The sequence below is a fragment of the Schistocerca cancellata genome, chromosome 1 (assembly GCF_023864275.1).
Source record: "Schistocerca cancellata isolate TAMUIC-IGC-003103 chromosome 1, iqSchCanc2.1, whole genome shotgun sequence".
NCBI classification, from domain to species: domain Eukaryota; kingdom Metazoa; phylum Arthropoda; class Insecta; order Orthoptera; family Acrididae; genus Schistocerca; species Schistocerca cancellata.
The window spans coordinates 815,666,835-815,738,923 of NC_064626.1; the positions used below are offsets into that span (position 1 = coordinate 815,666,835).

Here is a 72,089-nt window from a genome sequence, read left to right on the forward strand (position 1 = left end):
TGAACGTGGATCCAATCCACAGCCGCAGTACGGGTAGGTATAGCAGCACAATTTATTATTTGTGTTCGTGGTCAGAAAGAATTCATGAACACAATAGAACTTGTAAACAATGCATACATTGTTGATAAATACAGTGCACAACCAGTGATAAGGAAAACTAACAGAATTTCGTTGAGTGTAGTAGAAATCAGTTGCACCAGGGCTTTGCTAGGTTAGTCTGCATACTGCAACGCGGATTGCTGTAATAGCAGTAAGGTCAGTGCAGTAAATGCGTGTGACGTTTTCACGAATCCTCATGGAAAGTTCGGTAATTATTTCGTTTGCAGTTATTGGTTACTTCAATAGCCTTTAACTCAGAGGATCATCTTTTTGAGAAACAGTCGTTATAAACATTTAATTTCTAACGCTACCCCTTTAGAAGTGACGTAGTTCGTCTGCGGAAATGTTTGATCTCATTTCGGAGGCTGGCTGCAGAGAACATGCTGAAAAATCATCCTGAGAGGTGGCATGAGCCCCCTCTCATATTTCTATCTTACGATTCTCCTCTCTAATTGCATGCGGTGGAAAGTTGCTATTCCTTCACACGCGGACTTCCCACGCAGCGTCTCTCGTCACCCAGGTGGTCCGGTGACAGGCGGGCTCTGCTGATCTGGAAAGCTTTAAGCCGACGGGTGTGAGGAAGTCGAGTGAATGCTTTGCAGACACCGACATTGTCAAGAGGCACGCCCGCAGAGCTTGAAGTAGCGGCTGGGCTAGAGGTTCCGTTACTTCGCAGAAACTTAGCGAAAACACTTTCTGGCGGGCTACCAGCGAGGCGTGGGAATGACTTGTGTACCCAGGCAGCTGTGTCGGGAAAATTCCCGCACTTTCTGCAAAATAGTAACTGTGATTGCCTTGCTCAGGGCATAGCTCCGTGACGTAGCAAGATCGGCGCAGAAATTGGCGCCAAGAATCTCCATTGGTGGAATGGTAGCGTTCCGGCAATGGAGTGGAATTTTCCGCCGGTTTTCGAGTTGCTGATTGGAACGTGTAACCACGGCCACTGTCGTGGGGGCGGGAATGTTCTGTGTTCGGTTTTTGTACGGGTGCTCTTGTAGGTAGTCGGCTCTCGCCTTTCGGTCGAGGACGTCGAAGCAACCAGCCAACGGCTCTGGTACGGCAGATCGTGTCCTGGGAGTCAAGAAGTCGGTTTGGTAATGTATGTCCGCAGCACCGGCAGATAGGGATTTTCCTAGGTGACAATCAGAGCTCAGCAGAGCGCGCCTGTTCGTCTTTTTTTTTTTTTCTAACTTTGTTCTGTCTTGGGTAGCAGCAATTAATGTTGGGTTGGCTATGTGTTTTCTCTAAGAATTGAGTTGCTAGGAATTGGCTGCACATATCACTTCGTCATAATCCTTACAATCTAGTTTAGGGACAACTTCACATTCACAGCGTTTGTTTAAGTATCCAATTAGAGCCAATTTGATGTATTGTTAATGTTTCATGTGTTGTTGTTTATTATTTTGTGTTTAGTCTTAATAAATCATATTGTTATTTTGGACAGAACTTTCATTCTGTTAATAGGTAGAGCAACCCCATCATTCCTCACTATGTTAATGAAACCTTCGTTTATTTAACTTATTTATCAAATTAAATTATTGCAAGTGCCAAACTCTCTTCTACTCCACTGGCAGGGTTGATTAGAGTCAGTTCGCGTATTTTTTTTATCCTTGTGCAACAGCAAAAGTTGGAGTTAGAATAGGGGGGGCTTAGAGCATCATGTACATATGTAAATTCTAGAAGAATTGAGTGTTAAAAACACTGCTAGCCCCGGCACCTCGCATAAAATGGCGACCCTTGGCCTCGGATCTTCCCTGTGAATCTCTGATAAGCAAACAGGATTCTTAGTAGGAACATTCAATTTTTTTTCTCTCTTTTTTTTATTGATTAACACCCAAGTTTTTTTTCTGATAGTTCCGCATTTAGTTTTAAGTAGCGGCGCATGATTACTGTTTTTGTTTTCAGTGTATATATATTTTTTTGTTGTTTTGTTTTTTTTTGTTCATTTTTTTTGTGTTTCGTTGGTGTGGTGTCCGTACCACATCGCACTTTGTCGGATTTGTGTGCGGTTTCTGTACCACTTCAAATTGTGCTTATAATTACAGCGTTGGAACAGCGTTGTTGAAATTTTGTGTCTATGTGTAAAAATATATGAAGTAGATTAATTTTATTGTGCATTTTAGATAAATTTGTTTTTCATGAATGATAACGAGAAGTAAGGCACGACTATTATCGAGCGACGCTAAAACAAAAGAGGATAGCATAATGGATAAGGGGCAGTTTACCGACGGGAATAGGTTCGGAGATGAGATGGGCACATTTTTAGCAGGACAGGACGCCAGGGTCATTGATGAGGAAGGTGATTTGGACGCGATCTTAGAGCAGCGTTGCGGCCGTGATTACGATAGTGAGGTAGAGGATGAAACAGAGACAGGCACACAGGTCGAGACGGTAGCAGAAGTTTATAATCAAACGAACGAGAGCAGACAGGGGCCAGCTCGGCCACGTCAGAGCTCTAGCGCCCAGGTGTCCAGAGTTACATCACCCATGTGTGACGAGGATCAAAATGATGACATTAACCCAATACTGAGCTTCCTACGATCAATGAAAGAAGAAGCTGACGAACAACGTAAGAAGGAGAAGGAAGAAGATGAGAAACAACGTAAGAGGGAGAAGGAAGAAGCTGACGAACAGCGTAAGAGGGAGAAGGAAGAAGAGGAGAAACAACGTAAGAAGGAGAAGGAAGAAGCTGACGAACAGCGTAAGAGGGAGAAGGAAGAAGAGGAGAAACAACGTAAGAAGGAGAAGGAAGAAGCTGACGAACAGCGTAAGAGGGAGAAGGAAGAAGAGGAGAAACAACGTAAGAAGGAGAAGGAAGAAGCTGACGAACAGCGTAAGAAGGACACTGAGGCAATAATTTCGCATATAGGGGAAATTCGTGGGGAATTACTAACAATAAAGAAAGAATGTGGAGAAGTAAAACAAATGTCAATGGCTGCACAAAAAGTAGCAGACCTGGCCAAACGGCAGCAATAGGGGCAATGAAAGTCGCGGAAGCAACTTCTAAACTCGCAGGGCGCTTGCGACGTACAACACAATCCCACTCAAAATCCCTAGCGTTCTTAAAAACTCAGGGTAATATCGCGGTTGCGAACAACACGAAACGAATGGAAGAAGTAGAGAGTCGGATAGCAAAACTAGAGCAAAACGGGCACACGAGCACTGCGCGTTCGGATACCAATGATGGAGTACACAGAATTGTGTCTCCGAGGAAAAGCCCGCCGTGCTCTAGCCCAATGACCGAGTGCGGAACTAACAATGCACACGCAGAAACAGCGAGTAATAGCTCCAATAATTGTAGCCCACTTGTGAATTCTGAGTGCCACTTCCACTGTGATACAGAGGTAGCACATCACAGTTATCACCAAGATAGAACAGGACACTCAGCAGACGTGCAAGTATCGGAAACGAGTGACAACACCAGTGCGAGGATCAGACAGGATTTTGATCAGAATCATTTCCTGTCGATACTAAAATTCCAGAAGTTCAAAGAAAATGGAGGGTCGATGCATCTGAAGAGCTGGGTGATGCAGTTTACAAATTCATTACCGGCATCATGGCCAACCCAGGCAAAATTAGAATTCATGTGTGGACACATCGAAGGCCAGGCTGCGGAAAAGATGCGGGGTGTGGCAGCGACGTGTCGGACTTATCAGGAATTTGTTGGTGCATTCCTGCGGACCTACTGGTCAAAGGAAACGCACGACAGGATTAAAGAGGAAATAATATTTTGTCCTGAACTGGAAGTGTCCGGGCATAGAAGCGCAACCAAATTTTTTGATGATTTACTCAAGAAGAATCAGTTTCTAGATAATCCATATAGCAACGGAGAAATCATTAAATTTTGCTTTTCCAAATTGCCTGTTAGGTATCAGCAGACACTTGTCGGGAAGTGTGGATCTGACATAGAAGCATTCAAGAGTCTATTGCGCGAACTCGAAGTAGTCTTTGATAAACAAGACGCAAAGGACAGGAAGAAGGCGCAAAACAACAAATACCATGGGCCAGCAAGGGAAGACGACAACAGATCGCAATAGCACTCGTCAGTTAGGAAACCAGGGTTACGGAAATCAAGGTTACGCTTTTCAAGGTTATGGAAACCAGAGACACGGAAACCAGAACGTCAGGGAACAGGGTCAATCTAGACAAGGAATCTGGGACAGGAGGAATAACGAACGGCAAAGCGACCGTAATAGGAGAGAACGAAATCAAGGACAACAGGAGAACCAGGAGATTGAAATTGGACCTGCAAATCCTAATGCACGTCAGAGGAGGGGGAGTCAAACAAGGGATTGGCGCTAGTCCATAGGATTCCACCACATCTCTCACACAAAGAAGTTCGTGGAATAATAGTAGCTTAAGTGGTGTACATAGTAGAATAGGCAAAGATATGAACTTTTCTTCGGGGAACAATACTCGTTGCATTAATAGATTAAGATTGTTAATTAAAGTAATAACACGCTGCGTTTTCTCGCATAAGAATGTACTGCTGTTAATTTTTTTGTCTATGTTCGGGATCTCCTCTGTCGTTGCGATAAGAGGCACTACCTTTCCATGAGCAATGTTTTTGTCCTTTCCTATCTGGTGACCATGTTAAGGGATAAAGATGAGTGACGAGACGTCGCACAAACGGGCGCATACAAGAACGTGCTCTTAGAAGCGTTCTGAGAAGTCGTGATACGCTCCATAGCGGCCACAGCCAGTTCGTGAGACGTTCATACCAATGCTTGCAGGCACGCGTCAGTGCACTGCAAGATTGTGGTATATTGCGTGATTTCGAGGACGAATATTGGCAGTATAGTTTTTGCAGAGCTGCGCCAGAATCGTTGTCTTGCAAGTCGGGGTGAACCTGTGAGCGTTTGACTCCAATGGTGCCCTAGACGGTAGAAATGCGGGCATAAAGCCTACCATGCCAATGTGCTGGTTGGGGATTTAGCATGCTGCTTGCGACTGTCGCAGATGAATAACCAGTGACTCATACTAGGATATTCGTGACATACTGTGTAGCTGGCGTGTGGTGGGCGACTGAATCCTCAACAGGAACCAGACTTGGCTGGGTCAAATTACATTGCCTCTGGAAAGGTGCGCTTTCATTGCTAAGACTGCATCACATACAAAATTAAGTTCAACTATAAATTTATTGTCTTGTATAGCCATGGCTAACCCAGTCTCCGGAGTTTCAGTGAGGCGTAATGAAAACTTGGAGGTCATGTCGTACGGCGCGCACATCACTGTCGTCAATAGCGGCGAGCAGCGAGACATCTCAACGTAACAGGAATTATGTAAGAGTAGTGTATAAGGTAAACAAAAAAAAAAAAAAAATAAATAAATAAATAAATAAATAAAAGGGAAAGTAAGTTATACTAGGATAAGTTAAACTGTAGGATTTAACAATAACTAGATTAATATTGTGGGGGTTTTCTACCACAAGTGTGGCGCGCGCCTGTTGGGATGCTATTTTTCAGGTCATCAAATCACAGACCCGAGATGGAGGGACGACCGGCGAGCGAAAGTAGTATAGTTGCATGTTCTTTATAGCACAGTAAAACTTAGACCTGAATAACAACATAATTTAATTAAAAGACATAGAATGTAGATCGTTGGCAAATGGTAGTTAATTCTTGAGCATGTCTACTGTCGATCTATATAATTAATAGTAATATTAGTGTGGGCCCGCACATTTAGTTGTTCAGCCATTACATAGCATCAGTTATCACACACCATGTACAATACTGAGATCGGTCTCTACACAAATATCAAGATAAATTATTTCCATTTTTTGTTATGATAGCTACAGATAAATAACTATAAAATTAAAATTACAGTGTCTGAAATGACAGACCATCAATGTATCGTTATGTAAATTTATTATAAAATAGAAGGTCATGGGGAAAAGTTAGGCATAGGATTTTTGTAAGAATTGTGCAGATGACGGGGATCGTGGCAATCCAGAGGCCAGCCGGAGGTCATCGGCTACCTGCAGGAGGAGAGCGTCGGCGCGCTACCTGACGTGAGGGGCGCGAGGGCGTCCGGTCCTACAAGCTGACAGTCACCGGGCCGTGTACCTGAGGGATTAGGCGGGATCCTCGCCGGGCCACAAGCGAAAGTGAGGCTGGCCGTTGACACTGACACACGACCCACGCGCGACAGCCCGCTAGCTCTCCGGTCGCGGCAGCCGTTTGGAGGGATTCCCTGCGGCAGGCCACGTTGTCTGAGTACACGAAGAAGATCACATATCGTGTCAGAACCTGCGCCTCATGTGCCTCAGGGCAGAAAGGGACGCTATATACTCACCTGTTTGGGTTTTTACAACTCACTAGCATTGGCCGATCTGCATACACAAAGCAGTATCGTGCCACACTAACAAATGTATGGTCTCATTTCTAACTTCTCCTCTCTATTAGAGAGCAGTTTTAGCAATCGTCGCTCCTAGTTCGATCCTGTATGGATGACCTCACACACTTGTGGAGTCACTCCACGTGCCATCATCCCTCGTCGAACTGCAATATTGGGAAACGTGAAGTACTGTCCAGCGAGAGAAGAGACCTAGACTAGTGATGTATCCCAACACGTAGACCTCAGAGACAATTAATCGACATGAGGAGAGCCTATCACTGTGTCTTCCTACCGTACTGCCGTGATCATATCCGTGGGTCTGACTAAAATCTCAACAGCGTACTGCAGACGCTCCAGCACTCCCTATTGCTGTTGCAACAACGTAGCAACAACACCCGACGTTTAGCCCTATGTGATGTCAGTACTGTGGCCCCATCCCAAAAGCCCCCCTCCAATGCTCAAGACATGGAACCACGTGCATCAATGCATATGACTCAACATGCCAACCCCCTCAGAGAAACTAATGAATTTGTGAAGTGCTTCGAACATTTCTAACAATGTGATTTAGTGCCTCATTCTCAGCACAGTCGTGAACAGTGTGCAATGCGCACGCACAACTTAATGTCCCATGAACCTTGTTTTTTTTAAATTTCTTTGTCTAGTGTTGTTTTTGTAATGTATGTGATACCTTGTATGTGTTTGTTTTACACTGTAATTCTTATTACAAATTACTGTATTGTTCTCCACATCATTTTTTATCTTGTATTTATTGTTGAGTGTATGGAAACAGTGTGCCTGAAGTCCCCATAAACTGAAGCAGATACCACCACTGTCATTGTGAATGGACCACCAGTTCAGGGAACATTTTGTAAAGGTTATTCTTGCTGCAGGGAGACAGAATGAATCGGAGGTTGTAATTAGATTCTGAAAGCACACAAAGAGATTGTTAACTTAAATAGTATCATGTGTGAGTGAGTTCAGGTTAGTTTAATGATTAAAATTGTTGTAACATCTTGGGCATTTAATTGCGGAGCACTCCAACTCTGATTGTAAAGAATAAATTGCTCCATATTTGGCTCACATGCCCAGGCCATATTTAGAGAGTGAAGTCTGTGTGAATCGGTATTTGGAAGTGGCTCCCTGGGTATGGATGTGTGATGTGAGTGTTACTGTTCCATATTAAGAAGGTGAAGTTGGCTACATCATAAATAATCCTCCCTCTAAGAGCTGCATTTTTCAGTTGCAGTTATTTTCTTTATAGAGTGCGGCATGTGCAGCCAGTTTGCGAGATTGTTCTTGGGCGATTGACTCACTACCTTGCTCCTAAGTGAGCCAACCGCTCACCAATTACAATCTAAAATGGCGTAGGGGCTATGAGAGGTGGCATGAGCCCCCTCTCATATTTCTATCTTACGATTCTCCTCTCTAATTGCATGCGGTGGAAAGTTGCTATTCCTTCACACGCGGACTTCCCACGCAGCGTCTCTTGTCACCCGGGTGGTCCGGTGACAGGCGGGCTCTGCTGATCTGGAAAGCTTTAAGCCGACGGGTGTGAGGAAGTCGAGTGAATGCTTTGCAGACACCGACATTGTCAAGAGGCACGCCCGCAGAGCTTGAAGTAGCGGCTGGGCTAGAGGTTCCGTTACTTCGCAGAAACTTAGCGAAAACACTTTCTGGCGGGCTACCAGCGAGGCGTGGGAATGACTTGTGCACCCAGGCAGCTGTGGCGGGAAAATTCCCGCACTTTCTGCAAAATAGTAACTGTGATTGGCTTGCTCAGGGCATAGCTCCGTGACGTAGCAAGATCGGCGCAGAAATTGGCGCCAAGAATCTCCATTGGTGGAATGGTAGCGTTCCGGCAATGGAGTGGAATTTTCCGCCGGTTTTCGAGTTGCTGATTGGAACGTGTAACCACGGCCACTGTCGTGGGGGCGGGAATGTTCTGTGTTCGGTTTTTGTACGGGTGCTCTTGTAGGTAGTCGGCTCTCGCCTTTCGGTCGAGGACGTCGAAGCAACCAGCCAACGGCTCTGGTACGGCAGATCGTGTCCTGGGAGTCAAGAAGTCGGTTTGGTAATGTATGTCCGCAGCACCGGCAGATAGGGATTTTCCTAGGTGACAATCAGAGCTCAGCAGAGCGCGCCTGTTCGTCTTTTTTTTTTCTAACTTTGTTCTGTCTTGGGTAGCAGCAATTAATGTTGGGTTGGCTATGTGTTTTCTCTAAGAATTGAGTTGCTAGGAATTGGCTGCACATATCACTTCGTCATAATCCTCACAATCTAGTTTAGGGACAACTTCACATTCACAGCGTTTGTTTAAGTATCCAATTAGAGCCAATTTGATGTATTGTTAATGTTTCATGTGTTGTTGTTTATTATTTTGTGTTTAGTCTTAATAAATCATATTGTTATTTTGGACAGAACTTTCATTCTGTTAATAGGTAGAGCAACCCCATCATTCCTCACTATGTTAATGAAACCTTCGTTTATTTAACTTATTTATCACATTAAATTATTGCAGGTGCCAAACTCTCTTCTACTCCACTGGCAGGGTTGATTAGAGTCAGTTCGCGTATTTTTTTTATCCTTGTGCAACAGCAAAAGTTGGAGTTAGAATAGGGGGGGGGGGGCTTAGAGCATCATGTACATATGTAAATTCTAGAAGAATTGAGTGTTAAAAACACTGCTAGCCCCGGCACCTCGCAATCCTAACACGCATCCCACGTCCAAGTGGCGCCAAATTTGCGCCTGACTGTTTCTCTGGCTGTCTCCGCCCTTCATGTCATTGACTATCTCAAAAACGTATTGATAAAAAGGTAATACTGCCTCGTCAACACATCCAGCAGCATCGCAACGAATTAAAATCTTCGTATCACTGTACAAAGCAAAGTAATTACTAAAGAGCAAAAAGTCGTTTTAGTTGTATGAAATGTTACAAATATTCACCATTTCTTCCTTTAAAGTCACGCTACTGGAATCAGTAAAATGTGACGCACCCACACATAGCAATAAAGGCCCAAGGGGTGGTTGACTTCACTTTTCCGGGGCGGCTAAGACATGGTAAAACAGCATAAATTGAAACTGCAAATAACGTTTTGGTCGTTCTTGTACTCGCCACAACATCTAAACAACCTTAAACAAATACACAAATCATAGCTCCCTACGTGTATAGGGTGTATAAATACTTGTGTCGGAAACTTTAAGGATTTATTCTTGACATCAAAACATTAGGGAAAGTTCATCTGAACATGGCTCCATAAATCTTTCGATGGAGGAGTATGAAAGGATTTACTACTCTCGGCAGAAACACATTTACATGTATGATTGGATTTGTTTATTCATGACACAAAAATGACACATCTACTAAAATTATTTACGTTTACAAAAGTTGCTCGGGGAGATCGCCTGCTTCGATGAATCCCCGGAGTCTGCATTCTATATTTTGCCGTACATTGTGGAAAACTCCTGTTTTGTTAAATCAGTTTTGGATACGCACCGTCACGGCAACGTCGTTGGGTACAGAGGCTGAATACACCAGGGACTTTAAATGTCCTCAAAGGAAAGAAAAGGTCCATTGAATTCAAATCTGAACATCTGGCAGGATATGTAACGGATTTATCTCGACCATACATTCTATTCCAAAGCTGTTTATGCAGATACAGGCAAACTCTATGTGTAAAATGTGATTTAGCACCAACGTGCATAAGCCACATTCTTCGAATGACCCCACACCAGACGTCGAGGCTGAACCTTGACGTCTAACTTGCCGCAGGTCATGAGTTGTCTTTTTTTTTTTTTTTAGCCCAGACGTGTTTGTCATGACAACTGAACATCCCATCATGTCAATGGCTACCCACATTAGTGACTAAATTACACTAAAAAACTGCAGAAACCCAACATACTGACCTAGCGTGCTCCGATAGAAAGTTACTCTTGGCTGACAGTCTACATCATTTAATCCTTACGTACACTGACGGCGATATGGGTGCAGAACATTTTCATACGGAATATTTCAAAAAATATCTGATAGGCCGTTCATGCAGTGCATATCCGTCAGTTCGAACACATACACTGATCAGCCAGAATATTATCACAACCGACATACTATCGATATAAACCCGCCCAAGCCATAGCAGCGTCACCTGGCGAGGAATGACTGCGAGTCAGAAATACGCATGGTGCATGTATGAAGTGAGCGTGCTGTCTGCGAGTAGAATGGGGAAGGCTCGCGGCGGATTGTGATGGCACCGACGCTCGACACTAGCATTTCGAAAACTGCTCGACTTGTCGAGTGTTCGAGGAGTGCTGTCATGAGTGCCTTCAGCATGTGGCGATTGGTGAAATCACGTCCAGGCATCGTGGGGTTAGGCGGAAACCTTCCATTAAAAATGTCGGACTAAGCAGGCAGGGCAGACTAGTAAAACAAGACAGGTGGCTAACTGTGGCGGAACTAACATCAGTGTCTGAACACTCCTAACGGTGGGCCTCAGCAGCCGACGACCCTTGCATGTTCCCATATTAACACCTCGACATCGACTGAATTGATCATGTGACCATCGACACTGGGCGTGTTAGCAGTGCATAGTTGCATAGTCTGATGAATCCCGATACCGTCTTCATTACGGCGATGGGACTGCGCGGACCTGTCGCCTTTCAGGGGAACAGCTCTAGACATCTCTACTGTGGAACGGAGATAAACTGGTGGCGGCTCTATTACGCTCTGGGCAACACTCACGTGGGCATCCATGCGTCCAGTGGAACTCATCCAAAGCCCATGACGACCTAGGAGTATCGTCCACTGGTTGCAGACCACGCGCACCCCTTCATGACGATCATGTATCCCGATGGCAATCACATTTTTCAGTAAGATAATGCGTCATGTCACAAGACCAGGTGTTTGATGGAGTGGTTCGACGAACACAGTGGCGAGTTTCAGTTGTTGTGCTGACCCCCTGTAACCTCCCCCTCACTTATCGACCTTAATGACAGTGAAAAATTAAACCGCGTGTACCTAATGGAAATTTGGGAAAAGCAATCGTCACCGAAGTTAATTTGTCGGTAAAGAGGGAGGAAAGGGTTACATCTAAATGAAAGGAAAAATGCTAATGAAACTGGTGGAAATTAATTTTGAAAATGGGTAAAGTTAATAAAGAAAGTAAATGTGCGGCCGTTACATTAACCATTAACTATCAGTAATTAGATATTTGAGATTTGAGGGAAATTACGGTCGCCAGTCCTAAGGACAATTACTATAGTAACTGAAAAAGAAAGGTTATTACACATATAATTAGCACTAGAAGCGTGGCAACTGAAGGTTGACACGTGTAGTGTGAAAATTGAAAGTTTGTCAGAAGTAATAAATTTCGCTACACTCTGACTTAATTTAGCAAAAGAATTAATAAAACCGGAAAATCGAAAGTTAATTTAGTGACTGAAGTTAATAGTGGGCTTTATTTCTGAAGCACATCGAAATTCAGTAAAATACGGTTAGTCTTGGACTACCTCAACAATCATTTCAAAAGCTCCTTGAATCTACGCAATTTAGAAACAAGAGATTTAACTTTGAACTTGAATTAAATGATTCTGAACAATTAACAGTAGTAAAATTTAGTATGTACCAAGCTAAGCTAAAATACGGTAACAAAACTCGCCCTCTTAATTTGTGCTTGTGTAACCTAAATATTGTAGCCAGCTATGAATACCTTAACTGAACTTTGAAATTAAAGCAGTGAAATAAAATGATGCTGGCGTTTGAATTTCAACGACACTCGGGTTCATTCCGGAAAAGGAAGGGACCCTGCTTGGTAATGCAATTGGGACAATGAGCAATAAACGTTCATGCTAAGTTGCTGTAATTTTGTGATGGAACAATTTTAAAAGTTTGAAAAGCTGAGGTCTGCAATACAGTTCTAAAACTTTACGTGCTTCCAGTCTTCCTTGTTGGTTGATTGAAAGTTTGAAGCCGTCGATCGAGGAGGTGGCGACAGTCACTCATTGTCGGCTGTCGCTGTTGCTGAAGCTGGATGTTGGCGTGCCTTCTTCTCGACACGGTCACCAGACGAAACGGGCTCTTGATGAGCGCCAGCTAATGCTTCCCGTCCGCGACACCATGTCAGAAACTATCATCGCAAGTCGAACGGAATTACATGCTGCCAAACCCCGAAAGCGCGGCAACTCGCGGGAGCTTCACAAAACACACCTGCTCCACAGCACCACCCCAGCCAGACTCTCTCTGCTCTCCGCGCTCCACGCGACAGAGTTAACACTACCAAAGATCCTAAACATTTTGGTTCTCCACACGACCTATCGATGTATTCGTTGGATAGCATAGTTTTCCCTAGGCCAGACCCAGAGTATAAATACAAATAATATTCACAAAACAAACCAACATAAATGCATAAATATATATATAAAAACAGTAAAACAATTACAATATATAAAGAGACAGAAATGTCATATCTTTAGGTGACAGAATAAGGAAAAATCTATAGTACAATAGATGGAAATAGAAGGATATGCATTTCCGGCGTTACATCCCCAACTTACCAGATCTGAAGCCAGCCGAGCACATCTTGGATTTGATTGAAAGTGCCGTCAGAGCTCATCGCTCCTCTCGGCGGAACTTACGAGAATTATGTGACTTGTGCGTAGAGATGTGGTGCCAGCTCCCTCCAACGACCTACCAAGGCCTCATTGCTTCCATGCAACGATGCGTCGCCACTGTTATCCGTGCCAAAGGTGGACATACCAGCTATTAGATAGGTGATCATTATGTTCTGGCTGATCAGTATACATCGTTACGAAGTGTTGTGACGAAAGTGACTCTAAAACCTAACAAATGACAGTAAAAAAAAAAAGACAAGTGTATTACATACTGTAAGCACAAAAGTGAGGAAAAATGCACGGCTGAGGTAAATTAAAGAATTCGGAACCTTATTCATATGAACAAACGTAAGGTCTTTACATCCATAATACATCTCTGAACCGTGGATTTACTTTCAAAATCTTTTCTTAAAGAATTTACTTTATTTACTAGCGATTCATCAAGAACATTAACACATTTAATCACACAATGTGAGCGTGGAAGAAGCTGCCAGTGGGAAACTGATGAAAACAAATTTCTTTCAACAAATGGAAATTTTATTCCTAAAAAACCTTTCTTCAAAAAAAACACGTTTAAAAATTATAATCAGAAAGCGGCCTCTAAATATCAAGTTACAATTTATCCAGAGGCAGAAATAACATTTTTCACAACAACCTCTGAAAGACTACACTGGTAAAAATCTGCACCACACCACATTACTTAACACTAAAATTTTCAACAACTCACACAAACACATAAACTATGCACCCCGTAGGGGGGATGCAAATGGTACAAAACACTCACATTAAAAAAATTACTTGCCACCGAAAGTTCAACTTGTTTTTAAAAGAAAACTCTTACGGTGGAAGGGTGGCAACCTTCTTTACTAAAATGACCATTTAAATAAAAACCCATGAAATGCAATCTTACATAAAATATACACTCTACATTACACATATACCGCCTCTCAAGATGATAGCCAAGACATAAACATATTTCAGGAATACAGCCTTTATACCTTAACCAATAAATTCGTTAACACCGAATCCGACAAACATGACAGAGGCAGCTATTAACGTACGGCAGACCGACAGACAGTCAGATAGACACTAAATGCCTAATAAATGCGGACGGAGACAAAGGAACAAGCTGGGCACGAGAGACTGACCAAGACAAGTAGAATTTAACAAGTAAATGAAACAACATATCACGAATGACTTAACTTCTAATAAACGGCGATGCCTGACGAAAACCAGGCGCAGCACCCCTAAAAGGCTCTCCCGAACTGTCCGCTGACAGCCGCTTCAACGGACGCAGGAAGGCGCGCCGATCTCCCGTCTCACGGCGTCGCAGCTCGCGCCGGCCAGACCGATGTCGTGTGTTGACTCCTGTTGCTCTCGTGTCGGCCGCGAAGCCACTACCCCTCGCTATACGGCGCGACCCACTGGACTCACGTGGCAACCTCACATGCGCCGACGCTCAAGGCGGACCATTCATCTTGTGTCCCAGTGCGCCACCGACCAACCGATCGATCCAACCGCCAATGCCCATTGCCTGAGCAAACTCGAGCAGACTGGCGGCCTAACATACACTCCTGGAAATTGAAATAAGAACACCGTGAATTCATTGTCCCAGGAAGGGGAAACTTTATTGACACATTCCTGGGGTCAGATACATCACATGATCACACTGACAGAACCACAGGCCCTTTCGCAGCAATGCAGGCTGCTATTCTCCCATGGAGACGATCGTAGAGATGCTGGATGTAGTCCTGTGGAACGGCTTGCCATGCCATTTCCACCTGGCGCCTCAGTTGGACCAGCGTTCGTGCTGGACGTGCAGACCGCGTGAGACGACGCTTCATCCAGTCCCAAACATGCTCAATGGGGGACAGATCCGGAGATCTTGCTGGCCAGGGTAGTTGACTTACACCTTCTAGAGCACGTTGGGTGGCACGGGATACATGCGGACGTGCATTGTCCTGTTGGAACAGCAAGTTCCCTTGCCGGTCTAGGAATGGTAGAACGATGGGTTCGATGACGGTTTGGATGTACCGTGCACTATTCAGTGTCCCCTCGACGATCACCAGTGGTGTACGGCCAGTGTAGGAGATCGCTCCCCACACCATGATGCCGGGTGTTGGCCCTGTGTGCCTCGGTCGTATGCAGTCCTGATTGTGGCTCTCACCTGCACGGCGCCAAACACGCATACGACCATCATTGGCACCAAGGCAGAAGCGACTCTCATCGCTGAAGACGACACGTCTCCATTCGTCCCTCCATTCACGCCTGTCGCGACACCACTGGAGGCGGGCTGCACGATGTTGGAGCGTGAGAGGAAGACGGCCTAACGGTGTGCGGGACCGTAGCCCAGCTTCATGGAGACGGTTGCGAATGGTCCTCGGCGATACCCCAGGAGCAACAGTGTCCCTAATTTGCTGGGAAGTGGCGGTGCGGTCCCCTACGACACTGCGTAGGATCCTACGGTCTTGGCGTGCATCCGTGCGTCGTTGCGGTCCGGTCCCAGGTCGACGGGCACGTGCACCTTCCGCCGACCACTGGCGACAACATCGATGTACTGTGGAGACCTCACGCCCCACGTGTTGAGCAATTCGGCGGTACGTCCACCCGGCCTCCCGCATGCCCACTATACGCCCTCGCTCAAAGTCCGTCAACTGCACATACGGTTCACGTCCACGCTGTCGCGGCATGCTACCAGTGTTAAAGACTGCGATGGAGCTCCGTATGCCATGGAAACTGGCTGACACTGACGGCGGCGGTGCACAAATGCTGCGCAGCTAGCGCCATTCGACGGCCAACACCGCGGTTCCTGGTGTGTCCGCTGTGCCGTGCGTGTGATCATTGTTTGTACAGCCCTCTCGCAGTGTCCGGAGCAAGTATGGTCGGTCTGACACACCGGGGTCAATGTGTTCTTTTTTCCATTTCCAGGCGTGTATACCGGACGACAGACAGACACTGACTGCCTCACACTGACCCGCTGACCAACTGACCAGACTCGCCGCTTAGCGAGCTCATAGCGCCCCTTAAATGCAAGTGAACAGTCAAGCTTTCCCCTTTCCCACCAGAGGGAGACACCAAAGCTGCGATTGCCACAGCGGCGCCACCGCTAGAAACTGAGGGCGACTGCTTCACACAACGCACTGCGGCGCGCCCTTCAAAACAGCAATTTTTTCCACGGCTCGATCTCTAATGTTTCTGACAGGTGTTTTTACACACCCTGTACGTGGTGACAGGTGTCACATCCCTAATCTTACTCTGCCACGTTCCGCTGGCACAAGTAGTAATCGACAAAGGAAAGAAACGTTGGACTTTAAAGCCTTGTCAACAGCAAGGTTATGTGCTGTGCACATGAGGGGATATCGAGCATTTACAAATATGGTCTCCAGGAAGTGTCAAAGACAACAGAGGTGGACATAACGCTGTAAAATTCGATCTGGTACACATTAGAAGGGAAACTTTTCGTGTTTCGCTAAAACCTACACAGAAAACTGCAAGAGGTGATTTTCATTGAGTCCTCTTCGTCTCGTTATCGTCAGTCCAGTAGGTATAGTGAATATAACATTTTTAATAAAATGTTCTCGGGCTTCCAACCGCATGAGGTGGTTAAAAATCCCACGAGACTTCGGCCGAGCTCTCATCGGCCATTGTCAAGTGGTAAATGATGACCGTGCCGCCGTGGCCTTGCCGTTATATAGCTGCTGTCGGGTTTTCATATGGTGTAACTGATCCTATATTTCACTCATTGACTTCGGTATGCTACTATATTGTTCCATGGGGCTGCTTCGTTACCAAAGAACCGAACACAGTGGCCACGACCTATATAGACAGAAGACCATTCCATGTCCAAAAGACGAAATTAATAGACCAAGTCTTCATGGCAATACAGCACTAGCTATTCAAACAGCAACACGGTATAGCAACTATTACAAACTGTTGTGAATGACTTGACGAACAGTTCATTTTAAACGGTAGTTAACAAAAGAAAACAGGCAATCTGGAGTACTGACAGCATCAGACTTGCGCGAAGCACATACATTGTAGATTGAGACTGATCGTGGTCGAACTTCATGCTCTGCACAACTTGCTTCTGCCACAAAATTCTAAGGTAGTTCCTTTCAATCCGTTTTTGGATAGTGGTCTTGTTTATCTCGGTGGACGCTTGCAGTTCGCAGAATTACCCAGATACTAGCACCATGAAGTTTTTCTCGATGTACAGCATCATTTCACCCGCTTACTGATACAGCAGACCTACATTCACTTGCTGCACCGTGGAGTAAACATAGTGTTATGTGAACTGACAACAGAATTCTGGACTTTTAGAGCTCGACATGCAATTAAACATGTTGTATGCCGCTGCATGCCTTGCAAGATCGCAAAGGCTCACTTTGCACAGCAAATAGAGACTCCGATAACCGCTGAACGATTCTCACCATTCAAACGATTTGAAGTCTCAGGCATCAACTTTGCTGGCTCGCCATACGACAAGCAAGGACACGTTACGAAGAAGGGATAAATTATTCTATTCAAGTGCACAAAACACGAGTCCTGCACCTGGAACTATTTTCAGATATGTCAATCGACATTTTCTCAAGCCCTACAAAGCTTTCTGCGAAGACAAGGAGTGCCCAACACTGGCAACGCTGGTACCTTCCGTTCTAAGCACACAGAGCTGAAGGAGCTCTGGTAGGCTCTCACGGAAAGCAAGACGTACGAGTACCTCGCTCAACAAGCTAGCACTTGGAAATTCATCGCCCCACATGCGCTTTGTTGGGGTGGATGGTGGGATCTGTCAAACGTTGCGTGGGGAAGATTTTAGGGCGGTCACTGTTGAACGAAGAAGTTTTTATTATAATCCTGGTCAGCACAGAAGTAGCACTAAATTCAAGACCAAGTACACAAGGGGGAGTGGAATCTGTGTCACTGACGATTGCATATTCCATTACAGACATTCTACTCGCAATATTGCTCACAGGAACACAAGCAGCAGTTGAAATGGGTTTGACCAAAGAGATTCAACGCTGCAGAAGGCGGTGGAACACTTCTGGATCAGATGGAAGAAACAGTACCTAACACTGCTCAAAAGCTTCCATGAAGCTAATCAAGAACAGGTTCAGGAAAATTCCAGCTTGGTGACATCGGCGGTTCTTAGATAGGAAGATGTTCTTAGACGTCACATGTGGAGGAAGACACGGATGGAAAATCTACGCGATGAAAGAGATGGGAAGGTACGAACTGTAAACTTCAGAACTATCCACAATCTCACGTCCCGTTTAACTGGTCATCCCTCTAGAAGTTGATATGGCTGAAGGAGATATTCCGGGTTGATAATATATTTAGAGATGCTTTGACGATAGCGGTTATCTATGGCTTGATCTTTGTTGTATATTTCATGACGTACATTCCTTTTGTAAGAAATAAATCACGTTTTATTGGAATCAAGGCGTTCTGGGTCCGTAACAACGTGGCCTCCACTAGAGAAATTCGAATATTACTTATTCACTGATATTTGCACTGAAAAATCAAAGGAATGTACATTACTCACTCTCAGCAGATGTTAGAGGATTCAAAGTTTTCTGGCGACGGTTTACACGAATACACCGTCGACTACGATACAGAATATTATCTGTCAATACGCCTGCATTCCTAGGAGGCAAATTTGTTTTGAATGTCACTCGTGGCTGAGGTATGTGGGAAACTGTCATTTTGTCCAATACCTGTATACATATGATAGTTCACTCCACGTAAAAAAAAGCCAGCTTTTTCGCGACGGCAAACAATAGGATGGATTTACAAATCGAAGTTTCTCGTTAATCTGTTTAATCGTTCGTAAACAGTGGCCTGCTGTGAAACCCTCCAACATCTGCAGCAGGCGGACCAGAGCTGATCCGCTGTTTGCAGTCGTTTTCAGAACAATAGTTTACCATTCTGCTTTACAGTGGATGCACTCGCAAAAGCAAATATTGAGAAACGGCATTAACGCAATTGAACTGCAGCAATGAGGCAGTACGTAACGGTCAAATTTTAGCGTTCTATATGCGTTAACATTTTCCGTTTTCTGGGATGTAATATTTGTATTTTGTCATATTTTGCTGTCTCTCTAAAATTGCATTAAAAACTAATTTTACTTAACTGCTCTAACGCTACTGTTCGCTAGAACTAAATTATCTTTCACTGCACGATATGTGTATTTTTTATCAATACAGTTTTTGTACATTATCCTAGGACTTACATACTAAGAGCATTATTATTTTCTTTCTTTAGACTGCAACGATTGTAACTCAATATGTAATTGTCACATAATGTTACCAACTGTTTCTTTACGTGGAATACTGATACAGTTATCAAAGAAACTATGGGATCAAATTAGATAACGGATAATACGATGTGAAGATACACAATAAATACACTGCACATAGGAAAGTACGCATTCAGATACGATATAGTGCACTTTGTATTGCTCTACGATTCTGGTTTAAATGATACGAATCGCCAATGAGCAAATTAAAGATAGCTGTAGGAACCGAAATGACTTCTCCTAAAAATAGGTCTGAACAACGGGCGTGCAACATAACTATTACACATGGCGTCCCAGGAGGAATGGTTATTATTCCAGGAAATGACAGGAACGATTATTCGAAGCTAGAAAGTCTAGCAAACATGAGATCTAAAGTTGAGACTTTAATGACAATGACCACTCTTAAGGTATGACATTTAGGGTCTATGTTTACCAGAATTTTTGGCTTAGAGTGATCGTTCCTGCTATACCCCTGAATACTAACCATTCCGCCTGGAACATCCCGTATACAGGATGCCTCAAACCTTTCTGGTGAAAGTAAAACAAGTGATCGTGGATCCACAACTGATTATATTGCGATAGGAAACAAATGGCCGGAAATGTATATTTATTGTGTTCTGGACACAGCCAGCATACACCACATAACAATAACGCAGCTCATAGTAACTGTTCAAATCGATAAGCGCCACTCTGAACTCATTTATTGCGAACGCCGCATTCAGACTAGCCACACTCTCGCAAAGATGCTGTGCGTCTATTGTACACTGGAACAGGCAGTGTGTGATAAACAGCGTACACCCCTGACAACCAAGCAGACATGCCTCCCCATTTGACTGGTCCGCATCACTTGGTGTTCCTGTAAAATGAGCTGTCACAGTTCTTGAACATATACCCCATGTTGCCCGCGAAAGGATATTGTTTCAATACGACAGCGCACCAGCCCGCTTCAACGTTAATGTCCGTGAGCATCTGAACAACACGTACCCTCATCGCTGGACTGGAAGGAGGGGTCCTGTCCCACGACCAGCGCGATCGCTGTCTCTCACACCTCTGGACTTCTTCCGCTGCGGTTACTTTAAGGCAATGGTGTACAAAAGCCCCATAAAAACAGATGAAGACCTGCTTGAGAGGGCAGAGCTGCCTGTCTACCGATACAACAAGCATCAGGGATCTTTGAAAGAGTGTGGCAGACCTTCATGTAACCTTGGTGAACGTGCATTGAAAATGGTGGTCGTCACTTTGAACAGTTACTAGGAGCAACGTTGTTGTTATGCTGCGTTTGCTGTGTATGTCCAAAACATAAGAAATATGGTGTAGACACATTGTCACCTGTTCCAATTTGATCCATGAGATTTAACACACTCTGTATACATTGTTATTGTGCAGGACTACACAAGAGGGATCATTGCCGTAAAAAGAAAGGCTTGCCACAATACGCTGGTGCAGCATTGCGCCAGGGCATTCGCTGGGCGTAGCTGCTTGCCTACTGGTCAGCGCCAGGCTAGTTGCAGGAACCACGGAAACTTCGACATGTGGCATTCGTGGTGGTATTTGCAGCAGCAGCTATAAAACATACCCTCTTTGGCATGTATAAATACTGAACGTCTAGCCGGGCAGGTCACTGAATTGGCGAGTCATCCATTTGGCGTCCGTCACAGTGTCACTTTCCGCCATGTGATTGGTGCCACTCGACCATCTTCTTGACAGGACCGGTTGCCAGGAGGTCCATCTGCGGCAAGGTAGGCTGTGGGTCGAATTGGGCCCTTCTAGCCACCGAGCCATCGGGTGTCTGCCAACACCAGATGTCAAAGCGGCGTTTCCGCTCCGGACGTCTATGCTCCCGCGACCCACCACAAAAGGGGCAGACTGTCAGGCCGTTCTCTGCTCGACCGTGCCGTGACGCAGCTTGGCCACTAGACGGGTATGTTTGCTGTGCAAGGTCGCACCATGCTTGGGCTTCAACAGGCGTTGCAGCTTCTGGGGTTTCATGAGAATGCTTTGTTGCTGGGGTCTGTGTGTCGAAGCTCACCTTACAGCGCTCGCCAAGTGCCGGCTTGAGCTACTGGCACGAGATTCTGGGGACAAATAAAATGATTATACTGTCATCCAGCGGGTTTTGACTCATACCGATCCACCATCCTTCAGCAGAACAGGCCATCTGAAAAATATACATCTGCGTGTATATCTGGATAACGTACCTGACAGACGTTTCATAGAACCACCTTAAGAGTGTTTCTCTACCGTTCAACTCTCTAACGGCGCGAGGGAAAAACGAATGCTTCAGTCTTTTCGTGCGATCTCTGATTTCTCTTACTTTATTACAATGACCGATTTTCCCTATATAGAAGGAGGTCAACAAAATATTTTTGCACTCGGAGGGGGCCGTTGTACATTTAAATTTCGAGAGAAGATCTCGCTGCAACGGAAAACGCTTTTGTTTTAATGATTGCCACCCCTTCTCGCGCATCATATCGGTGACATTTTTTCACTGTAATGCACTTGTTCGAACTTTCACGATGTCCTCGAAAATCCTGTTTGGTAATGCACGGTAGGACTCCAGCATGGGATAGAAAAGCTTAATGTAAGCAATCCCTTCAGTAGGCCTGCTGAAACTTTCAAGTGTTCTGCTAATGAAACGCAGCCTTTGGTGCTGTCTTCCTTAAACATTGTCTGTGTGATCGTTCCAGCTTAAGCACTTCATAATTGGAATTCCTCGGTATTTATTTGCGCCAACGGCCTTGCCGCAGTGGTAACACCGGTTCCCGTCAGATCACCGAAGTTAAGCTCTGTCGGGCTGGGCTAGCACGTGGATGGATCACCATATGGTCTGTCGAGCGCTGTTGGCAAGCGGGATGCACTCAGATCTTGAGAGGCAAACTAAGGAGCAACTTGACTGAGATGTAGCGGCTCCGGTCTCGTCAACTGACATGCGGCCGGGAGAGCGGTGTGCTGACCACATGCCCCTCCATATCCACCGCATCCAGTGACGTCTGTGGGCTGAGGATGACATGGCGGCCGCTCGGTACCGTTGGGCCTTCCAAGGCCTGTTCGGAAGGAGTTGGGTATTTACTTGAGTTAATAGCCTTTAATTATTTTTTACCATGTAACCGAAATGCAAGGGATTCCTTTTAGTACTCATTTGGATGACCTCAAAATTTTCATTAATTAGGGCCAGTTGCCACTTTTGAAACCATACAGACACCTTGTATAAATCATTTTGCAATTGGTTTTGATCTCCTGACTACTTCACTAGATGGTAAATGGCAGCATCACCTGTAAGCAACCTAAGATGCGTGCTCAGATTGGCCGGCCGTGGTGGCCGAGCGGTTCTAGGCGCTTCAGTCCGGAACCGCGCGACTGCTGCGGTCGCAGGTTCGAATCCTGCCTCGACCATGGCTGTGTGTGATGTCCTTAGGTTAGTTAGGTTTAAGTAGTTCAGAGTTCAAGGGGACTGATGACCTCAGATGTTAAGTCCCATAGTGCTCAGAGCCATTTTTTTGCTCAGATCGTCTCCTAAGTCGTTTATATAGATTAAGGACAGTAGGGGATCTGTAACACTTCCTTAGGAAACACCAGATATAACCTCTGCTGCATTCGATGACTTCCGTCGGTTACTACGAACTGTGATCTTTCCGACAGAAATCATGATTCCAGTCACACGACTGAGACTATACTCCTTAGGCACGCGACTTGATTACACTGAGATGAAAAAAGTCATAGGATATCTCCTAATACTGTGTCGGATCTCCTTTTGCCCTGTATCGAGCAGCAACTCGAGATGGTTTGGACTCAACAAATCATTGGACGTCCCCTTCAGAAATATTGAGCAATGCTGCCTCTAAACCGTCCATAATGGCGGAAGTGCTGCCGTCTGGTATGTTGTACACGAACCTCTCTGCCATGACCCATAAATGTTCGATGAGATTCATGTCGGGCGATGAGGGAGGCCAAATCATTCTCCCGAAATGTCCAGAATGCTCTTCAAAGCAATCACGAACAACCGTGGCCCCGTGACATGACATCGTTGTTTAGGAACACGGACGCCATGAATGGCTGCAAATGCTCTTCAAGTAGCCCAAAATAATCATTTCTTGTCAGTGATCGGTTCAGTTGGACCAGAGGCCCCGGTCCACTCCAAGAAAACACAGCCATACCACTATGGAGCTACCACCAGCTTGCACAGTGCCTTGTTGACGTGTCCATAGTTTCGTAGAGTCTGCGCAACACTCAAACCCTACCAACAGCTCGTACTAACTGAAATCGGGACTTATCTTACAGGTCAAGGTTTTTGAGCCGTCTACAGTCCAACCGATATTGTCACGATTCCAGGAGAGGCGCTACACGCGATGTCGTGTTGTTGGCGAAGGCACTCACGTCGGTCGTCTACTGCCATAGCCCATTAACACCAAATTTCACCACACTGGCCTAATGGATACGTTCGTCGTACATACCACAGCGATTTCCGCGATTATTTCACTCACTGTTGCCTGTCTGTTAGCACTGACAGCTCAACGCCACTGCTCTCGGTCGTCAAGTGAAGGCTGTCTGCAACTGCGTTTAACCGTGGTGAGAAGTAATATCTGAAATTTAGTATTCTCTGCTCGCTCTCGACAATGTAGATCTCGAAATATTGAATTCCATACCATTCCGCGTTCGAAGTCTGTTATTGCCGTCGTGAGCCCATAACCACTTCGGGAACCTTTTAGTATGAATTGCCTGAGTACAAACGACAGCCCCGCCAATATACTACCTTTTTCTACCTTGTATATGCGATACTATCAACGTTTGTATATGGGCATCTACCCATCCCGCCTCGGTGTATAAGCCGTTTTTGTGGAACTGTATCAAAAGCCCTTTGGAAAACTAGAAATTTGGAATCAATTTAAAATCCATTGTCGATAGCACTCATTACTTCGAAAGAATAAATAGCTGGTTGTTTCACAAGACCGATATTTTCTGACTCCGTTCTGTGTCGATAGATCGCTTTCCTCGAGGTAATTCCTGTTATCCGAAAACAGTACGTTTTCGAAAATCCTATTGCAAATCGACATTTGTGATATGGGTCTGTAATTCATCAGATTAGTCCCACTTCCTTTCTTGAGTATTTGTGTGACCTGCGCAGCGTTTCATTCTTTAGGTACGGATCTTTTGTCGAGAAAGTGATTGTATATAATAGTTACGGAAGGAGCTATTATATTAGCACATTCCGAAAGAAATATAATACACTACTGGCCATTAAAATTGCTACACCACGAAGATGGCGTGCTACAGACGCGAAATTTAACTGACAGGAAGAAGATGCTGTGACATGCAAGTGATTAGCTTTCCAGAGCATTCACACAAGGCTGGCGCCGGTGGCGACACCTACAACATGCTGACATGAGGGAAGTTTCCAACAGATTTCTCATACACAAACAGCAGTTGACGGGCGTTGCATGGTGAAAAGTTGTTGTGATTCCTCGTGTAAGGAGGAGAAATGCGTTCCATCATGTTTCCGACTTTGATACAGGTCGGATTGTAGCCTATCGCGATTGCGGTTTATCGTATCGCGACATTGCTGCTCGCGTTGGTCGAGATCCAATGACTGTTAGCAGAATATGGAATCGATGGGTTCAAGAGAGTAATACGGAACGCCGTGCTGGATCCCAACGGTCTCGTATCACTTAGCAGTCGAGATGACAGGCATTTTATCCGCATGGCTGTAATGTATCTTGCAGCCAAGTCTCGATCCCTGAGTCAACAGATGGGGACGTTTGCAAGACAACAACCATCTGCACGAACAGATCGACGACGTTTACAGTAGCATGGACTATCAGCCCGGAGACCATGGCTGCGGTTACCCTTGACGCTGCATCACAGACAGGAGCGCCTGCGATGGTGTACTGAACGACGATCCTGGGTGCACGAATGCCAAAATGTCATTTTTTCGGATAAACCCAGGTTCTGTTTACAGCATCATGATGGTCGCATCCGTGTTTGGCGACATTGCGGTGAACGCACATTGGAAGCGTGTATTCGTCATCGCCATACTGGCGTCTCACACGGCGTGATGGTATGGGGTGCCATGGGTTATACATCTTGGTCACCTCTTGTTCGCATTGACGGCACTTTGAACAGTGGACGTTACATTTCAGATGTGTTACAACTCGTGGCTATACCCTTCATCCGATCCCTGCGAAACCCTACATTTCAGCAGGATAATGCACGACCGCATGTTGCAGGTCCTGTACGGATACAGAAAATGTTCGACTGCTGCCCTCGCCAGCACATTCTCCAGATCTCTCACCAACTGAAAACGTCTGGTCAATGGTGGCCGAGCAGCTGGCTCGTCACAATGTGCCAGTCACTACTCTTGATGAACTGTGGTATCGTGTTGAAGCTGTATGGGCAGCTGTACCTGTACACGCCATCCAAGCTCTGTTTGACTCAATGCCCAGGCGTATCAAGGCCGTTATTACGGCCAGAGATGATTGTTCTGGGCACTGATTTCTCAGGATCTATGCACCCAAATTGCGTGAAAATGTAATCACATGTCAGTTGTAGTATAATATATTTGTCCAATGAATACCCCTTTATCATCTGCATTTCTTCTTGATGTAGCAATTTTAATGACCAGTAGTGAAGGTACACAATCTGCCCTGGAAGACTCATCTCTGTTAAGTGATTTGAGCTGCTTCGTTACACCGCGGGTATGTACTTCTAATTATGTTGGCATCTGACAAGTGTACAGTGTGTGGCTGAGGGTACGTAGTGAATCTGTATGATTTTCCTCCTTTCCTCATCATTTCGCAAATGTTACACAAAGTAACCGAATGAGTAAGCGTCATGGTCAGTATGTGAGAGGTATACTGAAATAAGTTTTATGCTCGTTGCCTCGTTTTGGAATGTGTTTATTGGAATTTTGTGATTAAGGCTTTTTCGAAACTCTCTGAGCATTTCTCCGTGCGGTTCTAGGCTCTACAGTCCGGAACCGCGGGACTGCTACGGTCGCTGGTTAGAATCCTGCCTCGGGCATGGATGTGTGTGATGTCCTTAGGTTAGTCAGGTTTAAGTAGTTCGAAGTTCTAGGGGGCTGATGACCTAAGATGTTAAGTCCCATAGTGCTCAGAGCCATTTTTGAGCATTTCTGCGACATCTACTTGGTAAATAAAAACGTGTAGCTCTTCTTTCAGTATTTCCTATCTCTTCTGCTAGTCCCACTGGTAAGAGCCCCAACCGACGAACAATACTCAAAGTTTCTGTAAGTAAATTACTCCTCCTTATAATTCTTCAAATAAATAAGAGTTTGTCATCTACGTTCCCCACGGATGAGTCTATTTGTTTCCAGGTTGTATTGATAATGACCTGGCAGTTATTCCTCTTCCCGAGAGAGATATACCAATTAACGTTTGACTTAAAGACAGCACAGAAGCGGGTCCTCCGTCTGTTTCAATACAGTTATAGATCTGATGTAGAGTAACAGTTGCTTTGAGGAGTAGGCAAATATAAGACAGGGAATTAAAAAGTAATAACTGTGGTCTGCAAAAGCCGTTTCATCCCATAGTTCTCTGTAATTTATTCTACCTAATAAATTCAATGAAAAAGAAAATTCCTCTGTCTATCACATCTCTCAAGACTTTACTGAAATACGCATATTACTACGTATTAAGGTTCAGTTTAACCCTAGGACTCACTCTGGAGTCATAGGTGACCCCAATCATCTTTACTATGGATAAAATAATATTTCTATTTCTTGTAAAAATCCAGAATTTTATGACTTTTACCACACAGTCTTGTAGCTCTCTCACAAAAATTTTTAGAGCGCTTGACGCAGCATTTAAATCAATAATTAACAAAAACTACTGTTGGGGTCAATTATGACTCCAGATAGATTATATGTAACATTCATAGCATGTATAGATTATCAACTATCAATCTCTTTCTTAGGTATTTTGAGTCGGTAACACTGAATTTAGGTGTTATTCAGGTGTTACTCAGAACTAACCTCAAACTGGAAGTTCGTTTGTACGTTTGTTGTACGTTTGTTGTTGCAGTGTAATTTCAGCATGGATGGAATACGTTTTGCTCCTGGCTATAGTGTAGAACAAGCTATTGAAGACATTTCGTAGCAGTAGTGATTCAGAAGGTAGTGACGCCGAAGATGATGAAACAGAGACACAGGTAGACCAAAGTGATGAAATTTGTTTACATGAATTAGAAGAAAATGATATTCTTGCTGAAAATGATGACAGTGGATAAGATGAAAGTGCAGTACTGGTAAGCAGGGGTCGGGATATTGCATGGAGTACAAAAGAACTATCAATTCGTAGATTTCCAATCCGCAACATACAACAATTTTCAGCAGGTATTCCTAGTACAGTTAGTGTTAGCTCAGCTGTTGACTGTTTCAGGCAGTTTATTACTAATGAATTGCTGGATATAATAGTTCAGTTCACAAATCAACGAGGAAATGAATTGAAAGTGTCTGGAAAATTAGTTGACTGGCGTGATACAGACAGATGCGAGCTTCTTTCATTTTTAGGCTTGCTGATTCTGTATGGTGTACAGAAGAGCCGGGGGAAACATATTGACGAATTTTGGGACTCTGAATATGGCACTCCTCTATTCCGTGCTACTATGTCGAGGAGGCGATATCAGGACATTCTGCGTTCACTTCGTTTTGACGACCGCATCACAAGACTTGTAAGGAAAGAGAGGACTGGAAATAAGGCTGAAGCTGTACAGGAAATATTTGATTTGTTTGCCGTGCAATGTCAAACATCATTTATACCTTCCAGCAACATTACTGTTGATGAACATCTTTGCGTATACAGAGGTCGGTGCAGTTTCAAGGTCTACATTCCTTCAAAGCCAGGAAAGTATGGCATCAAGACATGGTGCGCAGTAGACTGTGAACATGGTTATCTGACAAATCTTCAAATGTACACTGGAAGGAGTGGTGATGTGAGAGAAGTGAATCAAGGCAAGAGAGTGGTCTTAGATTTAGTGCGTCATCTGGCTGGCAGTGGTAGGAATATTACCACTGACAATTTTTTCACAAGCTATGACCTTGGCCAAGAATTGTTGAAAATGAAGTTGACACTTGTAGGTACTCTACGTTCTACAAGAAAAGAAGTCCCAAAAGAGTTTTTGCCTTCGAAAACTAGGGAAGAATGCACTACCAGATTTGCATACAGTGGTAAAACCCTATTAGTTTCGTATGTTCCAAAAAGAAATAAGGCTGTGCTACTCCTGTCAACACAACATCAATCATTTGAAGTGCCAAAAGAAAACAACTTGAAACGAAAACCAAAAGTAGTGTTGTATTACAACTCAACAAAATCACGTGTTGATACGCTAGATCAAATGAGCTCTTACTATTCTGTGAAAAAGGGTACAAAACGTTGGCCATTAGCAGTATTTTATGATCTTGTCGATCTAGCTGCACTCAATGCCTACACACTCTTCTGTGTTGCTGTTGAAAAAACAGAGAGACGTCTTTTTCTAATGAAGTTGGCCAAAGAAAAGGCAAAGCCCCAAGTGGAACGTCGTTTGAGTTTACCACAAGCAAGGAACAAGGATATTATTAGCAGTATCAAACGGTGTGGATTTGATGATCTGTTAGACAATGGACATCCAGACGTAATACCCGACAGTCAGAAGAGAAAGCGAGGCAGATGCTCCATTTGCCCCTGATCAAAGGACACAAAATACAGTTCAACATGCAAAAAGTGTAACAAATTTGTTTGCAAGGAACATTCTGAAATAGTTACTACTTGCAAAATATGTGCAGGTGACAATGGTACGGATTCCGGTTAGAATTATGTTTCCTGTTGAGTTGTTCATCACATTTTCTGTAAATTTGAAGCCATTGTGAAACATTTATGAGTGAAACAAATTATGACTTAGAGCAATATTGTAACTTCTGATATGTAATTACTCTGCCACATGTAATTTAATTCTACTATGTACATACCTGTTAAAAAAGCTGTGAAATGTGTCTAAATAATAAATAAAATGTAAACAAACAGTATTAAGCGACAGTACGTTGTTCTCTGAATGCTTAGTACACACAGTCAATTATATATTGATTGGGGTCATGTATGACCCCTGATGGAGTACTAGGGAAATTTTAGCAGAGTGAGCCCTAGGGTTAAATACAGCGTTTCACAACAGCCAAAACAGTGGGTCATTTCTGTTTCCGTGTTGTGCTTATAGCTCCTCATTTCCTACAGGTCGTTCAACATTGCTTGGCATTTTATTGGAAGTCTCTAGTGTAACCATACACAAGTGCAAAATATTTTTTGTAACAGATGTTATGTTATGAGTAGAGCTGCTTGCAGTATGGTTTTCAATAAATAAATTTCGGCACTTTTATACCATTTAATATGAGGAAATAACAGGAGGAGAGACTGTGGCGTACGGACTCATGTTGTAAATTATGAGTTCCGTCAAATAGAAACTTTTGCACAGTGTCTGGCGGATGCAGGACGCCAAATGGTAACGGTGTTGTGTGTAATTCCGTACCCTTGTAAGAAAACGCATATACACCATTACACTAAAGTACCTCTTGCTATGAAACAGTGTCCAAAACCAATAAATTAATAATAGTTATGAATCCAAAGATAACATTTTTAATGTAACAAAGCTGGAAAGTTACTTCCATAAGAAACACAAATATCCTGGCTACCTCATCTGCTTTAGAGAGATATTGCATTCTTTCTATGAAGTGTTGGGAGAGAGTATTCATCTGTATAGACAATTTCTCAGAAACAGCTGCATGGAGGTCTGAAAGAGCCTCTTGTGGCAGCTGAAGGGTTGCAGATAAGAGTTTATTCATCTGTATAGACAATTTCTCAGAAAGAACTGCTTGGAGGTCTGAAAGAGCCTCTAGTGGCAGCTGAAAGGCTGCAGATCACCTTCCCAGCGAATACACTGGAGAGACAGTCTACACGGCTCGGTCTGGATATTTAGCTGTGAGAAACCCTTCTATCAGAGCCCCTCTGTGCGAACAACTGCTATCGTCTTTCAGGAGGAAGTCAACCGCACTTGCGTTTGCAGTGCGTTTTACCTGTTCTCCTGGATGCTGAAATTATTTCTCTGATTACCAACGAAGACGTGAAATTGGTCACGCATCATAGTGATATCAGCATCAAAACGGCAATTTATTGGCCCTGTTACTGTATCGGCAGCCATCATCGAGGCGAATGAGCTCTTTTAAGGAGAAGATGAATATTTTGGCGAGTGAAATTATTTTACATGCTGTTTCGATATTAGAATCTACGGGGTTGGCCAAAAATATGGGACAGCCGTGAGAAATGGATGCTTGAACATAAATGTATTTGCCCACGAACGGCACCTGTGCAACGTCCTCAATATGTTGCAAGAGCCGTCCGCGGTCAGAACAGTGTTCTATTTAGCTGTGAGCACTTTATGTCGGAACTAAGTGAATTAGAACGTGGACAAATTGTTGGTGAATGCTTCCGTAGCCAAGGAAGCCGAAGAGTTTCGATGTTTCAAGAAGCACCGTATCGAAGATTTACACCACATACAGGGAAAGCGAAAATACATAATCCGCTAAGTCACAACGCTGACGAAAATGTACGTTGCGTGATCACGACAGACGGACGAAAATTGCAAATGTCACGGTAGAACTGAACGTCGCACGGACGGAGCTCCAGAAGCAAGACATTACAGGGAAATTTGTTGTTCCAGAAACACTCATCAGCGATGCAAAAGCACGAACGGGAAAACATAATGTCGAAGCTGTAAAACAAGAGCTATGGAGCAACTGGAAAAGGTCGTTTGGTCCGATAAGCCTGGATTCGCACTGTTACCTACTTCTGGACGAGTTTGCATCGCAAAAGTGAAACATGGCGGGAGTTCGGTGATAATTTAAGGCAGCCATTTTGTGGTATTCTGTGGGCTCCATGGTTGCTCTTGAAGGTCGCATTACTGCCAAGTCGGTTACTCTGGAACGTTGCATTACTGCTAAGGGTTGTCTGACCGTTCCAAGACGACAGAACCCCTGCTCACACAGCTCCCGTCGTCCACGCCTGGTTTTGTGAGCACGAGGATGAATTGTCGCATCTCCCCTGGCCATTGCAACCACCAGATCTCGATCTTAATTAGTCTCTATGGGCTAATTTGGAGAGAAAGGTGCGTGATGGCTGTTCACCGTCATCTATACATAAACTTGCCATATTTTGTAGGAAGAATGGTGTAAGGGTCACTTGAAAACCAGGGCCTGTATGCATCCATTCCTAGACGACTATAAGATGTTTTGAATGCCCAAGTATTTCCTAGGGCAAGGTAATATATTGCGTTTTCGATGTTTCCATATTTTTGTCAGCCCCCTGTATCTCTTTTCAAATCTGAGAAGTAAGTTTTGAATTTTAAGCGCTAGGTTGAACAAATACGGGGGCTGTTTGGGAAGTAACCCTCCGTCCGCGAAATGTAAACCATAGTGAAAAACAAAAATGTTTCTTTTGCAACTGTTTCCTAAATTTCCCAGTTACTTCTCTACATAGTCCACAATCCGAGTTAGAGATTTGTACCAATTTTCCAATACCCTCTTCATACACAAGAGCCACCTGTGCTTCCCACCACTTCTATACACTGGTGTGCAATTCATTGTCAGTGCCAAAATGTTGTCTTCATGACCAGCAGATCATCTGAGCGAAGAGATGCACATAAAATGGAGCCATGTCTGATCTATACTGATCTATATGGTGGGTGATCAACCACTTCCCATCGAAAACGCTGCAGAGATGTCCACATTGCTCCTGCAGTGCGTGGCCAGGAGTTCTACATCTACATTTATACTCCGCAAGCCACCCAACGGTGTGTGGCGGAGGGCACTTTACGTGCCGCTGTCATCACCTCCGTTTCCTGTTCCAATCGCGTATGATTCGCGGGAAGAACGACTGCCGGAAAGCCTCCGTGCGCGCTCGAATCTCTCTAATTTTACCTCCTCGGGAGGTATAAGTACGGGGAAGGAATATATTCGATACCTCATCCAGAAACGCACCCTCTCGAAACTTGGACAGCAAACTACACCGCGATGCAGAGTGCCTCTCTTGCAGAGTCTGCCACTTGAGTTTGCTAAACATCTCCGTAACGCTATCACGCTTATCAAATAATCCTGTGACGAAACGCGCCGCTCTTCTTTGGATCTTCTCTATCTCCTCTGTCAACCCGACCTGGTACGGATCCCACACTGATGAGCAATACTCAAGTATAGGTCGAACGAGTGTTTGGTAAGCCACCTCCTTTGTTGATGGACTGCATCTTCTAAGGACTCTCCCGATGAATCTCAACCTGGTACCCGCGTTACCATCAATTAATTTTATATGATCATTCCACTTCAAATCGTTGCTACGCATACTCCCAGATATTTTACAGAAGTAACTGTTACCAGTGTTAGTTCCGCTATCATATAATCATACAATAAAGGATCCTTCTTTCTATGTATTCGCAATACATTACATTTGTCTATGTTAGAGGTCAGTTACCACTCCCTGCACCAAGTGCCTATCCGCTGCAGATCTTCCTGCATTTCGCTGCAATTTTCTAATTCTGCAACTTCTCTGTATACTACAGCATCATCCGCGAAAAGCCGCATGGAACTTCTGACACTATCTACTAGGTCATTTATACACTCCTGGAAATTGAAATAAGAACACCGTGAATTCATTGTCCCAGGAAGGGGAAACTTTATTGACGCATTCCTGGGGTCAGATACATCACATGATCACACTGACAGAACCACAGGCACATAGACACAGGCAACAGAGCATGCACAATGTCGGCACTAGTACAGTGTATATCCACCTTTCGCAGCAATGCAGGCTGCTATTCTCCCATGGAGACGATCGTAGAGATGCTGGATGTAGTCCTGTGGAACGGCTTGCCATGCCATTTCCACCTGGCGCCTCAGTTGGACCAGCGTTCGTGCTGGACGTGCAGACCGCGTGAGACGACGCTTCATCCAGTCCCAAACATGCTCAATGGGGGACAGATCCGGAGATCATGCTGGCCAGGGTAGTTGACTTACACCTTCTAGAGCACGTTGGGTGGCACGGGATACATGCGGACGTGCATTGTCCTGTTGGAACAGCAAGTTCCCTTGCCGGTCTAGGAATGGTAGAACGATGGGTTCGATGACGGTTTGGATGTACCGTGCACTATTCAGTGTCCCCTCGACGATCACCAGTGGTGTACGGCTAGTGTAGGAGATCGCTCCCCACACCATGATGCCGGGTGTTGGCCCTGTGTGCCTCGGTCGTATGCAGTCCTGATTGTGGCGCTCACCTGCACGGCGCCAAACACGCATACGACCATCATTGGCACCAAGGCAGAAGCGACTCTCATCGCTGAAGACGACACGTCTCCATTCGTCCCTCCATTCACGCCTGTCGCGACACCACTGGAGGCGGGCTGCACGATGTTGGGGCGTGAGCGGAAGACGGCCTAACGGTGTGCGGGACCGTAGCCCAGCTTCATGGAGACGGTTGCGAATGGTCCTCGCCGATACCCCAGGAGCAACAGTGTCCCTAATTTGCTGAGAAGTGGTGTGCGGGACCGTAGCCCAGCTTCATGGAGATGGTTGCGAATGGTCCTCGCCGATACCCCAGGAGCAACAGTGTCCCTAATTTTCTGGGAAGTGGCGGTGCGGTCCCCTACGGCACTGCGTAGGATCCTACGGTCTTGGCGTGCATCCGTGCGTCGCTGCGGTCCGGTCCCAGGTCGACGGGCACGTGCACCTTCCGCCGACCACTGGTGACAACATCGATGTACTGTGGAAACCTCACGCCCCACGTGTTGAGCAATTCGGCGGTACGTCCACCCGGCCTCCCGCATGCCCACTATACGCCCTCGCTCAAAGTCCGTCAACTGCACATACGGTTCACGTCCACGCTGTCGCGGCATGCTACCAGTGTTAAAGACTGCGATGGAGCTCCGTATGCCACGGCAAACTGGCTGACACTGACGGCGGCGGTGCACAAATGCTGCGCAGCTAGCGCCATTCGACGGCCAACACCGCGGTTCCTGGTGTGTCCGCTGTGCCGTGCGTGTGATCATTGGTTGTACAGCCCTCTCGTAGTGTCCGGAGCAAGTATGGTGGGTCTGACACACCGGTGTCAATGTGTTCTTTTTTCCATTTCCAGGAGTGTATATATTTTGAAAAGCAATGGTCTCATTACACTCCCCTGTGGCGCGCCAGAGGTTACTTTAACGTCTGTAGACGTGTCTCCGTTGAGAACAACATGCTCTGTTCTGTTTGCTAAAAAGTCTTCAATCCAGCCACACAGCTGGTCTGATATTCTGTAGGCTCTTACTTTATCAGGCGACGGTGCGGAACTGTATCGAACGCCTTCTGGAAGTCAAGGAAAGTGGCATCTACCTGGGAGCCTGTATCTAATATTTTCTGGGTCTCATGAACAAATAAAGCGAGTTGGGCCTCAAACGATCACTGTTTCCGGAATCCATGTTGATTCCTACAGAGTAGATTTTGGGTTTCCAGAAATGACATGATACGCGAGCAAAAAACATGTTCTAAAATTCTACAATAGATCGAAGTCAGAGATATAGGCCCATAGTTTTGCGCATCTGCTCGTGGACCCTTCTTGAAAACTGGAACTACATGTTGTCATGAAGAAGGAAATGTATGACAGGTATGTTATGTGGGTTTGCGTGAAATCAGGCGAAACTTCTTAGTACCCACCCAGACTTGGAGGGAGACACTATTGTTCGAGGCATATTTACGTGCTCGTGTTCTCGGAATGGAAAGGAGCGGCGTGACGCGATCGACAAACATACTAGAGGTATACCTTCATCGGATTTTCACTACCGTTCTAATTTCGCGACCTTTCGGTTCATGGTTACCCAGCAGCAATCGTAAATTCCAAATATGCTTCTTGTTCTGAATTAGCCTCCATTTATTTCAAGAAAGTATAGACAACACAATAATCCTTAGTGTTGATTATACAGTATAAGGTTTCGACGTATTGCGCTGGTAAAGCTCAATGTGGAATGTCTACGAATCCTTGTGCCAGATATCTTACACAGCGCGTCGTTTTCACCTGGAAAGCAAAAGCAAACTGTGAGGCTGGTGGCTGGAGACGGTGCGGACACAGGAGGCCAGGTATAGGGGGAGTCTGTTTCGCGTCCCCAGCTTTACGACCACTTGGCGCCGCCTGGAGCCGTAAATATGGCCCACGCAGGTCGCTACGAGTCCCCGGCCGACAGTTTGTGGCGCAACTTGGCGCTGCGATAGGGCCGCGCGCTTAAAATTCTGGGTCACCCGCACTATTAACGCCGCAATTACGGCTCCCCTCTAATGTCCATTTTTCGCTTCCTATGAACTTGCTGTTCGCGGGACGTGAAAACTGAAATTATGGTTCATATCCGACAAGGGCTATCACACTTCTTACAGTAGTTTCTAAGTGTTACAGTTTTCTCATTATCACAGATATTAATTTTTCTGATACGAAATGTGTCTACTTTTATATCGATATTAATGTGAAGCTCTTTCTCTTACACATACAGTGCCGGAAAGAAATCGCAGCACCCAGAAGAACTTGTGTGACATAAACGAAAGTTGTTAGGTGTGGCCGGCCGGAATGGCCTAGCGGTTCTAGGCACTACAGTCTGGAACCGCGCAGCCACTACGGTCGCAGGTTCGAATCCTGCTTCGGGCATGGATGTGTGCGATGTCCTTAGGTTAGTTGGGTTTAAGTAGTTCTAAGTTCTAGGGGACTGATGACCTCTGAAGTTAAGTCCCATAGTGCTCAGAACCATTTGACCCCCTTTTTTTTTTTTGTTAGGTGTGTTTCTACATGTGAAAGATGACGTCTATTTAAATTTCGCGCCAGTCGCATAAGAATGAGGATAAAAATCACGGTGTAGCGATCGTGAGTGTTAATTATCTTTGATGTGGAAAGTGATGAGTTGATATTAGTCAAGAATTCCTATCAGGAGACAAAGGCGTCGTTACCAACCCCTCACTGAGTTTGAACGAGATCATGTAATAGGGCCACCCCAGAAGTTCTCTCTGCGATATTGCAGAAAGACGTGGCAGGAATGTAACCACTGCATATGATTCAGAAAAATGGTTCAAATGGTTCAAATGGCTCTAAGCACTATGGGACTCAACATCTGACGCCATCAGTCAACTAGACTTAGAACTACTTAAACCTGACTAACCGAAGGACACCACATACATCCATGCACAAGGCAGGACTCGAACAGACTACCACCCGCCCTCCCACATTACATACTGTACAATGTAGCGTAATGGCAACTGAGCCATGTGTCATTAGAGCTTCATTAGTGGCTCCAGGTCCTTAGCTGTCTTTAAACGACTCCATGACGCACATTGGTATTCATATGTGCTAACCAGCAGAGCAGTTCCGGACTGAAGCCACATCGGACGACTGCTCATGATTGCTGGCAGCGGTGGTCACGAGAATATATGGTCGCAAGAGGCTTCGGACAGCCTCGTGGGACTACCGAGACAGAAGACCATCGCGTTCTGCGTATGGCTCTAGCACATCGTACTGGATCTGCAGTAGCAATGTGAGCACCAGTTGGTACCACAGTGACACAGCCAGCTGCTGAAAATTGGTTATTTCAAGGACAGCCTCGAGTCAGACGTTCTGTAGCGCGCATTCCATTGACCCCAAACCACCGCTATTTGCGACTTCAGTAGTGTGTAGCGAGAACTCACTGGAGAGCAGGCTGCAGGTATCTTGTGTTTAGTGATGAAAGCTGGTTCTGCCTCGTTGCCAATAATGCCCATATTTTGGTTAGAAGGAGTCCAGGTGAGTGCCTGCAACCAACCTGTCTGCGTGCTAGACACACTGTACCTACAGTGGGAGTTATGGTCTAGTGTACGATTTCCTATGACGGCAGGAGTACTCTCGTTGTTATCTACGCACTCTCACTGCAAGTCTGTATGTGAACCTAGTGATTTGATCCGTTACGCTGCTATTCATGATCATCATTCCATGGACTATTTTCCAAAAAGATAACGCTCGTCCAAAATCCCGATGTTGTAACCTAACATGCCCTACTGAGTTTCGACATATTGTCTTGGCCTGCTCGATCAACAGGTCTATCTCTAATGGAGCACATACAGGAGCTCATTGGATGACGACTCCACCAGCATAAACAGCATTAACAATCCCTGTGTTGACAGGCCAAGTGCAACAGGCATGGAACACAAATTGACATCCGGCACCTGTGTAACACAATGGATGCACGTTTGCATACTTGCATTCAACATTCCGGAGACTACACTGGTTATTAATGTACCAGTATTTCACATTTGCAGTGGCTTATCTCGCGCTAACACTAACCTGTTGTCTTGCAATGTTAATCACTTAAATGCGCTACCTAGACAAATGTATTCCCGGCATTTCTTTACATTCAGTATTTTCTGATGGTGCGATTTTTTTCGTTGGTTTGTATCAATATTAAAATGCGAATCAGCTGAAGCTACTTCTCTTTCAAATACATTATGCAGAAATCGATTCACCCTTTAGTCAAACTAGGTGTAATAACGTAGAAATGTAAATGAAATTTCTGATACGCTTGCAGGAAAAAACTATAGAGTGTATACAGAAACTTCCTGTATTTCGCTATAGCACAACCGATTTCGATCTTCTTGTTCATTGTGAAATGCTCGAATAGAGAAAAAGCATGCATGGAATAAGTTCATTTTAGGTACTGTATACGATAATAATGAAGTTTCAAAACGACTTTAATCCACATTTTCGCTGTTGTAAGTTAAAAGTACACGAATGATCCCATTCCCAACTTTCAATGTTAAATACCAAAATGAATGTGCCCGCATCTTCACTATAGTATTTGCAATAAAAGAACTTCCCGTTGACCAAAGAAACAACATTAGTTAAAGAATTAATCTCTTTATCCTGTCATGTAACTGTAAATGTTAAGAGATTCAGTCACAGCTCTAAGGTGGTAAAATATGTGTATTACTTCTACTTTTATTTGTGTGGCAGACCTACAGTAGGTAAGTAGGAAATAACACTCAAATGGTTTATGTATTTGTGTTGCTGAAAATAGAGAAAACAACAACGAAAAAAGGATGAAAGGAATTAAAAGAAGTTCATAATAACAGAGAGTTACAATAAAACGTGCATGTATGAAAGATTTCCAGCCGATAAATCATATTGAGAAATTAGTTACAGCTAGACAAACAGGAACTGACTGTGCTGGGATTACGGGGATACTAGCATAGCTTGCACTGTTGCCAAATTTCCCGTTTCCCTACCCTATGACATCGTCGATGATGTCGTCCAACATTACCTGATTCCTCCTACCCGCACCCCTTGTCATGACAGCACTATTTCCACACGTAGAAAGTGGCGGAAAATTAAAGAAATTGTGGGAAATTCAAAATAACTCAATTGTACTACATTGTTTCCCCAGCACCTCTGATGTCACAGCTCGATTTTATTAAGTGTTCAATGTCCTAAGTGCAAAATGGCGGGAAATTAAAAAAAACTGTTTCGAGAAATTAAAAAAAAATCCAAGATAGTGATCCATGACGACTGTTTTGGGAATATACACTGCCCTATGATGCCAGAAACCAATATGACTGACTCGGGGACACGATCACAGCCTGTATGGGTGTCAGATCTTTTGGTTTCCAGAGACCTATGAGGTCAGAATCCAAGTGGCATACATGAGGAAGTGGATGCAGCCTGCATGCTTCCCCCTCCCCTTTTATGTCACTGACACGACTTGCATATTTAAACAATCCCCTACACAGCTATCAACCAATTTGTGCTGTTTAAACATTTGTGATAAAACAGAAATGTATGGCTGGCCGTTATTTGCTTAAACATTTTCCATGCTGGAGGTCCCTTCTCAATCCGCAGCGACAGAGGAATACGTGCGCAGTGTATACCGGCGCCAGAGTCACGCTGCAACAAGCCAGTAAGGGCCAACACCTTACCATCTTGCCGTGTGCCAATTCCAAGAATCTCGCTCACCGTCTGCACTCTTTACAGATTCTGCGTCACCAGGAAGGTAGACAAAATGCCTCACCATGCGAGCTGTCACAGCCAGCTGCTGATGCTACTATACATGTGACTGCATGCAGCAGTGACTGAACTGCAACCATGGGATGACTGTGCGCTACTGTCACAGACTGCCACCCACCCTCCCACATTACATACTGTACAGTGCAGCGTAATGGCAACTGAGCCATGTGTCATTAGAGCTTCATCAGTGGCTCCAGGTCCTTAGCTGTCTTTAAACGACTCCATGACGCACATTGGTATTCATGTGTGGTAACAAACAGACCATAGCCCATGAGATTCCTACAACTGACAGGTTTAGACTGATGTTTGTGGCTTCTCTCTTTTTTATACATAGCTAATACAAAAATGTCTCCTCCCAGACTGCATGATACTGTAGCACATTTCAAACTTAGTAGACTTGTAGTTCATAGCTCAACTAGTTTCCACAGTATGAAAATTCACTTAGAAGCACCGCTGTCAGTTGAAAGCCACATGGAAATGAGTAAACATGTTACTCACTCACCAAGACTGGAACATTCTGACACAGGAAACCACTTAGATATGTACAAACATACTATAAATGGCCCACGTTCCACTATCTTGTCACACAGCATGAACATGTCAAAATCTGTAGTTCATTCCATCAGAACATTCAAATGGTTCAAAAGGCTCTGAGCGGACTTAACATCTGAGGTCATCAGTCCCCTAGAACTTAGAACTACTTAAACCCAACTAACCTAAGGACATCACACACATCCATGCCCGAGGCAGGATTCGAACCTGCGACCGTAGCGGTCAGAACATTCATTCAGCTATTTATAGGTGACCCACGTTTCCCAATATTGAGCAAGCAACACAATGCAGTACACCAAATAAAAAATGAACATATATTCTTTGATGTTTGCCAAGTTTCCATTGACCTACCGAAAAAATATGTTGATTCAAAATTGATGGAATCCAATGAGCAAACAAAGAAACTTGAAAATTATAATTATACATTGGTAGCCTTCCTCTTAGACCATAGTCCCAACTAAATATTCACAATGACTTGTGGTCAATGTACCTCAGTTGGTATAGTCGTAGCTGTAGTAATCGTAGCTGTAGGTTCATTCCACAGATTCAAACAGAAAGTCCCAGAAAACCTTCTTTACAAAGATTCAAACGATAGATCCTCCATGGAACTGCAACACATCGACCACACACATGTTTTACAGAGTTACCATACTTTAACGTCTAACTGATAAACAAAGTAAGAGCCTACGGAATATCAGAGCAGCTGTGTGGATGGATTGAAAGAGTTTTTAGCAAACAGAACAGAGCATGTTGTTATCAATGAAGAGACGTCTACAGACGTTAAAGTAACCTCTGGCGTGCCACAGGGGAGTGTTATGGGACCATTGCTTTTCACAATATATATAAATGACCTAGTAGATAGTGCCGGAAGTTCCATGCGGCTTTTCGCGGATGATGCTGTAGTATACGGAGAAGTTGCAGCATTAGAAAATTGCAGCGAAGTGCAGGAAGATCTGCAGCGGATAGGCACTTGGTGCAGGGAGTGGCAACTGACCCTTAACATAGACAAATGTAATGTATTGCGAATACATAGAAAGAAGGATCCTTCATTGTATGATTATACGATAGCGGAACAAACACTGGTAGTAGTTACTTCTGTAAAATATCTGGGAGTATGCGTGCGGAACGATTTGAAGTGGAATGATCATATACAATTAATTGATGGTAAGGCGGGTACCAGGTTGAGATTCATTGGGAGAGTCCTTAGAAAATGTAGTCCATCGACAAAGGAGTTGGCCTACAAAACACTCGTTCGACCTATTCTTGAGTATTTCTCATTAGTGTGGGATCCGTACCAGATCGGGTTGACTGAGGTGATAGAGAAGATCCAAAGAAGAGCGGCACGTTTCGTCACAGGGTTATTTGGTAAGCGTGATAGCGTTACGGAGATGTTTAGCAAACTCAAGTGGTAGACTCTGCAAGAGAGGCGCTCTGCATCGCGCTGTAGCTTGCTGTCCAGGTTTCGAGACGGTGCGTTTCTGGATGAGGTATCGAATATATTGCTTCCCTCTACTTATACCTCCCGAGGAGATCACGAATGTAAAATTAGAAAGATTCGAGCGCGTACGGAGGCTTTCAGACAGTCGTTCTTCCCACGAACCATACGCGACTGGAACAGAAAAGGGAGGTCATGACGGTGGCACGTAAAGTGCCCTCCGCCACACACCGTTGGGTGGCTTGCGGAGTATAAATGTAGATGTAGAACTGGAATATAAACCGCCAATGAACAACTAGTTTAATCAACAATCAAATGTCAAATAGCCAACATCACCATCTTGAAGTTTCAGGCTTCATCAAAACAACAGGCATCACATAAATATGTATGTAATGTTTGTGCCTAATTAAGCCCGTTCTTTTTTCAAGTGTTGTAATGGAGTGTCCATTGATGAAGGCGCCACAGCAGGAGCACATGTCACTACTCAACATTTCATTAATTTTTAAAGTAAGGAAGATCAGGATTTAAAATTCCATTAACATTGAGGCCGTTAGGGGCCGAGCGTAACCTCAGATTGTTCGAAGGATAGGGAAAGGAATCAGCCATACGTTTTCAAAGGACCCATCTCAGTATTTTCCTGGAGGGTTTTAGAGAAATCACCGAAAACCCATATCGGATGGCCAGATGCATATTTTAACAGATATCCTCCCGAATGGAAGTTAAATTTACTAACCATTGTGCCAGCTTTCTTGTTCATTCATTTGAAATTCAAGCAAGAGGAAATGTTTATGAATTGGAATGATGTCTGATCGTGATTCCAGCCCGTTATAAAACTCACGTTACTATGGTAGTGTGGTGATATGATCCCCTACAGCGTGATGCAGGTTTTGTGATAAATCATTTGCGATTGCTGGAACATTTGCTCGACATACTCAAACATCTACAGTGTTACTAGTTGATCAGAAGAAAAGCACATGCGACTTTCCACAAGTAATTAAACTTTTCAGTGAAAACAATACAGATCGTTGACGGAGTATTTGAAAAACTGCCAGCTTTACTTAATCTGATACTCTTAAAAACATCTAACCTCGAGAGGTATTCATCGAAAGATACAGAAATGTACTGTCAGATATTACGTATAACTAAAGTATATAAGACAACCAATGGAATAGAAATAAAAGGTCCCAACACTTCGATGTACAAAAAATTGTAAAACATACATTAGAGGGGAAATATGCTACAGGCATTATCGACATTCAGAATACGAAAATTAACAACCAATCTCCACAACACATCAACAATGACGACCCCAATGAAATAGATGAATGATTACGACTGTTCACCGCATTGGCCACAGCCCTGAACTCATTCGAGTGAAATCATTCCCTTAATTTCAGAGCGTTGAGGAACACGTTTTAATTATGGAGACAGCAGGTCAAGAGGTCCATAAATCAGTAAGCGAGGTATTCACATGTAGGTGAACTATAATTTTAGATCTGGACAACTTATGGCATGTTGATATAGTAGATATGATTGTATATTCATGGGAGAATATATATCTCAAATATATTTTTATGTTCAAAGATGGAAATGGAAATGAAGTCCCTTGGTGCTTGACAGAGCCAAGGGGAACGATGCTGAGACCCGCACCGCCGTAATAGGCAAGGCCCTAACGGAGGTGGTTTGCTGTTGTCCTCCTCCCACCGTAATGGGGATGAATGGTGATGATGAAGACGACATAGCAACACCCAGTCATCTCGGGGCAGGTGAAAATCCCTGAACCCGCAGGGAATCGAACCCTGGACCCCGTGCTCTCGAAGCGAGAACGCTACCGTTCACAGACCTGTGTTATTTTCACTTATTCCTAAGTCATGTTCTACCACATATAGCAGAATTTACATGCCTGATGATACGTACGTAATAAATATCGCTTCAAACCTCACTTGTTAATTAATGAGTGAGTAGAATAAGTAATTGAACGGTATTGTATTAATACTGAATTGAGGCAAAATTACATAACTTAGAGTTGGCCATGTGTTAATTTCACATAAAAAGCTATATATTTAACTACTAAAATGTACTTTAAACAACGTCAATGATTAGCTGGACTGTCATATTTATGGATGCAGCGAATATTATCGAGAGATTTGTTACTGTTTATGTTTATGGGCAGGCAACTTCATTGTATATTGAGATAAACAGGTACTGCAAAGAGCAAAGATGTAACAACTACCATAGAAAATAAATTGCTCCTTACCTCTCCTATCCTACCGGACACTGAGTCCAAAGATTAATGAAAAAGTCACCTGCTTGTAATAGGATTTTCTTTGACCAAGACAATTTGACACTTAAGCAACTGTCATTCAGTTAAGATGGTATTCTCAGTGAGGAAACAACGTAGTAGCCTCTACCAGAAATATAGACAGCTACAAGTGATGATTCCACAACTGCGGTCTTGGAACTTTTTCAGCGTTCGCCTCAAAACTCTTCAAGGCAAGCGGCACGTGAGAGTAATGTAAGTGCTATTAGTGTGCTACGCATTCTGAAGAAAGGCAAGTTTGGTGTGTACATTCCAAGGCTGGTGCAACAGCTAAGTGACGACGATCCAGATCGAAGGTTAGAATTTTGTGAATGGCTTCAGGAGATGGTGAGACGTGAACCGGGATTTATGGGTAGCATAATTTGGTCGGATGAAGCCCAATTCAAACTCAATGGAACTGTCAACAGGCAAAATTGTGTGTACTGGGCTGAAGAAAAACCTCACATTACATTTGAAAAGGCTGTGAATTTGCCTGGTGTAAACGTGTAGTGTGGTTTGTCTGCAAGGGGACTCATTGGGCCTTTCCGCTTTGAAGGTACTGTTACTGGAGAAACGTACCTAACAATGCTTGCTGTCTCCATATTCCCTGCCATTCGTGCATTATACGGTAATGATGAGTTTTATTTCCAGCAAGATGGCGCCACGCCGCACATCATAGGGACGTACAAGCATACCTGGATCAAAGTGTGCCAGGCCAGTGGATAGGACGCAGGGAACCAATCGAGTTTCCTGCACCCTCTCCAGACTTCACGCCGCTGGATTTCTTCTTATGGGGCACAGTAAAAGATGAGATGTACAAACGTAAATCACGTAACCTCGACACACTTTGGAATGAGATTCAGGTGGTGTGCGCAGAAATCTCATTGGACACTTTGGTACAATGTACGGAATCAGTGGTGACTCGTACTCAGAAATGTGTTGATGCTGAAGGCCACCAGTTTGAACATTAATCACATTTGCAAAGTACATTTATTTTTCCAATTGGACTTTAAGCTTTCCATTTCCAGAAATTTAACATTGTAGAACGGGAAATAAATTTTCTTTGACGCTGCAAAGTGTGTATACATATTTTGATGCATCCTGTATTATGACTGTGGCCCCGCATTATGAAAAAAAAATTATACGTAAACGTCCGTATGCTTAAAAAGCGGAAACATGAATGACCAAGGAGGTAATACACTTCACACAATAAGATTCCATAGAATCGCAGCTAGGTTTCTCAAAAGATTAAAGTTTACACAAGGATGTCATTGGATAAAATACCGGTTAGCACGATTAGTGTCGAGTGAAATATTGCAACGAATTTGTTTCTCAATGACAAGGTGAGGCACATCATCTACAGCTTCTCCTCTACAGTTGGCCCACGTTATACGAGGGGTGTCCAGAAGGTAAGTTCTCGTCGGTCATGAAGTGGAAACCAAGGAGAAAATTCCTATGAAGCTTTGCACAGATGTGTTGGGCAGTGTCTCTAGTATGCTCATGAATCACACCACATTGTACTTTGCAGTTCTGAGCGCACAGTGAGCACATACAGATGCCTAGAAAACAATGTCTTCCACCATGTATGGGTGCCTGCCAGGAGATTTCACCTGATTTCATGCAAGGTAACTGCCATACATTTCCTTCTTCATGACAATTCTCGGCCGTACACTGCAGGGTCAATGAAGATGCTCCTGCAGCATTCCCTGTGGGAAGTGTTTCATGACCCAACGTACGGCCTGGACGAGGCTCTCTCTGATTTTCATCGACTTCTGGCTATGAAGACAACATTTTGGCACAGACAACGAGCTACAGACCAGCATAGAGAACTGGCAAAAACCACAGGTGGCTTCCTTCTGGAAAGCTGGTATAACGCTATAACAAATGTATGAGTAGCAGCGATGTGCACAAGTAGCTGGAAGCGAAACTGACTGTATCAAATACAACATTTCTGATTTTAACTTTAGTTTCTGTTTCATAACCGATCGAAATTTACTTTCTGGACAACCCTCGTAAAATTGTAGAGACGCGGAACAATGCCATTTTCCTACTAGATTGTTTCGAGTTGAATGTTACTGGCGAAGACAGAAGTCTCATTGACTTTTACAATGCAGAAATCCTGGTACAGTTACATTTGAACAAAGATGTGTGCACGGGATTAAAGCAGCACACACACCCAGTGGCACATCACCTTTCGATGGAACCATGATGTGGGAGCAACAAAGAATTGTCAGTTCCTTAAACGGCTACGCTTGAAACCACGCAAGTGGTGTCACTCAGTATAATCTGTCTCGTGATGAAATAATAATTCTTCAGGAAAACTTCTCACATAAATCTTTTGCTTCAGCGACATATGAAAACAGTGATGTGGTACACATTGTGATCCAGCTTAAGATGATGTAATCACTCCAAGCAGCAGTGTCCTATACCTGGAGTGTAAATTTGGGATAAAGAGGATGGAGGCACTAAAGCAACATTTCACTAAGACTACGTGACTGAGTCTGTATGTTGTACCCTGTAACAAAGGATTGTGCGTCACTAATACTATGTGATTGTGTTCACGATGCAATTGTCTTACTTGTGATGAGTCATTTTGATGAAGAGTTGAAATAAATACTATTTGCCAGAGTGTTGAAATTAAACTAAGTTGTTTGAAAAGTTTATTTGAAAAACAATTATGCTTCCTTATGTGATGCTTAGAAGAAGACTTGTTGTAATGGAATGTTTCTTTCATAGTTACGAAGAGTGTTGCAGTCCAGTTATACGAACAGGTTTGATTTGTACAAGAACTAGCTTAGCATCCAGTGATTTGCTTGGAGAGACGGTATGGCTTGCACAGATTTTTTTTTCTTTTTTTCCGTTAATGGAACTTCTATGTTGTTCACAAACTGCCACACCTTCTAAACTTTTCACACAAATTAGGGCCATAGAAGTATGGACGTTTCCGAGAGTACTGCTGACCAAAGAGTAATTCCAGTTTCTGGAGCCCAAAGTTTTTGTTCATCACGTCTTTTGCGTTCTTGTGGAAATATTTCCATAGGAACTTCCATCCTCTAAAGCAAATTTCTTTATATTTGACCGAGAAGTGAAATACCAGTGTTCACAGACTTTTCTTTTAAATTTTGTTAATATATAGCAAATAATTTCTTAAAAATTCTCATCTCTTGCTCACCCCCTTTGAGGTTGAATTTCCAAAAGTGGTGAAACACAGTTTTCAAAAATTCTAACAGAGAAGGGAAATACACATTTTCATTGAAGTACTTTGAAGATACTTTCGTAATGAAATAGTTTCTTAAAATTTTTCATCTCCTATTTCACAGACGAATGGGATTGACTTTCCAAAAACACTGAAATAGGTATTTTTATACATGTAGCTTTAAAATTGCTGTAGATGGTTCTTTAATAATGATTTGTTTTCAAAAAAACTTTCACCAGCTATTTTACCCCATTAGTGGTCAAAGTTCCAAAAATGCTGAAACACGTGTTTTTTCTATTTCTGACCAAGAAATGAAATAGCAGTTTTTGTAGTTCTAACTTCAAAATTTCCTTAATAGTGATGCACCTTCAGAAAGCCTTTCATCCCCTATTTCACCAACTTAGGACTGAAATTTCGAACAATCCCATCTTAAAAGATGCCTATAGTATAAGATCCTCTCCAAATTAAAGTTTTTATCCTGAACGATTTGGACTGGGTGGTGTTGGGTCAGTGAATCAGTCTGGCCCTGTTTCACCCTCTTAGGAGTTTAGTTTCCAAAAACAGTCAAAGACGTACTTTTTCATTTCCAACCGACACGCGAAACTCTAATTTTTAAATATTTATCTTTAAAAATGTTTTCACATTGAAATATTTCCATAAAACTTTTACCCTCCTATTTCACCCACTTGGCGGTTGAATTTCAAAAAATGGCTCTGAGCACTATGGGACTCAACTGCTGTGGTCATAAGTCCCCTAGAACTTAGAACTACTTTAACCTAACTAACCTAAGGACAGCACACAACACCCAGCCATCACGAGGCAGAGAAAATCCCTGACCCCGCCGGGAATCGAACCCGGGAACCCCGGCGTGGGAAGCGAGAACGCTACCGCACGACCACGAGATGCGGGCTCGGTTGAATTTCCGAAAGCAGTGAAATGCGTATGTTTTTGATTTCTAACAGTTAAGTCAACTTCAAATTTTCATAGATTTAGCTTTAAAAATGTATCCTTAATGAAATACTTGTATAAAACATTTCGTCCCCCCTTTTTTTGTTGTTGTGGTAACCAAGAAGTCAATTACCAGTTTTCGTAGATGTGGCTTTAAAAATACTTTTGTTCTTTAATAGTATGCAACATCATTAATTTTTGTTATTAAAAAATCTTCCTCCCACTATTTCACTCCAATTGGAGTTAAATTTCCAAAAATGCTGACACACGTATTTATTTCTGACCGAGAAACCAAATATCAGTTTTCATAGGTCTGACTTCATAAATTGCCTTAACAGCGACGTATTTTCCACAAACCTTTCATCCCTATCTCACCCTCATAGGGCTGAAATTTAGGAAAACCCTACAGTATAAAATCAACACCATCTCCAAATTTGAAGTTTCTGTCCTCAGTAGTTTGGGCTGGGCGATGGTGAGTCGTTCAGTCAGTCAGTCGGAACATTGCCTTTTATATATAGAGAAGATTACAGAGTTTCAGGATATTGAAAATTTGGTTAATGGAAAGACAAGAAGTCTGTTAAATTATAAAACCAATTTAATGGACGGGCAGTGAAAGAGAATTTTATCTCAAGTTGACAATAATGCAATGAACGAGTAAACAATAGAACTATCTCTCCCTGATGCTACAACGACGCAAAGATACAAGACTGAGGATGTTATCTTATGTCGTCAAAATGTAAATGTACTAAGGAAAATGTAAAAGTACTAAGGCAGCCAAAGGTACGTTTACACCATACAGGAAACAATTCCAGATGCTCTGCAAACGGCAAGGATCCACCCGGGAGGGAATAAAGGGAAGACACTACGCAGCCGTTACTATATCCCACGCGGCATTAGGAGTTCAGCCATATATTTTAGTGGTCTTCGTAATGGTGTTCTGAAGTTGAACCTGTAGGTTTTCAAGGAGATGCAATACCCTACCAAACCCCCTTTTTAACGTGCCTCGGCTTACCAGACAAATACTAGATGAAACTAAAACTTGTGAAGTTCTCATCATTATGTTTCCATTTCCAAAATATGAGGTGAAAGGCCACTTCACGGGATGGGTTTCGGACCAGGAGAAACAATTAGAGAACTTAACGATACACACATTCAAAATGGTTCAAATGGCTCTGAGCACTATGGGACTTAACATCTGAGGTCATAATTCCCGTATAACTTGGAACTACTTTAACCTAACTAGCCAAAGGACGTCATACACATCCATGCCCGAGGCAGGATACGAACCTGCGACCGCATCAGTCGCGCAGTTGCAGGCTGAAGCGCCTAGAACCGCTCGGCCACCGCGGCCGGCCGATACACACATTATTATTGTCATCAATCAATATCAGTTTTAGCCTCATGAGTTGACAACGCCTTCACTTAGCGTGGACAATCTGTCCGAAGGCCAACGCCATAGTAACAGTGGTCATGTGTAAGCATATGCCTCGTAGCGGCAGTAGTATGAAACGGAGCTGAGTGACACCACGTGCTGAGAATTTTACTGTGTGGTGCTGTCACCTAGTGGCGAAAATACGAAATGCTATAATGTATTCTTTTCTGTGCTATATATAAAATATATGAAGGGGCAAATATGCTTGGTATGGCCTTTATGGTCGAAAAATCCTCAGTTAAATTTGTAAAATCTGTAAAAACTATTAGCAATAGACTAATGTTTCTTAGGTTGAAACACAAGAATAAATATTACACCCTAATTAATGTTCACGCACCCTGCAACGTTGACAATAGAAAGGACCTAGACAATGTGGATAAATTTTGGGAACGATTAGAACTTGAAATGTCAAAGATACCGAGGAATGATGTCAAAATACTTCTTGGAGATTTCAATGCACAGATTGGCAGAGAAAAGAAATACAGGAAGACGGTTAAGCTATACCCAGCACACAAATTGACCAACAAAAATGGCATGCGACTAATCCAACTTTGTCAACAATTCAACATGAAAATCAGCTCAACGTCGTTCAATAAGAAACCAAGAAAACAGAAGACCTGGAGATCCCCTATAAGCCAATTGGGAGAATTTCAAATTGACCATGTGGCCATCTCATATAACTTCCAAAAAGAGATCAGAGATATCCAGGTTAGGAGAGGTGCAAATATTGACTCAGATCATTATCTCACAAGAGTTCGGGTCCAATTCACCCCAAGAAGGAAAACACCAAGAATTCCACCAGCAATCCCAAAATTTGACCTATAAAAACTAACAGAATCAGAAATAATTAAAAAATGGGAAAATTCTCCCGCAAACAACTGGGAAATATTCAAGGAAAAAATCACAAAAATAGCGAAGGAGCAAATACCATTGAAGAAGAAGCAAGAACATCCATGGTGGAATATGGAATGCGAAAAGGCAATTCAAGTTCGTACAGAAGCCTTTGCGAAGTACAGTTCAAATAAAAATGAGAAAACTCTTCAAAACTTTTTAGAAACACGGAAACTTTCAAATAAACTTATTAGACAAGAGAAGAGAAAGTATGTAACTCAGCAACTGGAATCAATAGAAGCAGATTTTAAAAATTATAATACGCATGGATTCTACAAAACTTTTGCAAACCAAACTAAAGGGTATATCCCTCAAAATGTCTGTTTTCGGAAATCAGATGGGAATCTGGCACTAAGCGACGAAGAAAACTGTGAAGAATTAGCCAAATATTTTGAAACGCTACTAAACTGTCCAGAACCAACAGAAGCTCTTCCAATATCCAGCACTAAAGCCCCGCAACAGCAAGACTCTGTACCGCCAACTGAAGAAGAAATTATCAAACACATAAACAAACTCAAAAATAACAAAGCATCAGGAGAAGATGGAATTGTAGCCGAATTTCTCAAAAGTCTAGGGTCTAACTCAAGAAATGAGCTAGTTAAAATTATTCAAAACATATGGGTTACTGAAGAAATACCAGAAGATTGGAAATGTGCCCTAATACATCCGTTACATAAAAAAGGGGATAAATCGGATGTGAACAACTATAGAGGAATCTCCTTACTTGCCGTCACATACAAGATATTATCAGCTTGTCTTCTTGAAAGAACACAAAAACTGCTAGAACCCAAAATCTCAGATTTCCAAGCTGGTTTCAGACCAAACAGATCATGTCCAGAACAAATTTTAAACTTGAAATTGATTACAAGGATGAGACAAATGCGAAGGAAGCCTACAGTATATGTCTTTGTCGACTTTAAAAAGGCATATGATTCAATTCACAGACCCACACTATTTAAAATTCTTGAAGAACAAGGACTGGATAAGAAGACACGGTTCATCATAGAGCAGACATTAACAAATAAAAAATGCAAAGTGAAATTCATGGGAAAACTTTCAAAATCATTTGAGATAAAAACTGGGGTTAGACAAGGTGATGGATTATCACCTCTGTTATTTAACTTAGTTCTGGATAGAGTCATGGCAGAATGGGAAAAAGAACTCAAAAAAGAAAAGTAATGGAAACCAATATCACTGGGAACCAAAAAAGATGACCTACAAATCCCCTACTTAGCCTACGCAGACGATCTTGCAATAATGGCAGATTCTAGTGAAATGGCAGTCAAACAGATAGAAACCTTAAAAGAGTGTGCAGGAAAAGTTGGCCTACAAATATCTTTTGAGAAAACGGTGTTTACAACAACAAATCTAGAAATTTCTAAGTTACAAACCAAGTATGGAGAAATTAAGAGGGTACCATACTTTAAATATTTAGGAGAGATAATTTCTGAAAAATACTCACAACAAGAAAGAATATTAAAAGCTCGTAGGGGTCTAGGGCTGGTCCAAAACATTTACAATAAAAAATGTCTATCTATAAATACAAAAATTAAACATTATAAGTCGGTAATTAAACCAATAATGTTATATGCCAGCGAAACCTTGACACTTAAAAGAAAAACAGATATGGAAAACCTGAAGAAAGAGGAAAGGAAAATCATTAGGAAAATTCTGGGACCAAGATGGACCAAAGAGGGGTATAGATTACAGAAAAATTCTAAAATTGAAGAATATTCTAACATAGAGATAGACATGAGGAAGAGGCGTCTAAAATTCTATGGCCACATAATGAGACTTCCCGATCACAGACTTACAAAAAGAATAGTAAGATACGTAGCATCCCTTGTTAATGGAGGAGAATGGATCAAAAATGTAAAGAAAGATCTGGAATTAGCCAACATTACTACTGAAGACATGAACAAAAGAAACAATTTCAAACTTAAAGTTGACAAATGGGAGGTCAAACCAGAGACAAAAGCGCCGAGAACTGGAACAAAATGGAGCGAAGAAAGAAAAGCTGAATTCTCTCAAAGAATGAAGACCTGGTGGGCAAACAAGAAGAATAAGAAGCCCCAGAAGTGAACCATCTTTACTTAGCGTCTTCCATGTTGGGAGCTTTACGACTAATAATAATAATAATAATAATAATATATGAATTGTTAAAATGTTTCAGATGGAGAATTCGTTACACCTAAAACCAGTAATCAAACAATACTGTAAAAAAGCATTATATTTTTAAAGAGAGAGAAATATCTATGAATAATTAGCTGAGATGTACCAAGGGGCATGGGGTGTTGTGACCAGAGAAAATTTTAATTTTTATTCTTGCTTTTGTGACCATAATAAGGGTCCAGGCTCCATAGGTCAACAGCCAACCGATATTAAGAAATAGTCCACCAGGACGTAAGAACAAGATAAGCGGCGGAGGCTGCCAAGTATGGCTTCTTTATCAAATAACATAGCGTTTGACTTCCTGCCAGAGGAAGCAGCATGAATCAAACTTGCGCAATGGAAGACGCAAACACCAGGGCGATAATACAGCTAGAGAAAGTGTCAGTCACATGCGGAAAAGACTCGTGTGAAATCAAATTAAGTTTTGTGCAGCTAGAAACGGAAGTGTCGTGTGGAACCGAAGGCATTCTTGCGCAAGCGGACCAATTAGAAACGAGAGTGTTGTGTGGAACCATAGGCATTCTTGTGCAATCCGATCACTTAGAAATGAAAGGGTCGTGTGCATCCAAGTACATGAGAAACGAAATAATAGGGTAGGCAGCGGAATAGCTAGAAGCAGAGATTCAGATGCAGATTCAGAGCCAGTGCCGGCAGTTTTGGAGATTCCGCAGCGAGACGGCAGCAGGGTCGAGTAGGCCCATAGCAGCCGATACAGCTGATAAAGACTATATCTATGAGAAGGCGTTGATAGCCTCTGGAGGAAACTCAGGATATGCAGGTCAAGTAGGATTTTTAGAGTTTCATTGGAATAGTGTTGAACAGAGGCTGTCAGTCTTTGTCTCAATTACTTAGAGAGATTTCAGTGCTAACCAGGAACAAGTGATTGTTTTGTACTTGTTTCTTATATGTACCGGCAATTAGCTTGGAAGTAGCAAGTCCTAATAAATAGACTGAATGTTACTAAGGGGTTTATGGTCCAGCACCTCACATAAGTATATGTGAGAATAAACTTGATAGAAACCAACCAATCTTGTCTGCCTATTGCAATTCTATATCCTATTTTCAGGAAACTTGTTTGCTTCAAACCAAGGAGATTCTCTCCCTCTCGTCTCCAATATAAAGGTTGACAGCAATTAATAACTAACCCATTGTCATTAACATACCGATTGCACTACGTAGTTCGCACGTACTTCATTCTGGTATAGTGAGGCAGTGCCGGGACGTGACAGGGGATGTACCAAGGGACAAAGGACGCAATGAAATCCCGACTTTTTTATAAGTCGTTGTTGAGAGTAGTTTGAAGTGGGTCTCGTGGAGCAAGCACGATTCTAAGACTCACAGTGTAAGGTTGCTTTTGTGTAAGACAGTGACCAGATTGTATTGTGCCTCAGAAAGCGGTAATAATAATGCTGTTTGAAAAGAAAATGTATGTATAAAAGCTGTTTGTCTTCGGATGGATTAATTTTGGCCCAGTTTCTGCATGTATTGAGAATCCAACATTACTACGGTGATATGGACATCAGAAGGTTTCTAATGGATCCTAATTGGTAAAAATTGGAAATTTATGGTAAGGACTAGCGGACCAAACTGCTGAGGCCATCGGTCTCTAGGCCTACCCACTACTTAATCTAACTTAAACTATCTTACACTCAAGAAAACACACACACCCATGCCCGAGGGAGGACTCAAACCTCCGACAGGAAGAGCCGCGTGAACCGTGACGAGACGCTCAAGACCGCACGGCTACCCCGCACAGCGATCCTCATTGGTGTTTTGTAGCAGCTAGTATCTGTTGCAAGCTATCTTCAAGAGCCAAATGTATAACTGGAACAGCCTTGTGAATTTACATAGCATTTTCAATTGAGACAAATATAACTCTCACTATAACAACTGAACATAAGGTATTTTTACTAGAATGATATTAGAATTTGCGAACAAGTTGGGAAGCAGCCTTTATTTAAAGTTAAGTTCTGAGTCAATCTCTCTCCAGCGTGGTATTCGAATTTTTGAATAATTAGTTCATTAGTAATAGAGTAGCGTGTTAGTTGTTTTGGTTTAGAAAGTGTGAGCAAACTCAAATTTATATTTCCTTTGACTAAAATCGTTTCCTGTATTCAACGGTTACCAAAGCAAATTAAGACCATGGAAAAGGAGTTTCCAACATCGGAAGATTCTTAGGTATCATATTTACGAACATCCAGCTTTCTACATCATCTAGCGCCAAACCACACCAGAACGTTGACGTCAAAAGGCAATATGCCACGTTCTCTATTAAAAAGCATAGACATTGCTGTGATTGAAATCAGTGGAACAGTACGTCCTTTACGAGTGACGAAATTCAAGGGTTTTCGTAATAAAAGGCAGGGTGTCAAAATTACACTCCTGGAAATTGAAATAAGAACACCGTGAATTCATTGTCCCAGGAAGGGGAAACTTTATTGACACATTCCTGGGGTCAGATACATCACATGATCACACTGACAGAACCACAGGCACATACACACAGGCAACAGAGCATGCACAATGTCGGCAGTAGTACAGTGTATATCCACCTTTCGCAGCAATGCAGGCTGCTATTCTCCCATGGAGACGATCGTAGAGATGCTGGATGGAGTCCTGTGGAACGGCTTGCCATGCCATTTCCACCTGGCGCCTCAGTTGGACCAGCGTTCGTGCTGGACGTGCACACCGCGTGAGACGACGCTTCATCCAGTCCCAAACATGCTCAATGGGGGACAGATCCGGAGATCTTGCTGGCCAGGGTAGTTGACTTACACCTTCTAGAGCACGTTGGGTGGCACGGGATACATGCGGACGTGCATTGTCCTGTTGGAGCAGCAAGTTCCCTTGCCGGTCTAGGAATGGTAGAACGATGGGTTCGATGACGGTTTGGATGTACCGTGCACTATTCAGTGTCCCCTCGACGATCACCAGTGGTGTACGGCCAGTGTAGGAGATCGCTCCCCACACCATGATGCCGGGTGTTGGCCCTGTGTGCCTCGGTCGTATGCAGTCCTGATTGTGGCGCTCACCTGCACGGCGCCAAACACGCATACGATCATCATTGGCACCAAGGCAGAAGCGACTCTCATCGCTGAAGACGACACGTCTCCATTCGTCCCTCCATTCACGCCTGTCGCGACACCACTGGAGGCGGGCTGCACGATGTTGGGGCGTGAGCGGAAGACGGCCTAACGGTGTGCGGGACCGTAGCGTCATGGAGACGGTTGCGAATGGTCCTCGCCGATACCCCAGGAGCAACAGTGTCCCTAATTTGCTGGGAAGTGGCGGTGCGGTCCCCTACGGCACTGCGTAGGATCCTACGGTCTTGGCGTGCATCCGTGCGTCGCTGCGGTCCGGTCCCAGGTCGACGGGCACGTGCACCTTCCGCCGACCACTGGCGACAACATCGATGTACTGTGGAGACCTCACGCCCCACGTGTTGAGCAATTCGGCGGTACGTCCACCCGGCCTCCCGCATGCCCACTATACGCCCTCGCTCAAAGTCCGTCAACTGCACATACGGTTCACGTCCACGCTGTCGCGGCATGCTACCAGTGTTAAAGACTGCGATGGAGCTCCGTATGCCACGGCAAACTGGCTGACACTGACGGCGGCGGTGCACAAATGCTGCGCAGCTAGCGCCATTCGACGGCCAACACCGCGGTTCCTGGTGTGTCCGCTGTGCCGTGCGTGTGATCATTGCTTGTACAGCCCTCTCGCAGTGTCCGGAGCAAGTATGGTGGGTCTGACACACCGGTGTCAATGTGTTCTTTTTTCCATTTCCAGGAGTGTACTTTCAGCAGTTAAATGTTTTCATATCATTACGACTAAATGAAGTTACGCCTACTTCTGCACACTGTAACAGCTTATAAACAAATGTATTGGAAGGTTTTGATTAAGACTCCTGCCACCACAGCGCACTGAGCCTTCAGTCCAATATAGTTTAACTGTATGCTTAACGTCTTAGCTGCATATACTAACAGTGTATTTAGAAGTCCTTTTCATGTTATTCTGGTTTACGTTCTTAAATATTCATAGATTCAAGTATTTTATGGCTAAATTGTTATATGTGTTATGCTAAGGTCCCTCCAACAGTCAGCTCGAAGTGTCGAAACAGTTAGCAGCTCAGATAGCATTTTCTCCACTGCGCAATCGAGGCGCGAAGTATTATACAGCAGCTGCTGCAGACCATCGATAGCATTCCAGTGTTCGATGCCATATGGTTGAAAGCAAATCATTCCTAATTAGGAAAGGACTAATTAATATAAAAGAAACTATAGCATCGCAGGTACTCGACACTAACTATATGTTACATATACATATAATCCCTACAACTAATAATTCACAAGGAATAGGAGCATTAATGATATCGATCCGCTGCAGATATGCTGGGGCCGCAGCGAATTAATGTAAGACGAGATGGCAGGCAACATTCTCATGCACGTAGGTACAAACAATGGTTGTTACAATATACATTAACTGTAACTCTACCGACAAACTACTATCAGAGGTGATAATATGGATCAAAATAGTAAGAAAAATGTGCAGTAGCCATGGATTGTAAGGTACATATCTTAAGAGCTATGAACACTTTTTCTTCGCTATTGTGAAACACATCTCTTCTACAGAATAAGTGATCGTAGCTCTTAAGTTATGCATTTCAGAGCCCATGTTTGCTGAATATGTTTTCCTTGTTTTGAGCCGTAGTCCACCATGTCTGAGGGTTTGTCGGTATTTTTCGGGCCACCTACGTACCATAGGAATAACTACTTCTAATTTTAACTTTCAGTGTTTCCAGTAATTTATCATTCGATAAGAACGCTGTTGTTTCTGAACTTCCTCCCACTTTGCTTTAGATTTCTTTTTCCGTTTTCGTCTACAGAGGTGAGTCTAAAGCCTTCTTCCGAACATATTGCCATTCAGAAGTACATCTTTCTCAGCCTTCATACTTTTCAGATCGCTTCCGATTTCTTGCAGCCACTTGCACGTGGTAGGTTTATTTCTGGTTAACACGTTCAAAAATTCTCTTGCATATCCTGTTTCCATGTAGCTGAACCAGATGGCCATAAAACGTCGCTCTACAAATTCTCATCGTTACATTCAGTTAAGTAACTTTCATGTCCATATCTTCATTACTCTTGATCCTGTATTCACTGTTGTCTTTTACTAATCCCAATATTCTTGTTAGGATTTTCCTCTCTTTCTTTTCCCTGTCTTAGTCAAATCCAAGCATTAAGATACTAATAAACATTCTAATTTTATTAGTACAACACTTTGCTTTAGAAGGGATAGGTCTATTATTATCCAGTACCTGTGTATCTCGGTGTTATTCTCGACCGTACACTGTTCTTCAAGAAACATTGCCGTAGCACCAGGCTGAAGGTAAGCGCAAGGGAGAATATTTCAAGGGAGCACACGAGCTGCTAGTCTTCAAGGCCTGAGAAATTCTGCTTTTATTTTGTGTGTGACAGCTGCACAGTACGCCTCACCTGTACAGAGTGCATCTGCTCACGCCAAGCAGGTGGACACTATATTCAGTGAGACTGATCGAATTCTGATGGGATCTACGAAACCACCTCCAGTCGACAAACTCTAGCCCACTGCCGGAATAGCTCTCCAATTGTCGATGCAGACAGGGCAAAGAAGATCAACGATCCCCGTCATTCAAAGCATCATCATCAAGTTGTAGTCCACCTCCAGTCGACAAACTCTATCCCACTGCTAGAACAGCTCTCTACATTGTCGATATAGACAGGGCAAAGATGATCAACGATTGCCGTCATCCAAAGCATCATCATCAAGTTGTAGTCTATCAACTGAAATGTAGAAGAGCTTCATCGCTAGGGCACCACCATTAGAGGGAACACCAGAGTCTAGCTGCATCGCCAGGTAGAAGAGTAAACTGCCGGATATCCTTGCAAAGAAAGAGCTGGCCCAGTAAAAAATCTGCCCAGCTGTGTTTGGAAGTCATTCACTCGTCTTAGCGTAAGCGTCCTCCGTTGGATAAATGCAAAAACTGGGCATCTTTCCAGCTGGTGGGGACGTATCCTGCGAGTGCAGAACAACACAAGACCTGGGCCACTTGCTCGTATGCAGCGTACAGGAAGAAATCTGCGCAACACAGCATTTGATCGAGGCAAATGACAAGTCCACTGGGGTTGCTGCGTTCTCATAATGCTCACCGGACATGGAAATGAATGACTAAAATGCGGACAATGCAAAAGTGATCAGCTTATGTGCGATTTGTTTCATCAAAGGCGTAGACTTAGGTTCCTTTTCCCACTTTTTTTCTCTCACAAAATGTATTATCCCTTTTCGAGGAATATATAGACAAATGACCTACCCTATCACCAACAGCAGGAGATTCTTGTGTGCTGATGACCTCGCTCTAACCACCCAGTGAACAGGTTTTGAATCAGTGGAGAACACGAATACCCTTAAACAACTTTCCGGATACTGCACCACAAATCAGCTGAAACCAAATCCCACAGAGACGCAAGTGTGTGCTTTTGGTTTGAGAAACAGGGAGGCCACCTACATATTAAAGATGATATGGTCAAGTGTTGAACTGTAACACTTTCATACACCATAATATCAAGGAGTGACGCTTGATAGATCTCTTATATTAAAGAAGCACTGCATGAACTGCAAGTCAAATGTTTCCACCAGGAACGATCTCTTACAGAAACTGGCTGGGTCACACTGGGGTAGTCAACCTGGAACTCTACGAAACTTTGCAATGGCGCTATGGTATTCTGCAGCAAAATATGCATGCATTGTTTGGTATAGTTCGACACATGCCAAACAGGTGGCCATAGCACACAATGACGCCTGTGGAATCATAAAAAGTTGCCTGAAAACCATTCCAATTGAATGCCTCTGCCATCTCGTAGGAATAGCACCACCTCCTGTTCCAAGAGAAATACCTGCGAATAAAGTAAGTGTAGCAGTGGAGAAGGCATCCTCTAAATGGGTACGAACCGCACCCGCAACGAGTAAAGTCAAGGAGGAGTTTGCAAGAACATCGACGGTACTTCTAACCACTGCTGAAAAAACTAGGTTGCACCTGTGGAGGGCTACGACCTATCTTCCCCCTGGTTGGAATAGTATTTCAGAAACTCTGACTAGTGGTTATGATGAGAGATGGACGACTTGGAAGTCCTTGAACAGATTGCGATCTGGAGTTCGCAGATCAATGGTCAATTTGGCAAGATGAGGGTACACTAATCAAGATGATATTCAGTGCGATTGTGGAGATCAGACTATTCATCATATGCCGACTGTGTCCAGCATCCTGCACGGAAGGATGAACATCATGGAGCAGAAAAGCGCTGGAAGTGGGCAGTTTGGGCGAAAGTGATGTACTCATTAGTGTGTATATAATACGTATGTTTCTGATAAGAGAATAAAAAATGCAATTGAAAGTGTTATGATGTTATTGCTCGGCTCTTTCTTTCTCTTGCTCTGTTTCTCGAAGATCGTCATCTTTTTTCTTGGTTACCCACCGCGTCGGACAGTATGCAACAGAGCATTAGGAAAAGCAGAGAAACGGTCACTGATACAATAAAATATATTTTACTGAAAGTAAATGTATATGTGTTTCGCTGCAGTTATCACTAGCCCTGTTAGCATATTGCCTTATTTACAGATTGGCTACCTCCTATAATTTTGATGCAGTTAATGTACAGAACTGATGTAACTATAAAACGTCGTGACTGGACGCGTGTTCTGTAATTAGTGCCGTTGTTTTAATTCTGGAAATGGTATGTTGTGTGACCTAAACTGATAGTTTTAATAAACATACAGTAATTGTGCCATGTAATAATTCTGCAAAAAATTTTATAAATTGTTAATCATTGTACCCTTAAAATGATATGTTTTGATTTTGTTCTGCTTTGGGGCGCAAAAACCAACTGGGGTCATTAGCGCCTAAGTCAAAACAATAGAACACGAACACAGGGAGGAGTTAAACGACGATACGTCAGTCCCAGTGGACAGAATAGGAGACAGCTAAAAACAGGCAAGTGAAAAAAGGGCTAAGGAAAACACCATACTAAACTAAAAATTAAATGGCCTTCGCCATATTGCTTCGGCGGATAAAAGTAAAACGCGGTCAACACCCCGCGCGTCATTCGCTAAAACGGCTGATAAATCAGAAGGCAAACCGAAGCTGGAACGCAAATTGTTAAAAAAAGGGTATTCCAGCAGAAAGTGGCGGACAGTTAAAATTTGGGCGCAATGTGTGGAAAGTGGTGGGGTAGCGTCACTTAACAAATGACGATGGCTAAAAAGGCAGTGTCCAATACGCAGACGAGTTAAAATAATCTCCTCCCGGCGGAAGGGCCGAGAACATGTCGTCCTCGGCGCTGGGAGGGGCTTAATATGCCGAAGCTTATTCCCGTGAAGGGAAGACCATTGACGACGTCAAAGGGACACCACCTCCTGACAGACGGCAACACGGAGATCATCGGAGGGAATATAGGTACTCGCGGGCTGGGATACGAGGACAGCAGCCTTGGCAGCAGCGTCAGCAGCCTGTTTTCTTGGTAGACCGACATGACCAGGAACCCACATAAACATGGCACTGGCTCCACGAAGAGTCAGCAAATTACAGTTTTCCTGGACCCGCTGCACTAAGGGATGACCAGTGTACAGCGCACATAGTCGTTGCAGGGCACTGAGGGAGTCCTAGCAGAGGACACCATTCGAAAGGCTAAATTAATATGAAACAGTATTACAAGAAGCGCGGTTCTGGTCCAAAAGCAGGCACTAGGCCACTTGGCTGTAGCTCCAGTCAGCAAAGGCTTTCCGCAACGGATCCAAAACAATACTTTTTCACGAATTCTCCTGATTCTCTAAATATATTAGGTTGTAGGCCTGATATGTACAAATAATTCTTTTTGAGTGTTCTAGGAATTCCTCCGACTCCGAAGCCAACCAATCCTGCGTCAATTTTGACTACAGGTTTTTTCTTTTCTTTCCTTTTTTTTTGGAAAATGGAAAAATAGTGACCTAAACCCTTTCACGGGATTCAGTTCCAAGTGGATTCTCCTTCTAATACATATGACTCAATAAAAGCCTCTCAGACAACAGCCTCTGACTGAGGCTGAAATCTCTCGATTAGGAGAACAATACTCTTACCAAGATATACCTTAATTTATAGCATAATTGAGTTTATTTTTAAACGAAAAGACCTAACGTCTATTGTACGAACAGAACCTGCTTCATTTTTTACTGTAACATCAAGTAGTACCACAAAAGCGTACGGTGTAATCTGTACGAAGTGTAGCTCAGGCCCTGTCATGTGATCGATTCTTGGATACTGTTCATCAACGAGATACTCACCAGGTTTATTTAACGGTAGAGACAGAATATTCAGAGGAGAGTTATGCCATTCGTAAAGAGTATCTATTCAGCGTGACAGCATCACATAAACGCTCAGTTAACTACTCCAGATGATGGTATAATAAGAACGTCGTGCGTGTGGAAAGGTCTGCGCCTAAAATTACGAGAACTTACCTTCCAGTATGTGCCAAAGTCACATTACTTCTTCAAATATACACTTCGTTTAATGCCACTTGTGGTGAAACTTGAGATATTCACTCGTTCCATACGTAATGTACAATGTTTTACCAGCTACGCATCAGGCAATGGCTTTCGGAGTACATCTACAATTAAACTGGGGAAACGGAGTCTCTGAGGACAGTTATATGACTAGGAATTTCCCCTTCGATTAGCTTTGAGAGCAGGAGACACGCCGGGCCTTACGTCTACAATGTTCTCCTTTGCCGAAAATTCGAATCCAACAGATGCATACAGTAGTCGAAAGTACTCTGCATCACGTATCGATGAAATAAATTAGTATCTTTAATTCGCGTGTAGGTTACACAGTTGAAAGATTCGTGAGTGATGGAAACACACATACAGGCAAATATTCAGTGGCAGGTATCTGCATGTGATCTGATAGGCTACCATATTTAAGCCTATGTAATGAGCATTAGGCGAAGCCTTGATTTGCAAACTGGAAAAAAAGCATGGAAAGCCGACGGAGAAAAATCCCCTTCTCATCAGCAATAGACACACAGGGCTATACTGTGTGTCCGTTAATATTGATCAACTGGTGTTTGTTCTGTGACTGCCTGCGGAAATTTGCAGATAAAGAGAATTAATTAAAATTATTAATTACTGTCCTCTCACTCGCTCTCTTTGTGTGTGTGTGTGTGTGTGTGTGTGTGTGTGTGTGTGTGTGTGTGTGTGTGTATATGTGTGTGTTAATGTGTGTGTACCAAAGCAGACACCATTTTTTTATTTTGCTTGCTAAGGACTGACGTATCACTCCCAGCGATATGTGCCGTATTATAAAGCTTTAGGGCCAGAATTATACAGACGGTATAGCATCCAAAACTGAATGCCTGGAGGTGAGGAAGCAAAGGTCTGAAATAACTAATCCCCGCTATACGAGGTCTTGATGTCATGCAGAGAACCCTTAATGTTCCACAACAAATGACTAACTCATCGACGATGGTGACGCCACCCTAGAGACTATCATGTGTTAGAGTTTACGACCGGTTGCTACCCATAGAAACTCGTCGAAGGTGGAGAATTACCCGTTGCAGGAACGTGCAGATATGCGTTTTTAGCGTTTTTATGTGGTGCAGCAGGATTTAGTTCCCAAATAGCCGAATGAATGCAGAAAGAAACGTTTTGGAACGGGATATCTTCCTGCACCCTGATAAAATCAGAAGCAATTTATCACCATGAAAAAATAAATAAACTGCTACGAGTAACTGGGTCATTCAAAACAAGTCCCTCTATGGATCGTCTGCGTCGTAGGATTTGAAGAGAGAGAGTTAGAAAATGTGGGAAAGTATTCGTTAATAAACACGAGTCAACCTGACCGTGAAATGCATGCGTCGAAGAATACAGGCTGAGTCACTAACTATTGGCACCAAGAATAACTCCGAAAGTGTGATAGGAGCTGAAAAGTTTGTGGGGCAAAAGTTGCATGGCACAACAAGGGCCATAATATGACGTTGGTTTTTTGTTGCTAGGTGAAGTCGCTTGAGTGATATAAAGGTCAATTTTTTTTCTTTTTAAATGAGATGCTAAGTTTGATACTTATTTTCTGATAGCGGCTATCGAGACGAATCCAGTGATGTGTAACAGTAAGGCCAACGAAGGTCACAAAGGTGGCATGAACATCCATTTACAGAACATGTTCGAAGTGATGACCATTTGTATTAATGCGGTGCTGCAATCTTCTTATCATGGATTGAGTGGTAGTCCTTATCACTTCGGCACTTATCGAAGCACATGCTCTGACAATTCTCTCTCACATATCTTCAGGTGTAGTTGGAACGTCTTTATAAGCAATATCTTTTACGAATCCCCACAAGAAAAAAATCCACAGGCGTCAAGCCTGGCGAGCGAGCCGGCTACGGCACAGCTCCTCCTTGCCAATCCAACGATTTGGGAATTGTCTCTGCAACTCATTTCTAGCCATCAGCGAAAAATGTACTGGTCACCCATCGTGTTGATACCACATAGCCGGCCGATGTGGCCGAGCGGTTCTAGACGCTTCAGTTTGGAACCGCGCGACTTCTACGGTCGCAGGTTCGAATCCTGCCTCGGGCATGGATGTGTGTGATGTCCTTAGGTTAGTTAGGTGTAAGTAGTTATAAGTCCTAGGGGACTGATGACCTCGGTTGTTAAGTCCCATAGTGCTCAGAGCCATTTGAACCATTTGATACCAGATTCTGTTCCTTGTTCCTAAAATTATTTCCTATGATAGCAGACCTAATGTTTCTTGCAGGAATGTGGTGTGCTTCCTACCTTTAAGATTTCTTTCGATGAAATAAGGGCCTATAATTCTGGCCTCCAGAATACCACACCATACATTCACTAAATGTTCAAATGTGTATGAATTCCTAAGGAACCAAACTGCTGAGGTCAGCGGTCCCTAGACTTACATATTACTTAAACTAGCTAACTTACGCTAAGAACAACACACACACCCTTGTCCGTGGGAGGACTCTAACCTCCGGCGGGAGGGGCTGCGCAGTCCTTGATATGGCGTCTCTAACCGCGCGGCCACTCCGCGCGGCATATACATTCACCAACCACGGTTTTTGGTGTGCAACTTTCCGAAGTCAACATGGATTTTCAGTTGCCCAATAATGCATGTTATGGAAATTAATATTTCCAATGTTCGTGATCAGTAAATAAAATCAAATTAATATATGTGTCATCCCTCTGAAGCCGAAGTTGAGTCTATCGGCAGGATTCAATGCGATGCATACAATCCATACCAGATAATTCTTGGTGGAGACTGATGTGAGAGTCAGATGATATTTATGGAGATGCAGAACACTAACAACACTACTCTGGCTCATGCCAGATTCCCTTGCGATTTGACGCGAGCTAACACAAGGATCACGAACTTAAGCTGCAAGGGTACCAATTTCCGTTTCTTTGTTAGTAACCTTCCTTTGCCGGATATGTTTCCGATGCGTTAAAGATCCAGTGGTTCTCAATTTATCATACACATATTCAAATGTACGACGTGTAGGGTGAGTACGTTGAGGATATCTTTCAGCGCATAAGTCTCTAGCTCTCATTGAATTTCATTGACATTATCCGTAAATGAGAAACATATCGACCTGTTCTTCAGAGGAATACATCATTCACATTCGCTTGATTCGACGATACTAGTCTTACCGTTCCTATTAGGGTTGTATTTCGAACCGTAGAATGGTGTTTACATGTCAATGGCACGTTAGATGCATACGCCGTTTTCGGCGAATATTTACTATTTGCACGATATACAAGAGGGAATTGTCGGAGCATGTGCTTCGATAAGTGCCGAAGTGATAACGAATACCACTCAATCCATGACAAGAAGAATGCAGCACTTCGAACACGTTCTGCAAAGGGACGTTCATGCCTTTGTGACCTTCGTTGACCTTCAAAGACCTTACTGTTACACATCATTGGATTCGTCTCGATAGCCGCTATCAGAAAATAAGTACCGTACTATAGTATCCCATTTAAAAAATGAAGCTGACCTTCATAGCTCTGACGAGATCCCACCTAGCAACAAAAAACCAACGCCCCATTAAGGCCCCCGTTGTCCCATGTAACTTTTGTCCCACAAACTTTTCAGCTCCTATCATACTTTCAGACTTATTCTAGGTGGCAATAGTAACTCACCCTGTATAGTACAGGTAGAGCAACATCTGAACCTGAATAACAAAGAATTGAATTAATTTAAATTCTGAGTTCAATTGTAACAAATGAATTGTCCTATAACGGACGCATCGAGACTGATAAATCGTCAGTTTGAACGGTTGTTATTCTGACCACCGTATGTGCGCTTATTCTCTCACTGACAATCAGCATTCCATCTTATTGAAAGTAGACACGACCTCTATTAGCGGATGCCGTAACTAACGTGCTTTAGAAAGCTGCCTTTTAGAACACAGTCCGAAGTGGATGAACACGACTAGTATGGCCATGATTTTGTTTCGCCCAACAGGAATCTCTCTGTAGATCTGCTCTGCGTCTCGTGGGCAAGTTCTCCAGCTACACTACCTTAGCACATTTACGAACCCTCTGACGTAAATTTCTACAATTCGTTGCAGAGTGTTTAAATTATAAGCTTAGGAGTGGTGGAGGAGAAATGCAAAATATTATCCTCGTGTTACATAAATCAGTCACTGAAGGATAACAGCAAAATAATGGGATCAAACGTACATAAAGAGTACTAGCAAACTTCGTCAATCACTGAATGTACCTACTCAAGTACATGACCAAGTGTTGTTGAAGCACAACCTGAACAGTACGCAGAACGGGTAACTTCTAAAATCTACAGTTTTTGCGCGAGAAAAACTAAAAATGAAACAAATACCAGAACAGTATTGAAAGACAGGGAGGCTAGAAAGTCGGCGGCGCCTACTACGTGGCTGCCAAAGTAACTACAAAATCCGCTGTGGTAACTTCTCTCGAGGATTATCAAAAGGAATCAGCATATATGTGAAAGGTTTTAGTGCTATGAAACACTGAATAGCTTTCCAACACATTTCACTTCCTCCTGAGAAGTGGTGTGTACGGTGTGACTGCAGGATAACACATAAATCTACACTCGGCAAGCCATCAAGGAAGATAATTGTTGCATTTATACTCAGTTCACTCAAACGAGAAACAGGTTGAATGGCGTTTCAAGATGCGCATAATACCACTTTAACTGTTGTCACCAAACTCCACTACATGCGGTTTAGTTAGCAATGAATGGTTCCAAATAACGAAATGTGCAGACTTTTCTCCTACCGATGCGACAGAGAGCTCGTTTCTCAAAGTAGCTACTTCCGCTTTGCTGTCAGTGGAAGCCAGTGTTACGTCAGTCTTACAGAATAGGGTGAAACGAAACGCGAACGTGACCCACGCACAAAGATGTTCTTGCTTCTAAAGTATCGGTATTAGCAGGAGTAAACTTATGTTTGTATAAATGCATCAGTCACCTAAAGCATTTAGGAGCAGCGATGTCCCTATATTCTAGATGGTTTGCAATTCCTATTACAGGCTGTCGAGGGAACTTCATAGATAAAGTTCGGACATGGAACCCATGTCCGGGTATGGACCGTTTGGGTATCAAATAAGTTTGAACATCAGATCATTTTCAAATCTGCCGTTTCACGGCACGAACCCAAACTGAGAAGTGAGTGCTGTCTCCAATCTGTGTTATCACTGACGGAAAAGGTCGCAACAACAAAAAATATTTAAAGTAGGGTAATTTTTATTTCGGGAATACATTTGCCTAGGTAACACATTTACGTGATTAATATTTGCAAAAATCACAAGTTAATGTAAGCGCAAAAGGTGGATTGCTGATACATTAATAACCGGGATAATCGCCACAATCTTGAATGCAAGCATGTAAAGGTGAATGCATTGTGCTGTACAGGTGCTGGGTGTAAGTACAGGGCTATTACAAATGATTGAAGCGATTTCATAAATTCACTGTAGCTCCATTCATTGACATATGGTCACGACACACTACAGATACGTAGAAAAACTCAAAGTTTTGTTCGGCTGAAGCCGCACTTCAGGTTTCTGCCGTCAGAGCGCTCGAGAGCGTAGTGCGACAAAATGACGACAGGAGCCGAGAGAGCGTATGTCGTGCTTGAAATGCACTCACATCAGTCCGTCATAACAGTGCAACGACACTTCAGGACGAAGTTCAACAAAGATCCACCAACTGCTAACTCCATTCGGCAATGGTATGCGCAGTTTAAACCTTCTGGATGCCTCTGTAAGGGGAAATCAACGGGTCGGCCTGCAGTGAGCGAAGAAACGGTTGAACGCGTGCGGGCAAGTTTCACGCGTAGCCCGCGGAAAATTGGCTCATGCCACAACTGGAGACAGACAGCGCCGACTTCATCTTTCAACAGGATGGTGCTCCACCGCACTTCCATCATGATGTTCGGCATTTCTTAAACAGGAGATTGGAAAACCGATGAATCGGTCGTGGTGGAGATCATGATCAGCAATTCATGTTATGGCCTCCACGCTCTCCCGACTTAACCCCATGCGATTTCTTTCTGTGGGGTTATGTGAAAGATTCAGTGTTTAAACCTCCTCTGCCAAGAAACGTGCCAGAACTGCGAGCTCGCATCAACGATGCTTTCGAACTCATTGATGGGGACATGCTGCGCCGAGTGTGGGAGGAACTTGATTATCGGCTTGATGTCTGCCGAATCACTAAAGGGGCACATATCGAACATTTGTGAATGCCTAAAAAAACTTTGAATTTTTGTATGTGTGTGCAAAGCATTTTGAAAATATCTCAAATAATAAAATTATTGTAGAGCTGTGAAATCGCTTCAATATTTGTAATAACCCTGTATATAGGATGGAGTTCCATGCATGTTGCTGCACTTGGTCTGTCAATACAGGGACGGTTACTGCAGTCTATCGAAGACGTTTGACTTGTACAATGATGTTCCCTATGTGCTCGATTGGAGACATATGGTGATCGAGAATGCCCAGATACTTTGTAAACACTCTGCAGAGCATGTAGGGTTAGAAAAGCGATATGTGGTTTGTAGTCAAGGGAGCGAGGGAGCGCGAGATAGCCACGAGAATGCTCCAGCTGTTGCACGAGATCGCACCTCAGACCATAAGGCCAGGTGTAGGTCCAGTGTGTCTAGTATCCAGACGGGTTGATTGCAGGCCCTCAACTGGCCTCCTTCCAACCAACAGACAGTCATCACTGGCACAGAGGCGGAACCAGCTTTCATCAGAAAACACAAGAAACTCCACCTTCTTCTCTAATGAGCTTATTTTCGTAAGAACCGCTTAATTACACATTGCCTTAAAAGGTCGAAATTAAAACAATATGGCTGAATGCCAAGTTAAGAAAACTTGCAATACCTCCTGGGCTGAAGGTCCAAAACCACACCGAAAACAAGAACGGCTGAAGGCCTGAACACAAGTTATAAAAATTAATTTAAAGAATACACACGGCTGAAGGCCTTACTTAAAAAATATTTCACATAAATGCTCGGCTGAAGGCCACACACAAGACATTGAACAACTTAGGGCTTAGGTCTTAGATAACAAGAATTTCAGACAGAACAAATTAAAAAAATAGTTTTAAGCAAATCAATTTTTAAAATTTTAATTTAAGACAGCTGAAGGCCTTATCTTAAAAGTATTTTACATAAAAGCTCTGCTGAAGGCCACACGGTGGACACTGAACAACTCAGGACCTAAGACCTGGATAACAAGAATTTCAGATAGAACCCACTTTCAAAATTTAGTTTTTAAACAAATTAATCTTCAAATTTTAATTTAAGTCGTCTGAAGGCCTTATTTTAAAATTCAAGCGAACTAAATTAATAGACAGTTGAAGGTTTCGCACAATACAACACGCTAAAATGAAAATCACAATATAAAACCAACAGAACAGTGGTGCTCAGAAGTGTTCCATTGGGACATGCAGTCTACAGGAAACGTACTCACACCGACTTGTACTTCCAGGCTAATAGCTGTCACCATCCGGCTCAGCGTGGAGAGTACATCCTACCTTGGTACACAAGGCACATGTCGTTTCTGAAGCTGAGACTTTGCCAGCTGAGCTGTCCCATCTTGAAGTTACTTTTCGTCAAAATGGTTACAGTGATAGATTGAACGTGCGTTGCGCTATCGACCAACTGTACATCGGGTGATTGATGATAATTCTCAGTCGACACCTAAGTCTACTGCCTTTTTGCCTTACGTAGGCAACACTTCCAACACGATCGGTCGTATTTTACGGAAATACGATGTGAAATGTGTTTTTCGACCTCCATCTAAAATTAGAGCGCTTTTGAGTTCTGTTAAGGATGATCTTGGTCTGCGTAAGGTGGGTGTATACCGCATTCCTTGTAGCTGCGGCATGGCATATATTGGTCAAACTATCAAGACCGTGGAGGACCGATGTACTGAGCATAAACGGCACACACTATTACAGCAACCAAGAAGGTCTGCTATTGGCGAACATTGCTTGGATACTGGTTACCCCATGTTATGTAATAACACCGAGATATTGGCATGCACGTCCAGGTATTGGGACAGTGTTATTAAGGAGTCATTTGAGATTAAATTAGAGAGCAACCTCGTTAACAGGGATAGAGGTTTTTGTTGAAACTCTGTGTGGAATCCGGCTCTATCCCCTGTCAAAAAACAGAGTGACAGAGTCAATGCTACTTCGCCTGCTAGTTCGTAGTCTTACTATCAATAGCTCTGACTTTGGTCATCTTTGGTGGCACTAGTGTTCAGTGTGTGCATTAGAGCGAGAACGGAGGTTTTGAATTTGCATGTACGTCGTTTGTGCGTTGCAGTTTGCTTTGAAAATGGCGGGGTGTTCTCCCGCCGAAATAGTGTTACCTGGCTGAATTCCCAGAAGTTATTTGCAAGTTGTATATGCCAGGAGAAACTTAGGTCTCATGTGAATTCATGATAACCGGAAAAAATAAAACTCAGTGTTAAGGAAGTTGTACAGTGTACATAAACTGATCAAAAATATCCGGACACCTAGCTGAAAATGACTTACAAGTTCATCGTGGCCTCCATCGATAATGCTCGAATTCAGTATGGTGTTGGCCCACCCTTAGCCTTGATGACAGCTTCCACTCTCACAGGCATACGTTCAATCAGATGCTGGAAGGTTTCTTGGGGCATGGCAACTCATTCTTCAAGGAGTGCTGCACTGAGGGGAGGTATCGATGCCAGTCGGTGAGGCCTGTCACGAAGTCGGTGTTCCAAAACATCCCGGGATACAGGTAAGGACTCCGTGTAGGCCAGTTCATTACAGGGATGTTATTGTCGTGTAACCACTACGCCACAGGCCGTGCATTATGAACAGCTGCTCGATCGCGTTGAAAGAGGCAATCGCCATCCTCGAATTGCTCTTCAACACTGGGAAGCAAGAAGGTGCTTAAAACATCAATGTAAGCCTGTGCTGTGATAGTGCCACGCTAACAAAACACATCCGTGAAAAATACGACCACACCATAACACAACCGCTTCAGAATTTTACTGTTGGTACTACACACGCTGGGAGATGACGTTCACTGGGCATTCGCCATACCGACACCCTGACATCGGATCGCCACACTGTGTACCGTGCTGCGTCACTCCCCACAACGTTTCTCCACTGTTCAATCGTCCAATGTTTACGCTCCTTACACCAAGCGAGGCGTCGTTTGGCATTTACCGGCGTGATGTGTGACTTACGAGCACCTGCTAGACCACGAAATCCAGGTTTTCTCACCTCCTGCCTTACTGTAATAGTACTTGCAATGGATCCTGATGCAGTTTCGAATTACTGTGTGACGGTATGGATAGATGTCTGCCTATTACACATTACGACCCTCTTCAACTGTTGACAGTCTGTCATTCAACAGACGAGGTCGGCCTGTACGCTTTTGTGCTGTACGTGTCCCTTCATGTTTCCACTTCACTATCACATCGGGAACAGTGGACCTACGGATGTTTAGTATTGTGGAATCTCGTACACAGACGTATGATACAAGTGACACCGAATCACCTGACCACGTTCTAAGTCCGTGAGTTACGCGGAGCACCCCATACTGCTCTCTCACGATGTCTAAGGACTACTGAGGTAGCTGATATGGAGTACTTGGCAGTAGGTGGCAGCACAATGCACCTAATATGAAAAACTTATGTTTTTAGGTGTGTCCGAATACTTTTGATCACATAGTGTACAATTTTACAATACACTCACAATAAACGTTTAGAAATGTCTCCACGGAGTTCAATGCATTTAGCTACACGTGTGTGTGAAAAGGTTTTCTTGCTCGTTTCAGTTTCACAGCGATGTTCTTAATTTTGTGTATTGCATTCATAATGCGAGCAAGCAATGCCTCACGTGTATTGACATTGTCCTCATAAACTATGTCTTTCATCCATCCCGAGACACAAAAATCCACTGGTGTTGAATCGAGCGATCTGGATGGCTACAGCCGTGTAGCACCACTACCGATCCATTTCTGGGGAAAATGTTCAATTAAATAGGTAGTAACTCCGTTCGTGAAATATGGAGGGGGTGCCGTCATGTTGAAAATACATTTGCAATCGGGTAGCAAGCGGAACATCTTTGAGCAAGCGGGGCATTTCTTCTTTACGTAATTGTGAATACGTCTCACCAGTTAGACGTTCTGGGAAAATTAATGGTCCACTAAAGTGTGTGTTGATTATACCACACCACACATTTGTG

The 72,089-nt window shown here is 43.5% G+C and overlaps 1 pseudogene; it reads left to right on the plus strand.

The window, feature by feature from the left end:
- Positions 1-22,058: 22,058 nt before the first annotated feature.
- Positions 22,059-22,176, plus strand: LOC126099969 (5S ribosomal RNA; annotated as a pseudogene).
- Positions 22,177-72,089: the final 49,913 nt, after the last annotated feature.